Source organism: Ctenopharyngodon idella, chromosome 6 (genome assembly GCF_019924925.1).
Source record: "Ctenopharyngodon idella isolate HZGC_01 chromosome 6, HZGC01, whole genome shotgun sequence".
Lineage (NCBI taxonomy): Eukaryota > Metazoa > Chordata > Actinopteri > Cypriniformes > Xenocyprididae > Ctenopharyngodon > Ctenopharyngodon idella.
The window spans coordinates 539,207-600,154 of record NC_067225.1 but is presented as its reverse complement, the minus strand read 5'-3'; the positions used below and the strand labels follow the sequence as shown (position 1 = coordinate 600,154).

General features: G+C 39.3%; 1 protein-coding gene across 2 annotated transcripts; it reads right to left on the bottom strand.

The window, feature by feature from the left end:
* Positions 1–12,662: 12,662 nt before the first annotated feature.
* On the bottom strand, positions 12,663–50,987 carry polg2 (polymerase (DNA directed), gamma 2, accessory subunit). 2 transcript variants are annotated; one of them, XM_051895869.1, is made up of 8 exons: positions 50,236–50,972; positions 49,984–50,101; positions 49,717–49,822; positions 15,571–15,756; positions 15,308–15,448; positions 15,114–15,194; positions 13,417–13,517; positions 12,663–13,315 (listed from the first exon to the last, which is right to left on the bottom strand). In XM_051895869.1, exons 1-8 carry the CDS (start codon positions 50,669–50,671, stop codon positions 13,150–13,152), a joined length of 1,335 nt encoding a protein of 444 aa, XP_051751829.1. In that variant the 5' UTR covers positions 50,672–50,972; the 3' UTR covers positions 12,663–13,149. The 2 variants fall into 2 exon arrangements, with proteins under 2 accessions (XP_051751829.1, XP_051751830.1); XM_051895870.1 differs by lacking the exon at positions 12,663–13,315 and adding an exon at positions 48,656–48,776 and having other exon boundaries at positions 13,507–13,517; positions 15,308–15,443; positions 49,717–49,761; positions 50,236–50,987.
* Between the last annotated feature and the right edge of the window lie 9,961 nt (positions 50,988–60,948).

The following is a 60,948-nucleotide window of genomic DNA, read 5'->3' as shown; positions in this document are numbered from 1 at the left end:
TGATTGAGTGGGTAAAGAAGGTGGAGTGGCCATTTATGTCAAATCTAAGTTTGTTAGCTCTGTAACTTTGTCAGTGTGAGGGCCAGGATTAATGCCACACATTATTCTTATATTTTCAGCTTTGCATTGATCAATAAATGAACTTTACTATATTGGTTTGTTTTAATATCTTTATTTGTCATTGTACTGAGTCAATGCACAGGCTTAGTTATTTGTCTTAAGGTTAAAACATTAAAACCAGTTAAAAACCATCTAAACTGTAATGTTAAAAACATAGTTAAAATTGTTAAAGTTCAATTTTTGATTAAAATTACTTGAAATAGTTGGTACCTGGTGTGCTGTAGGAATGGACCAGCCTAGTGACAAAGAGGTTCAAACAGGAAGTTGAACTGTTTTTATGGGAATTCTAAAGGAAGTGAGAATGTACCAACTTTAATGTATTAGAGGGGAAATAGGAAAATGTGATGTCCTGATCAATGTGATTTTGGTTTAATAGAATTCTTTTTGCATTAACTAAAGTTTATCCATGGCTCTAAATTTAGTTAAATGTATTATGTTTATTCCAGGGTTTGTTATTGTTTGGAGAATCTGTATGGTTTAGTTTCTCCTTTTTTTGTTTTAGAGGTGCTGGCCACCTCTTATAAATTCAGTGTATGTCTTGTCTAGTAAGTCTTGTTATGTAATGTATCCTGGAAAGGTGGTGCTGTTTTTTGGTCCTCTGTCAGTTTGAGAGGCTCAAGCACGATTATGCCCTTGGAATGTTTTCTATTCCCTGTGATTGAACCTGAATGGAATATAACTTGACCTTTTTAACTGTTATCATTTTTGTACCTCTGATGAATCTTGATCACCTTTTTTCTTGCTTCAGCAAGATTCAATAAAGACTGTCACAATTGAAGACCACTTTGCCCCTGCTTGTGGCTATGGACTTTTTTTTTTTTTTTTTTTTTGTGATTTGCTAATGCTCATGGCAAATCCATCATAGTCAATTACTAGAACTAAACAGTTTGAGGTCTTTGCCATCAAATTGTGTGTTTCAAAAGTCTCTAGTATTACAATGGTTGGCTGTTATAGACCCCCGTCTGCCACAAAGGATACTCTCAAAGCCTTTTCAGATATTTTACATAAGTTAAATGATTCCGAGTTCAACCGTATGGGTGATTTAAATTGGGACTGGCTCTCAGGGACCTCTGATTGTTTTAAAGAATTTTGTGACTCCTTAAACCTTGTGCAACTTATTAATGCACCAACAAGGCCAAATCCTAAAGTGCAACATAAATCAACCTTACTTGATTTAATTATAATGAATACCGCTCACAAATTTACTTCAACTGGCATATCCTGCAATGACGTCAGTTATCACTGTGTAATTGCTTGTGTCAGGAATACAAAAATCCCTAAAGTAAAACACAATTTTATTTTTAAAAGGTATTTAAAGAAATTTTGAGGAGCAGGCTTTTTTGTATGATTTATCTACAGTGATCTTAGAAGAGTAAACAAGTAATAACCTTGTTCCCATTAAGAAGTTCAGGATCAGCAGTAGGGACAATCCCTGGTTTTCAGATAGTCTTTCAGAGTTAATTTTGTATTAATTGTTGTATTTTAAAATGTTGTTTTACTGTATGGCTGCTACCTTGGCCAGGTCTCTCTTGTAAAAGAGATTTTAATCTCAATGAGACTTCCTGGTAAAATAAAGGTAAATAAATAAAATAAATAGTCCATTCACCATGCAGAGGCAGATCAACGAGGTCATCTACAGGCTCAGTCTTCCACCACACTACCGCATTTCACCATCATTTCATATGTCACTCCTGAAACCTCACTCTGAACCTTTGTTGTCTCCCCTCACAGAATCTGGTGGCGATGAGGTACCTCCTCCTCCCAAGCTCGAAGACGATGTAGCGAATCTGTACAGGTATTTAATTAATTTATGGGTGAAATATATGAATATAATAAATCAAAACTTTATGATTAATTATAATACATATACCGACCCGAGAGGGAATTATACATATATTGTGAATTAATTACAATGAATTATAATCAATCACATATATGATTAGTTCTGGTTTGATAATAATTTAGAGAAACTATTAGTTTGTCCAGCAAACCGTTAGCTCCTCATAGCCGATTATAAAAGGAAGGTTTTTCTCTGGCCACGAGAAAGACTTCCTATTCTAGCATCAATGCGTAAAGCAAGGATACTGGATCGAAACGTTAAAGTGACCTGGGTTTGTTGCATGAGCAAAAAAAACAATCGAGCATGAATATAATGTATTTAATATATGAAACTACGGATACAGAGACTATACTACTAAACATACACAAACAATACACATATATAGAAAGCGAAAGTAAAGTCAAGAAAACAGAGGTGATCAAAGGAATGGCAACTTACTAACAGTTAAAACCTTTGAGAGCCAGCAAGGAAACTCAGCTTACACATCGAGCTTAAAACGCTTTGGAAAGAATGGTTCTATACTTGCATAGGTTCAGGTGCTGTGGTCGTTTCGTGTTTCTGCAGGAGTTTCGGTGCGTGCGGCTGAAGCGATTGGTCCTTTTCCGAGAAGGTGTTCTTCGGCGGGATTTTCAAACAAGGGTTTAACTTAAGAGTAAGATAACCGGAAAAGAAAGGAAAAGAGTCCGTCTCCTAGGCGATGAAGAGTGAAGACTTAGGGCGACGGATGAAGAGGGTTTGACAAAGAAACTTGTTGCCAAAAGATGGTCGTCCCGAAGAGAGGGGGCGCGTGATGGAAGCGCGGTCGCCGAGACGTCCGGGAGAGACGGGTGTTGAATGGCGAGAGACAATCGAGAGACAAATGAGAGATGCGTGTCATTGTGTTTTAAGGACAACAGGCCAGAACGCCTCCTGGGATACATCAGCCAATGATGAGGGTGCGATTTTGGCGGACAAACTCTTTCTTTGTCTCCATTTATGACTTAATTTGCATGGTTTATGAAGTGTCCGATCTGAGTACATTTTCTTCAAAGTACCATTAAAAATAGAAAAATGCATTTTACAGTCATGTGACATACATTTTCAATTAGAGCATAACCAAAGCTTTACAATGAGACCAAACTTGTCAGATGGCAAAGACATAAAAGGTGAGATACAGTTTATACTTGAGTTTTATCGTTTAGAAGAAAACTAATACAACTACAGTCATAGCTAAGCTTATATACTAGGGATAAATACATGCACCTTTAAATACAGCGACGGGTACATATTGGCACAGTCATATTTGGAGGATAAATGTACATTCACAATCTCCATGCGTGTTTGTGAGTGTCTGTATGTGTGTGTGTATTGGGGTTGTGGCCAGTGTCTGTGACCATATGTCCTTTAGTCCCACCAGGGTGACTCTTTGAAGTCTCTGGAGCTGGTGAGAATATGTTCTGTTTTTCTTTACTGGGGTAACAAAGGTGCCAATGGGGCAATTGGTCCCGGACTTGCCGGAGCCGATTCGTGATTTACATGCACAGTTCAGGAGGCTAAAAGCATTCTGAAGATTCTAAACTTGACGGGCAGATCCGATTTTGAACAGACAGTCCGGGCTGTCCTCAACTCGAACTGGAAGACTGGAAGGATTACAGCCCTGAGGAACGCTCCTGGGTTGCCCGTAATGACAATCTTGATCCAGCTCGTCTCACCCAATTTCACACCGAACACCCAGATCGCCCAGCTCTCAGGGGTCGAGGTAGGCCCCGTCGTCGCACCATCCGGCCGTCAGGAGCTGCCCGTGGAGGACGGGGTACTCCTCCTTATCAGTACACACTATATATACCCTCACAACCTGCACTCCTTTGTCTGGTCTTGTCTCTACGAACACGAACAGACTCCATCAAGATACCTGCCATTGTGGATTCCCATCTTCTGTCTTCCGTCATCTGTATAGCAAGGTAAATTGTATTGATCATGACTTTGGCATAAAATTATTAAAGAATGAAACAGTAAAACAACATGAAAATCACCACAGTGGTACTTGGGGAGATGTAGAACGAGAATCTGGTGGAGATTGCAAAAAAAAAAAAAAAAATTTAATGAATTATTTAAATATTTCTACAGACACCAAGCGCCCACACCTTTAACCTAACACGCAACCTTATGTACGGATGTTAAGTCTGAAGTCACGCGGCAGCGCTTCCGGGTCCAAACGCTCTATCTCATACCACAAGAAAACAACAAATGGTGCTAATATACACAGACGATGTAGTGTAATACTACCAAAAAATATAATCATAACCTTTATCTCCATACCAAAATCCCAGATGGCCAGACAGTGATTCATCTTTTATAAATTGTTAATATATTAATGTCTGTGACGCTGTGAGCACAGAGACTGTTGTGTAGACTGTAAGTATTTTAAATGTTTAACGTATAAATGTTAAATGTTTAATATGAATAAATAGCACTCATAAATGGCTGTCGAGATGCCATTCTCGAGTGAAACGAGTCGAGGCTTGGACCCAGAAGCAGCGTTCCTTACATCACGACTTAGCAAGCGGGTAGTCGCGCAATATATTTTAAGCATAGATTGCTTGACCGCGTTTCTCCGAAGCGCAGATGGCATGACCGCAGTGGGATAAACAGAGAGAGATTATTAGTGTAGACACTTTTCTAATGATGTAGCGAGTAAATCAGCTCTGTTATGGGAAGTGTTCCCAGTTCCGGCTGACCTAATTTATGCAGCCTAACAATTTACATGATTTGAATTATAAAAGTAGATAATGTGTTGTGTGTATGCCAGGTTAAAGTGATGTATTTTTATTCTAGATTTAAACTGACAGAGTGTGTCTGCTTCCCGAACAATGCTAGGAAGACTGTTCCAAAGTTTAGGTGCTAAAAAGGAAAAGGATCTACTGCCTGTAGTTGATTTTGATATTCTAGGTATTATCAGCTGGCCAAAATTTTGAGATCGCAATAGACGTGAAGGACTATAATGTGTTAAGAGCTTGCTCAAGTATTGGGGAGCTAAGCCATTTAGTGGTTTGTAAGTAATTAGCAAGATTTTAAAATTTATACAATGTTTAATAGGGAGCCAATGCAGTGTTGACAGCTAATATGGTTATACTTCCTGGTTCTAGTAAGAACTCTAGCTGCTGCATTTTGGACCAGCTGGAGTTTGTTTATTAAGCATGCAGGGCAACCACCGAGTAGAGCATTACAATAATCTAGCTTTGAGGTCATGAATGCATGTAACTGTATGTCGTAATTTAGATATATTTTTTAAGATGGAAGAATGCGGTTTTACAGATGCTAGAAACGTGGCTTTCAAATGAAAGATTGGTATCAAAGAGCACACCCAGGTTCCTAACTGACAACGAAGACTTGACAGAACATCCATCAAGTGTTAGACAGTATTCTAGGTTATTACGTGTGGAGGTTTTTGGTGCAATAATTAGAATCTCTGTTTTTTTTTCAGAATTAAGTAGTAGGAAATTGCTAGTCATCCAATATTTTATATCAGCTTTGCATTCCGTTAATTTTGTGAATTGGTAAGATTCGTCAAGGCGCGAAGAAATATAGAGCTGAAGTATCATCAGCATAACAGTGAGAACTAATGCCATGCTTCCTAATGATATCTCCCTAGGGTAGCTGTCACGATCACCGTCTGTTCCTGTCAGTTCCTGGACTCCATTTCCCATAATCCTCCCTTCCAATCACATGCACACTCCACACCAATCACCAATTGCCACACACACCTGCAGATCATTACCTGGACTATTTAAGTCACACACACACTCTCTCTCACCGCGAAGTCTTGATTTGCCCCGGTGATCATTACTAAGCGTTTTCTTGTGGACTGTTTCCTGGTTTCTGTCGGATTGTTTATTCTTTGTGATTCTTTGCTGCCTGCCCTGAACCTTGCCTGTGTACTGGACTGTGTTTGTTTGCCGCCTGCCCTGATCTCTGCCTGTGACCCGATATTGTTTGTCTGCCGCCTGCCTCGACCCTTGCCTGTCCCTGTTTATGTTTTTGCCTTTGCCCCTGTCTACCTGTGTATCTACTATTCTTAATAAAGCTGCAAATGGATCCCCGCTCTGCCGACCCATCATTACAGTAGCATGTACAGAGTGAAAAGCAAGGGTCCTAGTACTGAGCCTTGCGGTACTCCATACTGAACTTGTGATTGATATGACATCTCTTTGTTTACTACTACAAACTGATAACGGTCTGCTAAGTATGATTTGAACCATGCCAATGCAATTCCACTAACGCCAACATAATTTTCGAGTCTATTCAAAAGAATGTTGTGGTCGATAGTGTCAAATGCAGCACTAAGATTGAGTAACACTAATAGAGAAATACAGCCACGATCCGATGATAAGAGCAAATCATTTGTAACTCTAATGAGAGCCGTCTCAGTACTATGGTATGGTCTAATCCTGACTGGAAATCCTCACAGATACTATTTCTTTCTAAAAAGGAGCATAGTTGCAAGGATACTGCCTTTTCTAGCATCTTTGACAAAAAAAGGTAGATCCAAGATCGGCCTGTAAGTGACTAATTCTGTAGGATCAAGATGCGTTTTTTAACAAGAGGTTTAATAATAGCCAGCTTAAAATTTTTCGGTACGTACCCTAATGACAAAATGAATTAAGAAGAGGATCTATGACCTCTGAAAGCATCTCTTTCAGTAGCTTAGTCGGTATAGGGTCTAACATACATGTTGTTGATTTAGGTGATTTAATGAGTTTAGACAATTCTTCCTCTCCTATAGCAATGAATGAATTTAGTTTTTTCTCAGGGACATTACAATGCACTATCTGATGTGATACTGTAGAAGACAGTTGCATAGTTATAATTTTCTCTCTAATATTATCAATCTTGTAATTACAGAAGTGTAAGGACTGAGACAAATCAGACACAATTATTTGTTATATTTAACAAATAATTGTTTAAAACTCACTTTGGGGTCTGTCCCCCATCCCCCGAGAAGACCAGCCTGTGCAAGGGGCCTCAGTTACAAGTTTTATTGCGCCGAAGTATGTGGGTTGCCACGTGGACGAGCAGAGACAAAGAGACACATAGTCCTCAAAACAGACTTTCCTGCATTAATTTATAGATAAACCGATCTATAAATGAACTTGCATCCCATGACATTATTATAACTGTCTTACAAACTGTTGTGTGTATGATATCTGTTTTATACATATTTTATGATAAGAACCAATGGTTAATGTAAACCAACCTATACCAAGTTTGGTGTCTACGAGTTTGTATTTTGAAGATTTAAATGATTGTGTATATGATATATTGATACCTGTGCAACATATCAGTATTACAAGAATCTTTAATAGTTTCTTCAAAACAACTCAGCCAGTTTAATCATGCTCAAAGACAAGAGCCATAAACTCCCCCACAAAGGAAGTTCCCGCTACAGAAATTCCACTTTGCTCATTGGTCAGGTCCACCCGAAGAGGTGTGGCTCCTCCCAGACCTTAAGACGAGACACACAACTCCACCTCTCTCTCTTGCTTCTTTGGATGGACTGACGCCCTGCAGGTCAAGGCCTGTGGGCCTGTCCTGCACCCAGCCATGTGCTTAACTAGGAGAGAAAGACTCTTTCTTACTACAAGAGTCAAATTAACAGCTTAAGTTGTTTCATATTTCTTCAACCAATGCAGAAGATATTGATTACAACTTCGGACCGAACCATCAAGAATTTCTCCTCAGCCTGCAGATCCGAGGCTCCTCAACCTAAAGGTATTTTGCAAGTATCGTACATTTGAACACTAAACAGCGATTTAGTATTAATTTGTGAACCCTCTGTTAGCAAAGGTGCTTTATTACTGAGAAAACTGATGGTCCTTTTCCAGCTTGTTATTTTTGACCCTTTCCATTGCTTCATTCCCCTGTTATGATACGGTTCAAATTCATTTCACTCTATCATTTATCATTTTACCCATGTACGTGTGACTTGTGTGTGTGTGTATGCGTTTGTTAGTTTAGTTATGTGTTCGTGATTTAGTTAAATCAAACTTGTGTGCACACTCTTGCGAGTTGATTCTGACCTGCTTATAAACCCAGTGTCCCTGATAACGACTCTACCACAGCTACGTGCTAAGTAAGCGTTATTCTTGAAAAGTTGATAGACGATCAATACTGAGTGTTCGCTGGCCAAACAGGTTAATTGATTGTAATATTAATTTTATCACATTAAGTTAATTTTATTAACTGATCCGAATATTTATAATTAATTAACTAGTTATGAATAATTATTCATATTTATTTTGAGTTAATTTGCTTACAGAAGTTCATAAAGTCATTACTGCTGTGCTGTTTGGAAACATCTGGTGTTGAAGCTTTATTTCTCGTTAATTTAGCCACTTTATCAAATAAATACCTTTATGTTTGTTTTCTTCTAAGAGGGTTGAAAAATAATCAGATCTAGCAGTTTTTAAGGCCTTTCTGTACACAATCATGCTCGCTCTCCATGAAATGTGAGAAACCTCTAGTTTTGTTTTTTTCCAACTGCGCTCCATTTTTCTGGCTGCTCTTTTAAGGGCCCGAGTGTGCTTGTTGCACCACGGTGTTGGACTATTTACTTTAATCTTTTTTAAGCGCAAAAGAGCAACTGTATCTAATGTGCTGGAAAAGAGAGTGTCAATAGTTTCTGTTGCAACATTGAGTTCTTCTCAATGATGCTGAGTGGTATGCTGAGGAGATGAAACTAATCAGGAAGATTATTTATAAAGCAATCTTTAGTGGTAGAAGTGATGATTTTACCATATTTGTAACTGGGAGTCGGCTTTGCAGCCTTGGCTAAATGAAGTATACATAAGACTAGATAATGATCTGAGATGTCATCGCTCTGCTGCAGAATTTCAATGGCATCAATATCGATTCCATGTGACAACATTAGAACTAAAATATGATTACGACAATGAGTGGGTTCTGACACCTTGCCAAACTCCAATAGAGTTTAGAATATCACTAAATGCCAATCCCAGTGCATCTTTTTCATTATCTACATGGATATTAAAATCACCAATAATAAGGACTTCATCCAAAGCCAGTACTAACTCTGACAGAAAATCAGAAAATTCTTTGATAAAGTCTGTATGGTGCCCTGGTGGCCAGCACAAATGTCAAGTGGGATTTATCACGTACACTAGATAACGTTACATAAAGCACCATCACTTCAAAAGAATAGACCTCTGAGTAATACTGAAGATATTGCTATAAATTACAGCAACACCTCCTCCTTTGACTTTCGGACGTGGCTCTTGTTTATAACAGTAATCTTGGGGTTTAAAGTAATGTAATCATCTGGTTTTAGCCAGGTTTCTGTCAAACACAGCACATCTAGGTTATGATCTGTAATCATATCATTTACAAAGAGTGATTTTGTAGAAAGGGATCTAATATTAAACAAAACAAACTTTATCATTTGTATTATCCGTATTATATCTGTTATTTATTTGTTGAACATCAATTAAATGTTTCGATTAAAGAGTTTTTTGTATTTACTAATTCTGGGAACAGACACAGTCTCCATGGTGAAAGAGTCTCTATGTGTTGGGATTTATCTGACTTCTGTGATGTGAGACATCTAGCAGATGGTCGGTTTAGCCAGTCTGTCTGCTTCCTGACCTGGGCCCCAGTTAGTCAAGGTTCATCTCTAAGACTATGTGCCATATTACTAGAGAGAAGAGCAGCACCACCCCAGGAGGGAAGAATACTGTTGGAGGGACGTCTTTTCAGCGGTCATTAAATGACCAAATGTTTGCTAGGTATATACTCAATATTTCATACAGTTATATGTATCATATCTTCTACATTTAAAATTTATAATGAAAGACTGCTATACAAAGAGTCAAAAACAGTCAGAGTTGCGTAGATGTTGATAGTGGAAGTGTCTCCTTTAGTTGTGGGGTTATTTATAATAATAAAAAAAAAAAAAAAAAGCTATGAATAAATATGCGTTTAGTTTAGTTAGCCTGCTATTTAACACAGGCCTAATAGAACAGAAAAAGAAAAGTCCTCTCGAGTAACGCAATATGATTCACGAGTTGGGACAGAATGGGTTTCTTTTTTTCTTTTAAAGTATATTATTTAAAAATGATTTAGCCCTCATTTACTCATTCAACTCACAAAAATAAGACAAATAAAATGAGAAAATGTGAATTATATAAATTTCTTTTTATTCATTGCTCCCACAAAATCATAAATGGCTCAGGTCTAGGGGGGCAGTGCCCCAATTACATGAAATTTTATGGGCAGTTTGCTTCATCATCAGAAAAACGTCTCAGGTTATGTATGTAACCATGGTTCCCTGAGAACAGGGAACGAGACACTGCGTTTTACCGCATATGGGGAACGTCACTCGTGAACCGGTGTCTGAAAGCAAAGTATCAAATCTCTCCAATCCTATTGGCCAGCGACAGTCCTATTGGCCATTACATTTGAATAAAAAACACAGGAGGTGGAAGAAGAAGAGGAGAGGGCAAATGTAAATTGCCCTTGCAAAGAGGGGATAGATTACTGACGCTGCTGGCGTCTGCGATCGATCACCTCTCTCAGATCCTGCTTCTTCTTCCGTGAGTCCTCCCTTCTCTGGGACCTGCTCCGTGGAGGAGGAGGTGCTTGAGAGGCCACGCTGGATTTTTGGCCGTGTCTTCGATCCTCAAATCGAGACGGGGTGGGACCTCCTGTCTGTCTGGGCACAGATTCAGATCTGAGCGTTATGCAGGTTTTAAACGCTGCCGAGCGCGCCTTCGCCTCCCTGAACTTTCCCAACACTGCCTCGACGGAGGTGCCGAAAAGTTCGGAAGGCGAAACCGGCAGATCAAGGAGAAAGCCCTTCTCCTTCTCCCCCATGTCCGCCAGGTTCAGCCACAGATGCCTCTCCATGGCCATCAACGCGGCGGTTTGCTTGGTGGCCCGGAGAGTGAGATCTGTGGTGTGGCGCAGCTCTTCTACCGCTTCAGGGGACAGACCCTGCCCCTGATCCAGATCTTTCAGCAGGTCGGCCTGGTAGGCCTGCAACACCACCATGGTGTGTAAGGCCGCCCCAGCCTGACTCGCTGCCGCGTATGCCCTGCCATTTAAGCGAGAGGTGGTCTTAAGCGGCTTAGAAGGCAGGACCGGAGCTTTCAGTGTCGGTGCCTGCCCCGTGACGAGATAGTTCGCAAACATCTCATCAATAGGAGGCATCGACACATACCCATGCTGGCTCAATCCCTCAACATCAGCGAAATTCGCCCACTGATGTCGATGAATACGAGCCAAATGTGGGTTCTTCCATGCCTTTTCAATCTCAACATGGAGATCAGGAAGGAATGGAAGGCTCACGGGGGCTGCTGGGCTATGGCCAGAAAGGAACCGCTCGTCGAGCCATCCGCGTGCGGACCCTTTCTTAACACGCTTCCAAGGCAGCTGCAGACTGCCAGAAGCGCATTCCATAACCTCCAGCAGCTCTGCATACGCAGGGCAGGGAGGTTTTGAAGATTCAGCAGGCTCACCTGCTTCCTCATCAACAGCCATCTCCTGCTCTCTAGGGCTAGAAGCCAGAAGAGCACTCGCTGCTGGATCCGATGACGTCAATGAAAGGACGTCATCGTCATCGTCATCCAACAGCTTGTCCTTGCCAGCCGCTGGGGGCTGAGAGATTTACACCTCTCTCAAACTCCTCAGCGAGCTCCACCTGCGAGCCCCATGATTTCAGCTGCCGCACTGCCTCAGCACGAGCAGGGCCAGAACCACCAGGCACAGATGCTGACACCTCTTCCCTTAAGAAGAGTGCCAAACGAGAATGGAGCGTCCTCATAGGGAGACGCTCACAGTTAGCACAGATTGTGTGTGTCACCGGGTGTCAAAAACCTGGGACACGGGTCAGCACACTTTCTGAAACGTTTGTCAGACATGATATAAAGTTTCCTTACCAGATTCAATGAAATCGCGATCAGACAAAACAGTCCCGAAAGACGAAAAGATACTGACTGCTTCACTGGCGGCTCCTTTATACTTCCGGGCCGCGTCTTGATGACGTCATAGGCTATCGCCGGCCAATAGGATTGGAGAGATTTGATACTTTGCTTTCAGACACCGGTTCACGAGTGACGTTCCCCATATGCAGTAAAACGCAGTGTTGAGTTCCCTTTCGAAAGGGAACTGAGGAGGGTAATTTGGTTTTTATTTCCTATGTAAATCTCTAAAAGATTTAGCCCTTATTTACTCATTCTACTCACAAAAATAAGACAAATAAAATGAGAAAATGTGAATGATATACATTTTTTTTATTCATCGCTCCCACAAAATCATAAATGGCTCTGGTCTTGGGGGGCAGTGCCCCAATTACGTGAAATTTTATATGGCAGTATGCTCCATCATCAGAAAAACTGAGGAGGGTAATTTGGTTCTTATTTCCTATGTAAATCTCTATCTACTGTTAAAGTAAACCTGTAGGCTATACTAAATTCAGATGAGCTTTATCCAAAATACTTTTGCATGTGACTTCATCTTATGTGTGATTATTATTATTATTATTAAAGATTTAAATTTTATTTTAAAACCATTACACAATTAATAGTTAAAATGCATCATGTATATATATATATATATAAAAAAAAAAAAAGTCCTCCTAGCGTCCGAGTGGGCCCATATATCACATGTAGCCTACTTGTGCAAAGCAATGAGACTCAGGATGCGCATGGGATCCATACCATAAAATCTATTTTTCTTTTTTTACTCACACTGAACATTCAAAGAACATATATAAACACTTTCAAGGACATCATTCAAAATTCAAACATATTTCACACCTTGAATATATAGGTGACATTGCATTTTCCAAACTTTGCAAAATGTGTATGAACCCTAAATCTTTGATTATCTGGGCCAGATTTTTAACCACTAAACTCCTACCACATAACATTAATATAAACTCTGGGGCAAAGTCAAAGTGGTAGATATACAGTAGATATTAGTTAACATGTTCAAAAATAAATGCAATTTCAGGATGGAACTTTTGATAGTTTCATATGAAATCTGTTTGTTTTTTTTGTTTTTCAAATGGCATACACTAATACCATTTTACATAAGCAGAGTAACCATTTTGTAACAGTGACAATACTCCCAACAGTTATATCACCACATTACAGTACTTTACAAGATGTATTCCATTGAGATACAGGTGATAAAAGTCAGATATTGTCTGAGGCAGATATGTATTTGAGCAAGAAGCATTTGACTTCTGAGATGTGCATGGTCTCTCTGATGGTGGTATCTCGGTTACGGACCAGCAGAAGGCCACTTTTTAGTGTACTCTCACTGACCATCACTGTGAAGAGGACACCCATTTCATCATACCTGCAGCATAAAGAAAACTTTGTCAACATTAATTTCATCATGAAAACTTTACTCAAAAAATTACTCTGTATTGTATAGAAAATGTGGATAGAGTCAGTTACTTTGTGTGCAAATTCTCCAGAGATAATGACATTGTGTCCAAGTATCCAGGCCATGTGGAAATTCCAACTTCAAGAAACTCTTGGAGCAAACCCTCACAAACCTTTAGAGAGACAGTTGTCTTAGGGTCAGTCCATATTAAGTGGTCCACAAATTTGTAAAGTTGGTTGCGTGACCATTTTTAATTTACCTCTTCTTCTTTTTTTAATTACGTATATATATTGGTATTGCAAAATCACCAGGTTAGAGATTACAGATTTTGCACACTCGTTTCTTTTAGTCTAAATTAAAGTCTAAGTTTGAGATTAGAATTTAAACCCAAATGTAAATGGTCAATACTGCTAAAAGTTCCAGTTTTTGGGTCAATCCAAAATGGAGAGGGTTTGAGTCTCAGTCCTATATTTTTATATCTGATAAATTAAAAAAAAAAAAAAAAAAAAAAAAAAAAAACGAGCTTAATAAAACATTTTGTATAAATCTTAATGGAATGAAGGAATGGACCATTTAGTTTGTGATTCGTATAAAAAAAAAATTTTTTATTTATGTTTCAGTTCACAAAGATTATAGGCGCTACAATGCACATTATATTTACCTAGGTACAAGTTTTGATATTAACATCCGCCAAATGCAGGTGAAAATCAACCATGCCTGGTAGCACAATCAATTCACTAGCCAGTTTTGCAGGTTATGTTTCATTATGTTTTTGCAAAGTGAGTGTAAAGAGAGTCAAATATATAAAATTGGAATACATTGTTTTTATGAGTTTACACACACCAGCATCTGTCGGGGGGTGCCCAACTACTACTACAACTGTGTGGCTGGAATAAAGTCTATGCTTCAGAATTATTACAATATAGATCACCCTTTCACTAGATCATCATTTGCACTTATTTTTCAAAAACCTTCAAACTCATTGATGCCACTTCATTAAACTTTTGCCTGTATACTAGTGATAAGATTCACTGTTTTGGACTGCCGCCTTGAACTTGCAAATGCAAGTACAGAATGACACGTCCAGTGTGTGACTGTCCTAGTCACTGTGTGGTGCTTCTTGTCTGGTGTGTAAATGGAGCCCTAACAGACGAGGCCACTGGAATGAGAACAGGTTGTCTTTTTGTAATGGACATCAATGGGAGAGAGGCTTCAACACACTGAATTCAGTATGCTCACTTTTGTGAGGAAATGGCTGATCACTTTATGAAATGACAGACTATCCATAAACCTTCAACGTGCTTACCGCTACTCTTTACTTTTAGAGTGAGCTACATTTGAAAATGACAATGAAGTAACAGAGAATAAAAACAATGATTGATAATCAGATTCATTAATAAATATATTTCGATACAAGCTGTGACTTTGATAATCTATAATTTATTTCTGATTTTTTTTTGTTTTGGATGGTTGAAGTTTGAATTGCCATCAATGTTAGAATGACTGTGCTGCTTATTTTTTGTGGAAATCAAGATATGTTTTTTCAGGATTCTTGAATAGAATGATAAATGGGGGGAAGAAAACATTTTTTGTAACAATGTAAAAGTCTTTACTCTCACTTTTTAGCGATTATTGCATCCTTGCTGAAAAGTATTAATTTCTTTCAAAAACAAAATAAAGGGAAACAAGACTGATCCTGAGCTTTTGAACTGTAGTTTTTATAGAAACAGTAGTAATTATAAAAACAGATATGTTTATCCTTCTGTACCTGTCTAAGCTCTGTATTAGAGCCTCGTCCCATATCCAAAGCCACTTTCACTGGAGTTAAACTGGGATGAAGCTTTAAAACCTGAACAAAGCAAAGAAACCCTGGTCAGCTTCCCTGACTTTTTTTTTTACATTAACTATTACATATTAAGCATAATTTTCAAAAAAATGTAGGGAAACCGTAAGCTTACTCACTGTCCTCTGATGAAGCTTCTGTTTGCTGTCGTTTTTTTTCAGCAGTTGAAATGAGTTAAATAGATAAGCCAGCATTCCTCGATCCACATTCGCACTGACAGAGATGACATGAGGAACTACAGACTTTCTTCCATCTCTGCACTGAAATTTACATCTACATGAAATTTACTCTTGTGCATAATATATAGTTCTGAACAAAGTTAGTAAAATTAATTTGACAAACTAAACTACGCAAACATTATCTAAGTTTGCTTTGCTCTGACCTGTAGTTTTCTGCAAGTTCCTTGATGAGTCTTTAGCAGTTGTGTATCCCCCAGGCTCCACAGTGTCTCCAGGGTCTCTGAGCCCCAGGGGAACTTATAAAGGACTTTAACACCATGAGATGTCCCCTCTTTCAGTTCCTCATCCATCACATTGCACATGCTGAAGTCAGACGGGCCTAAAGCAAACTGCAGTAGCACATGATTTATACTTTAGTTGCACTGTAATCCTAGTATAGCATTTTTTTTTCCACAAATAAAGAAATTGTTTAAAACGCATGAATAAAAAAAATAAAGTAAGCCTGTAACCAACAGTGCACTCTGCCAGCTGGTGTGTCTGTGCACACAGAAAATAACATTTTCTCACATACAGACCATATACACTAATAGACAGTACACAATGAATACCATTAAGGGTGGTTTTACACATACAGTAGTGGCCACAATTTCCACAAGAAATTTCCTACTGTTGAAATGCTGAAAAACTTATTTTGGTATCCACATGTGTTTATCTTCAGTGTGTAGTTGAATAAAACAACAGAAATCTGATAATTTTTTTAATTGTAGTTAAATCCTAAAATGGCCCAGGCAATATTAATGATGGCTTCTAGAACTAGTAAAAAATAACTGGATTACAATCAAGTGATCTCATTTACTTGGGGGATTTAACTCTACAGTGTCTCGAAAGTGCCTGCAGTATTTAAAAAAAAAAAAAAAATCACATATTCAACTACCTGAAACTGGGGAGATTTCCTAGTTTAGTAGTCAAAATGTCACTGAAATCTCTTTTTGTTATCTATGAAATAAAACAAATGGGGACAATACATTTTTCTTTCTTTTTGTTTTTTAATTATTGTTGGTATCAAATAGCCAATATGATACCAACATTATTATATTATAGTATTATATTAACAACTAGGAGTTGTTTAAATTGTCAGTGGTGAAGTCAGATTTGTATTGAGAATTTCCACGACACCTACTATTTAGGGCTGTCGATTTAACACGTTTAACACATTTAACTGAATTCATTAAAGGGTTAGTTCACCCAATAATGACAGAAATTTCATTTATTACTCATCCTCATGTCGTTCCACACCCGTAAGACCTTCGTTCATCTTCAGAACACAAATTAAGATATTTTTATGAAATCCGAGAGATTTTTTGAAAGCAATGAAAACAACGAAATTACCACATTCAATGTCCAGAAAAGTAGTAAAAAAATTGTTAAAAGTCAACGTGACCTTCTTTGTCTGAAGCCATCCTCAATGGTACACCATCAATATTCACACATGATTGGGGGGAGGGGGGTCAGGAAGAGGTAGCAACACCGACTAATATCAAATATAAATAAAATACTTATAAGATTATATTTAAATCTCTCTCTCTCTCTCCTTTTTTTTTTTTTTTTTTTTTTTTTTTTGCTGTTTCTGGACCTTGGTTGGCTGTGGCATACTAGTCCCTGACATGTGCGGTTTTGATTAGGTGTGGGTGGGTGTGATGTGGGGCCGGGGGCCTTGGGCTTTCGCCCTCCAGCTTGTACTTTCACCTGGGATTTCTTGTCTCTGGCTGGCTCAGCACTTGTCTCGCTGTTTTAATGCTTCACATATTAGATGAGGTGCACACACACATTCATTTGGAGCATAAAATAAGTTTAAAGCAGGAAAGGGAAAAGGAAAAAAAAAAAAAAAAAAAAAAAGAGATGGGGAAAAAAAAAAAAAAAAAAATGCACACACATAGGGTAAGTGTGGCGTGGGCGTGGCGGCCTGGGCTTTGCACTGGGCTGGTTCCATGCTGCACGCCATGCTTTTTTAATGCATTATACACTAGTTGACATAAACATATCATGAGTATAACAATGAAAGCAGCCATATTTATTAAAAAAAAAAAAAAAAAAAAAAAAATGGGGATGGATTTTGGGACCCTCGGCCCTGCAGCACCGCACCTTGATAGCTCGTTGCAACATGACACTGACGGGGGTCTATCCTATGCCATGGCCATGAGGGGAATAGAGGCAGCTTTATAATATCTTATTATTAATAGCTGTATCAATATTACCATTATTAATACTATTATTATTATTATTATCACTGCCATTGCAACTACTACTATTATCATTACTATTAATGGCTGTATCAATATTACCATTATTAATATTATTATCATTATTGCTATTACTGTTATCTTTATTTTTCCTCTTCCTGATCCTTTAACCTCCCCCTCATTCCGGATGAAATGAGTATATTTCTTAATATTTATCATTACTACTACTGCTAATACTATTATTACTATTTGTCATTTCTTATTAATTGGATTTATCATTGTTATTATTATTATTATTATTATTGTTATTATTATTATTTATTATTAATACTGTTGCTATTGTCACCTTCCTCATTTTTTGCGTGTGATACTATTATTATCTTCATCATTATTATTGTCAATTTTTTTTTTCTTTTTTTTTTTTTTTCTCCTCTTTGATATATATTTTTTTCTTAACTCTGGTTATGTCTGTTGTACTTTCCTACATGCTCCTTTATTCATATATTTCCACTCCCACACCCAGTTACACTTACTACACACACACACACACACACACACACACACACACACACCCACACCCAAATCATACTGGCTGTTATGTATGTTTTGTTTTATGTATGTTTTGCTTTGTATTTGTATTTTGCATTTAATTTCTTTTCTGTAAATATTGTAATTGTCTGTTTGCATAATAAAAAAAAAATAAATAAAAAAAAGGTGAACGTGACTACAGTGGTTCAACCTTAATGTTATGAAACGACGAGAATACTTTTTGTGTGCAAAAACAAAACAAAAATAATGACTATATTCAACAAATTTGTCTCTCCCGTCATTCTGCTAAGCGGTTTACAGAGCTTCTGTGTTTGCATCCGAATGCCGGCTCAGTATTGGCTGGCTCCTGCATCAGCATCAAACACATCCTGGTCACGTGAGGAGCATGACGCATGAGTGTGATGCTGACACAGGAGCCAGCCAATACTGAGCCAACATTGGGACGTAAACACAGGCCCCTCTGTTGGTGAAAAAAAAAACAAACAAAAAAAAACAAACCCAAAGTATACTTCAGTTTTACAGGTACACTAGGGTACAGTGTCATTACACAAATTTCATCATCAGCATAGTACTGTACTGGGGCCCTATATGGTTTAAATCACATAGATATGGGGATCCCAATGCGACTCCATGTCCAAATTGTTGAATTTTCAATGGTCAAAAACCAAATGTGGGTAAATTTGCTGATACTTATTGTGTTTAAAGAGCAATGTCTAAAGAACAAATAATACTGAAACTAGAAATGTATCCTGTTTCCCTTAATCAAAATATCTGCATACAGCATACTTCTCTGAGTGCCAAAAAATATTTTTCTGAAGTTTACATGTCTGTAACTCAGGAAGTGTTAAAGATATCTGATTAAAATATAGAAATATAGATGCTAATAAATACACTTTTGAGAGCAAGTTAAAGTGCCTCAACTTGACCAGTGGATTTTTGGCACTCAGAGGTATGTTGTATGCGATTGTTATCTTTTACTTTTTGAGTGACAGGCATGACTGGCCCGAGTCAGGAGTCCGACATCTTGTCAGAATTCGTCTCAGGTTACGTATGTAACCATGGTTCCCTGAGAACAGGGAACGAGACACTGCGTTTTACCACATATGGGGAACGTCACTCGTGAACCTGAAAGCAAAGTATTAAATCTCTCCAATCCTACTGGCCGGCGACAGCCTATGACGTCATCAAGATGCGGCCCGGAAGTATAAAGGAGCCGCCAGTGAAGCAGTCGGTATCTTATCGTCTGAAGGGACTGTTCAGCAGGCAGCCCTGATGCATGGCAAGGAACGCAGTGTTTCGTTCCCTGTTCTCAGGGAACCATAATTACATACGTAACCTGAGGCGTTCCCTTTTGAAAGGGAACTCAACACTGCGTTTTACCGCATATGGGGAATGATATACCCATGCCACCATGATTGAGGGGAGTGCATGCCAAGAAGATGGCTGGACAAACGTCAACTACCAGTTTCAAATGAAATGCCAGAGCAACTCCCCCTCTGGTCAAACAAAGGCCAGTGACAGTGACAGCATTCCCTACGGCCAACAGCCCAAGCTATAAGCCTCAAAGAGGCCTTCCGCAGAAGGCCTACCAAGGCCGTTCCAAGGTTTCTGGGACCGAACCTTCTGAGGAAAGAGGGTCCCTCTAAGGGAATGTAGCCAGGGGGCCGGAAGGAACCCCAGCCAGTCACTAGAAGGGGAACACAGTCACCCCAAATGCCACCAGGGAGGCCGACCCGGTCCGATAGCAACCTAGTCTTGGCCAGCAACCTGTCTGAACAAGAGCCTCAACAACGCATTCTTCAGAGAAGGTATCCAGTAAGAGTGACTGCAAAGGGGCAGTAAGCAACTCAGACAAGAGCGTAGAGACGGGCATCCAGGAGAGCAGGACTCCGCTAAGTGCTCTTAACCCTACAAATGAGGGGAGTAAACTCTGCTCAATCCTAGGATCTACTCAGCGCCTGATTATTTGCACTGAGGAGGCTGTGCACTCTAAAGGAACCCAACAAGGGGAGTACATTACCAGCCTGGGGACTGATCCTAAATAGGGAGGCCTCGGAGAGGCCTTCAACCACTGACCAGCTTAGGGAGCTAAGTACTATGCAGGACAACCCTCAAAAGAGGGGAGTACAGAGCTCAACCTAACAGATAGACTGTACTGTAGGCACAAAATCATGGAGGCCCAAGAAGGGGCCTACAACATGACAACAGTTCTACACAGTGTAGAAAAATATAAATAACACAACAGCCTTGCTAAAGGCCAGACATGTGAAGCTACAAGTTTACTCTGCTTAAGTTTCAACACCCAGATGTGGGAGTGGGAAAGCTTCAAGGGCGGCCTGTTAAGGCCACACACCTTAAACAGCTAGCTTGCTGAAAAAAAGAACCTACAAACATGTAACTCAGAATGAAACAGAGTTAAACCAGCAGAAAGACTGTGGAGTGCCCACATAACAGTCCACCTAACACAATCCGACAAGCAGTGTACTCAGTAAAAGCACCTTTTATTCTTAAAGCAAGAGGAGTAACAACATACACCATCATGTTCTGTAGGAGGCCCAAAGCGAGCCTACGACTTTAGACAGACACGTAGCGTCAGCTACAACTCACGGACACGTGGCGCCAGCTAGTGGCAACTAAAAGTTCTAGGAGCCATAATAGAACCAGACTTACTTAGTGAGGTAACTATTTAGCTCGACTAGAGCTAATAAATCCAACACAAACCAACAGGCCATGTACTCAGTAAAACACCTTTCACTCTTAAAGCAAGAGGAATACACACTCCGCCAGCATGCTCTGAGAGAGACACGGGCATAAACCTGTGGCAGTGCTAAATTAAGTGAGCAAAACTCATGAACATCTACCAACAACACTTGTGAAATCACAAGCTATCGTGCTAGAAGGAGGCTCAGATTCACCCGAGCCTTCAACTCCACAGACACAATATGCTGTTGTGGCAGAGATTAACTCTAAAGGGAGCTAAAAAGAACCAAACTGAAAGTGAGGTTCCCTACCACTCAACCTGAGCTATGCAATCCATCAGGGCATGTACTCAGTAAAACGCCAATAACCCTAAAAGCAAGGGGAGTACAAATAGTCACCATGCTCTAACGGAGGCTAGAAACAGGCCTACTACTCATAAGAACAGGTGCTAACCTGTGGCAGCAAGGAGTTAAGCCCACACATGTGTAGGGCAAAACTAGAACCCAAAGCAAACACAATGCTTTGCTATTCATACATACCATCCTGAAAAGAATGGATGCTTTCACTAAACAGAAATAACACATCTGTACTGAACCCTAGAGAACGGGAGCTAACCAAGCTAACACCGTAACCTCAAGCTTGAATGCTAATTCAAGGGGCTCAGGGGAAAGACAAATTCAGTATGAATGAAGTTCTAGAAAAGTGGGGCCTAAGCAACATAGCATACACTTATCTAAACAAACATAAGGGCTTACCACCTAAGACAACGGCACCAGGGAGGCTAGTGACAGCCTGCTACCTTAGCTGTTATCTAACTAGCACCTACACCAAAAGGGTAATGGGCATTTGGCCTGACAACTCAAATAAGAGGAGGCCAGAACTAGGAACTATACAACCTGACAAGGGATAGTAGCAATAAAGGGTGAATGCTTTAGTAAATCAACTAAACCCTAGTTCTAGCCTAGGCCGGCTAAGCTGTGGGCCTATAGGGCCGCACGAAGCATAGATCTGCCTGGGGCTTAAACTCAACCTCTGAACTCAACCAGAGAAGAGGAAACTCAAGTAAAGCAAAGCTCAACAAGCAAACAATGTCAGTCGGCCCAGGAGGCCGACACTAGACATAGATCTATCTGAAGTAAAGAGTGCTAAGTCAAACATACTCTAGCTAAACTAGAGGAGAAGCTACTCTACCAAAGGTGGCTGAGAGGCGGCCATTTTGTTGCCAGCACAGTACAAATAAATTGTTCCAGCCAACCTAATGGAACTTCAGTGCCTAAAAACCCCTATCTTTTTCCACCTACATGCTCAGGAAAAACTATACAGGAAAAACAAGGTTGACATATTTTAAAACATAAATATAGACCCAGCTTACCTTCCTGCGGCTCGAAGACCAAAGACTCCTATTTTCCACAAGGAAGGATGGAATCTAGGGTTCTTTTTTTTGTAGTTTCGCCACAGAACTTCTAATTTTCACATTTCATGTTATGCTTGTATCAAATTCAAGTGGATCGAGCAACTGCCGCTGGTTATCACTTCAACAGAGCGATGAAAGCGTCAAGCGAGTTTGTCACCATGGTGCGTGGGATGGTCCAGCTGCTCTCGCGCTGCTTGAGACTCCAGTAAATAACAGCATTTAATATGTGGGATTGTTTGGTGATCGGCTCAACATGAAAATTTCATGTGCTCCTGATGGCCAGTCAATCTTTCCCTCGGCCAATAACGGGCCCCTTCCATGCTCGGGCCCTGGGGCTTCAGCCTCACCTAGCCCTTATGTTAATCTGGCCCTGTATACACTTTGAGCAGTGTAACTTTTTATATGTTTGATTGACTGTATTTTATTTTGATAATGAACAGGCTGCAATGTCAAGTTAGCGATGCGAGAACTGATAGGCTATGTTGTGTATGTGCCCAAGGCGTGATTTCTCCGTACAAGCACTGCAGGTGCATGACATATGAATACTCCTATTCGGTTATCTTTTATGCTATATTTGCGCATCTATAATACTTAAGCCTTGAAAAACACATTTTGGTATTTTTAATGGGTCACACCGAAATAAACATCCCTAGTTTTAATTCAGTTTCCAGTCCTCCTTTCTCACTCTTCCAGCAGCACTATGTCTATGTATATGCTTGTTTTACCATCATCAGCATCTCATGGTTTATTTTAATTAATGGATGTCCAAAGTAATTAGAAGGAGAAGCCTAAAACAGGCCCGAAGCCCAGCCCGCATGTGAGCTATGATGTGAAAACCGGCCCGATGGCCATAAGTCGGGGCCCATCGGGCTCGGGCAGAAATGCAGGGCTCTAATTCGTTCTTCAGATATTCATCTTTAAAAGAAAAAAAACATCATCAACATGACCCACATTTGGTTTTTGAACACTGAAAGTGTTTAAAATTTACTCATGGAACCACACTGAAACCCTCATATCTCTGGAAGTGAACCATATTGGGCCGTAAAAATAAAGATATCAAAAGAGAAGTTTTTTTAAGGACCTGGGTCCGGTTGCATAAAGCACCTTAAGTTTTTCCCTTAAGTATGACACTTAAGGCGTGATTTCTTTGTTGTTTACACTGTCAGTTTTTGGGATTGACAACCACATTTACTTACAGGTGTGAGTCTTGAAATGTCTTGTTCACACAGCAACTTACAGTAGCGTCTGGAACACTGCCTGTATGAACGTGCAATGAGACTCAAGCCTGTAGTCTCTTAGTAACCATAACGACAGTGACCAACGTAATATTAAAGATGGTGACGTCCATAAAACTGAAAAGTATTATCGCTTTTGACATGACAAGAGACTAATTGAATGGCAAGTTCATCCATTCAAACTTTATTAACCAACAGCAGCATGTAAACACGCTAGCCGGAGGCACACGTGTCTTTGCACATGCATGTCACGTTCTTTGCGACGTCTTGCGCATGACACAGCATTTGAATTTCGAAAAGAAACACAAAACTGACAGGAGCCGCTCCGGTGGAGAACAGTGACTGGATCTAACACCTTCAGATGACACACAGCTCACATCTCTGTCGCAGTAAGTTACAGAAAGTGAAACCACACACAAAACACCTTAGAAGAGAAACTCTCTCGCACTGTATGAAGTGACAGACAACTAGTTGTCCAGTACGGTTCCGTTCACACAGCGCAAATATTCCGAGAATGCGGTTGTGAGTCCTGAAAATTTACAGGTGTGAGTTCGGTTAAAGAATGCGGTTGTCACTCCCGTAAATAACCGTACTGTGTGTGAACGTAACCGTATCAAGGACTCAAATACAGGACTGACAACCATATTCTGCTGCTGTGTGAACATGGCCTAAGGGAATGACTTAAGGGTGTTGCATATAATTCCTTAAACTGTTCTCTTAGGTAAGGGAAACCGTTAAGTGTTTCATGACAGCAACCCAAGTTTTGCTGTTATAAAATTCTATTGTTGTCATGGACACGTTATTTGTTAATACAGATCGTGGTAAAACAACATAAGATGAATAAGGAAAACAAAAAAGAAAACTAAATATGAAAGAGAAAGGCCAGACGAGAAACTCAAATTGATAGTTTACTCAAAATTGAGATTTCTGCTGTCATTCACTCACCCTTTTGTCGTTCCAAACCTATTAGACGCTTTCAGTTCATGGAAATTTCACTGCTATTTTGTTTTCAAAGAAGAAAATGCAAACAACAAGTCCTTGTTGTTGGTGATTTTAATATCCATGTAGATAATAAAAAAGACGCATTAGGATTGGCATTTGCAGATATTCTAAACTCTATTGGTGTTAGACAACATGTGTCAAGACCCACTCATTGTCGTAATCATACTTTAGATCTAATATTGTCACATGGAATCGATATTGATGCTGTTGAAATTCTGCAGCAGAGTGACAACATCTTAGATCATTATCTAGTCTCGTGTATACTACATTTAGTCAAGGCGGCTAAACTGCCTCCATGCCATAAATATGGTAGAACCATCACTTCTACCACTAAAGATCACTTTATAAATAATCTTCCTGATCAGTTTCATCGCCTTAGCATACCAGAAAGCTTAGAAGACCTCGATGTTGTAACAGAAACTATTGCCTCTGTCTTTTCCAGCACATTAGACTCAGTTGCTCCTTTGCGCTTAAAAAAAGATTAAGGAAATTAATCCAATGCCATGGTACAATGAGCACACTCGGGCCCTAAAGTTAGCAGCCAGAAAAATGGAGCGCAGCTGGAAGAAAACAAAACTAGAAGTATTTCGCATTTCGTGGAATGAAAGAATGATTGAGTACAGAAAGGCCTTAAAATCTGCTAGATCTGCTTATTTTTCAAAACTTTTAGAAGAAAATAAACACAACCCTAGGTATTTATTTGATACAGTGGCTAAATTAACAAGAAATAAAGCTTCAACTTCTGATGTTTCCAAAGAGCACAGCAGTAATGACTTTATGAACTTCTTTACTTGCAAGATTGATAATATTAGAGAAAAAATTATAACCATGCAACCGTCTATTATAGTATCGCGTCAGATAGTGCATTGTAGTGTCCCTGAGGAAAAATTCAATTAATTTACTCCTTTAGGAGAGGAAGAATTGTCTAAACTTGTTAAATCATCAAAATCAACAACATGTATGTTAGACCCTATACCGATTAAGCTATTGAAAGAAATGCTTCCAGAGGTTATAGATCCTCTTCTTAATATCGTCAATTCATCTTTATCACTAGGACACGTACCAAAAACTTTTAAGCTGGCTATTATTAAACCTCTTATTAAAAAAACACAACTTGATCCTAGAGAATTAGTCAATTACAGGCCGATCTCAAATCTCACTTTTCTGTCAAAAATACTAGAAAAGGTAGTATCATCACAACTATGTTCCTTTTTAGAAAGAAATAGTATCTGTGAGGATTTAGACCATACCATAGTACTGAGACTGCTCTCATTAGAGTTACTAATGATTTGCTCTTATCATCAGATCGTGGTTGTATCTCTCTATTAGTGTTACTGGATCTTAGTGCTGCATTTGACACTATTGATCACAATATTCTTTTAAATAGACTCGAAAATTATGTTGGCATTAGTGGAATTGCATTGTCATGGTTCAAATCATACTCATCTGACCGTTATCAGTTTGTAGTAGTAAACGAAGAGATGTCATATCAATCACAAGTTCAATATGGAGTACCGCAAGGCTCAGTACTAGGACCGTTGCTGTTCACTCTGTACATGCTACCATTGGGAGATATCATTAGGAAGCATGGCGTTAGTTTTCACTGTTACGCTGATGATACTCAGTTCTATATTTCTTCACGCCCTGACGAAACTTACCAATTCACAAAATTAACGGAATGCATAGCTGATATAAAAAATTGGATGACCAGTAATTTCCTACTACTAAATTCAGAAAAAAACAGATTCTAATTTTTGGACCAAAAACTTCTTCACGTAATAACCTAGAATACTGTCTAACACTTGATGGCTGCTCTGTTAAGTCTTCGTCGTCACTTAGGAACCTGGGTGTGCTCTTTGATACCAATCTTTCATTTGAAGGCCATGTTACTAGCATCTGTAAAACCGCATTCTTCCATCTTAAAAATATATCTAAACTACGACATATGCTCTCAATGAAAAATGCAGAACAGTTAGTTCATGCGTTCATGACCTCAAGGCTAGATTACTGTAACGCTCTACTGGGTGGTTGTTCTGCTCGCCTGATAAATAAACTACAGCTCGTACAAAATGCAGCAGCTAGAGTTCTTACTAGAACTAGGAAGTATGACCATATTAGCCCAGTTCTGTCAACACTGCATTGGCTTCCTGTTAAACATCATATGGATTTTAAAATCTTGCTAATTACTTACAAAGCACTAAATGGTTTAGCTCCCCAGTACCTGAGCGAGCTCCTAATTCATTATAGTCCTTCACGTCTATTGCGATCTCAGAATTCAGGCCAGCTGATAATAACTAGAATATCAAAATCAACCGCAGGCGGTAGATCCTTCTCCTATTTGGCACCTAAACTCTGGAACAATCTTCCTAGCATTGTTCGGGAAGCAGACACACTCTGTCAGTTTAAATCTAGACTAAAAACACATTTCTTTAACCTGGCATACACAACACATTACCAATTTATATTTTCAAATCTGTTAAAGGATTATTAGGCTGCATAAATTAGGTCAGCCGGAACCGGGAACACTTCCTATAACGCCTGATGTACTCGTTACATCAGAAGAAGAATGGCATCTACGCTAATATTAGTCTTTCTGGTTATCCCGAGGTTCACCGTAGTCAACCGGATCCGGGCCGTATCCAGGTGAGACCAAGGACCTGCACCTTGACACGACCACAATGCAGCCCTGAAGTATCAGCAGAGATTGAGTCAACTAGATCATCCACTGTGAGGGCCTCATCGACACGACAGCCACGACACAGTTTCTCAACAACCATCCATACCGCCGTGATGAATACGATCCTCAATTGGATGGAACTGGAATAAATACTTTGAATGCTGCGATCCTGTCGGACTTATGATAGCTACCTGAATCGTAACAAAGCACTGTTGGCCAGAGGAGAACTGGCCCCCCGACTAAGCCTGGTTTCTCCCAAGGTTTTTTTCTCCATTTAAACACCTATTTGCCACTTGTCTGCCACCTGATGTCACCTGCTGGAGTTTGGGTTCCTTGCCGCTGTCGCCTTTGGCTTGCTTAGTTGGGGACACTTGACATTTGACTTGACATTTGATATTCAACAGTGCTTTGATCTGCCTGCATTGACACTATTCTTTTAAAAGAGCTGCTGTGCTGCCAAATAATGTACCAGTTACCAGATTGCTTAGTTTTAATAGGTTTTAAAAGTAACCAAAATGGTAAACATTAAAATTAAAGCAGAACAAACATAAATGTTTGATCCGAGCTTGTTCAGTTTGTTTATGATCTGATGTGACTTTTATATTTTTAAGCTGTAAACAACAACAATAATAATAATACTGCAATAGATAATTTATCAGATTTGTAAAATATTTTTCTTGTTGAGACCCATTCAAAAGTATGGAACGTGTAACATTTAAAAACTTGCAGAAATTGAGAAGAGATAATTAAAATTAAATTTAAAAATGCAATTTATTTATAAAGTTGACCCCCCCCCCCCATTACTTTCATATTGTGGTACTTGGATTACGTTACTGAATACTTTTTTTATGAAGTAATTTGTAACTGTAATGGAATATATTTTTAAAGTAACCCTCCAAGCCTGGCTGTTTTGGAAGCTTGAACGTGAGCGCAAACGCAACAACCAATGAGGTTTGTTGTTGCGTGTGATGCACGCACGTTTGCGCTTCCATTGACCATATAAGTCTAAATTACAATTTGTTTATAATATAAAGCGGTTGATCATGTCTCGTTAGAGGACTTGGATTAAACCTTTAGGTGAATTTTTCCGAACCTTATGTTATACTTAGGGAAATGACAGTTTTAAGGGGCTTTATGAAACACTTATCGTTTTTTTAAGGGATTACTTAGGGTTTATGACATTTCACCTAAAGAAACCCTTAAGTAACACTTAAGGGTGTTGCAGAAAATAACCGTTAAGTTTAAGGGAAACATAAGGGCGATCTTAAGGGGAAAATTACACTTAAGGTGATTTATGCAACTGGGCACAGAATCTTAATTAAGATATCTTTAATACTTCTTGAGTTATAGGCATGCAAACTTTAAGCAAAAAACAGAACTGCTTTTTCCCATTTTTTGCATAATGCAGCAAATTGCTGAAGTCAAAAGATTTTACTAATAGACCCACCAATCTCATTTTTACAAGTCATTTTTAACCCCCTGTAATCTGGCTCCAAATCTCAGGTGAAAATCAAGTCAAGTCATCTTCATTTACAGTGGGTACGGAAAGTATTCAGACCCCCTTAAATTTTTCACTCTTTGTTATATTGCAGCCATTTGCTAAAATCATTTAAGTTCATTTTTTTCCTCATTAATGTACACACAGCACCCCATATTGACAGAAAAACACAGAATTGTTGACATTTTTGCAGATTTATTAAAAAAGAAAGGACCATGTGTTATTTCAGTTTAAGTATTCAGACCCTTTGCTCAGTATTTAGTAGAAGCACCCTTTTGATCTAATACAGCCATGAGTCTTTTTGGGAAAGATGCAACAAGTTTTTCACACCTGGATTTGGGGATCCTCTGCCATTCCTTCTTTGCAGATCCTCTCCAGTTCTGTCAGGTTGGATGGTAAACGTTGGTGGACAGCCATTTTTAGGTCTCTCCAGAGATCCTCAATTGGGTTTAAGTCAGGGTCTGGCTGGGCCATTCAAGAACAGTCACGGAGTTGTTGTGAAGCCACTCCTTTGTTATTTTAGCTGTGTGCTTAGGGTCATTGTCTTGTTCTGTTCCTGCAGCTGAAAAACACCACCATGCTTCACTGTTGGGACTGTATTGGACAGGTGATGAGCAGTGCCTGGTTTTCTCCACACATACAGCTTAGAATTAAGGCCAAAAAGTTCTATCTTGGTCTCATCAGACCAGAGAATCTCATTTCTCACCATCTTTAGCAAACTCCATGCGGGCTTTCATGTGTCTTGCACTGAGGAGAAGCTTCCGTCGGGCCACTCTGCCATAAAGCCCCGACTGGTGGAGGGCTGCAGTGATGGTTGACTTTCTACAACTTTCTCCCATCTCCCGACTGCATCTCTGGAGCTCAGCCACAGTGATCTTTGGGTTCTTCTTTACCTCTCTCACCAAGGCTCTTCTCCCCCGATAGCTCAGTTTGGCCGGACGGCCAGCTCTAGGAAGGGTTCTGGTCGTCCCAAACGTCTTCCATTTAAGGATTATGGAGGCCACTGTGCTCTTAGGAACCTTAAGTGCAGCAGAAATTTTTTTGTAACCTTGGCCAGATCTGTGCCTTGCCACAATTCTGTCTCTGAGCTCTTCAGGCAGTTCCTTTGACCTCATGATTCTCATTTGCTCTGACATGCACTGTGAGCTGTAAGGTCTTATATAGACAGGTGTGTGGTTTTCCTAATCAAGTCCAATCAGTATAATCAAACACAACTGGACTCAAATGAAGGTGTAGAACCATCTCAAGGATGATCAGAAGAAATGGACAGCACCTGAGTTAAATATATGAGTGTCACAGCAAAGGGTCTGAATACTTAGGACCATGTGATATTTCAGTTTTTCTTTTTTAATAAATCTGCAAAAATGTCAACAATTCTGTGTTTTTCTGTCAATATGGGGTGTTGTGTGTATATTAATGAGGAAAAAAAAAAAACTTAAATGATTTTAGCAAATGGCTGCAATATAACAAAGTGAAAAATTTAAGGGGGTCTGAATACTTTCCGTACCCACTGTATATAGCCATTTTTACAATACAGATTGTTTCAAAGCTACTTCAGAGTGATAATAGGAAAATTAATGAACAGATTATTATATTACTAATATATTATTTTACTAATAGTGGATAAAAGCAAGATGACAACAAGTTATAACCGCAATTAAACTGAACTATACCTGTTCTACCTCCATGCAGCATATATTCTCTGGCTCTGTAGGCATCATTTTCAGACTTCAGTTCGAAATGAACACCGCTACTTTGAGTTTCTGACATTATTAGTGCGTATTGTTCTGTCACCGGAGCTCAGAGCATCAGCTTTTGAAGCTCTGCCCTCTTAGGCCGGGAGCAACAGCTCATTTGCATTTAAAGGACACACACTAAAACGACACGTTTTTGCTCATCCTCAAAAAGTGGCAATTTTAACACGTAATAAATTATCTGTGAGGTATTTTGAGCTAAAACACACACATCAGGGACATCAGAAACTTATTTTACATCTCTTAAAAAAGGGGCATAGTAGGTCCCCTTTAATTAACCAACAGCAGCTTTTATACCTGAGTAGAGAGAGAAGCAAATGAGTCATGCACAGACCACACAGATATATGCAGCTCCGATGGAAGACAAAGACCTAGGTGACATGAGGTGACAAATAACTAGTTGTCCAGTCTGGTTCACACAGCAGGGGTTTGCAGAGAATGCGGTTCTAAATCCTGTAATTAAATCCATTCAACCATATTAATTAGAGATGCATTGGTCGAATGGCCATAAATCAGAACCAGATTGTATCGGTTGCTGATCGTGCGATTAGAGCAAAAAACAGCTGGTTCTGATTAATTAAACTGTGTGTGAATTTAACCACATTAAGTACAGATGCACTGGTCGAATGGCCATAAATCAGAATCTGATCGGATCGGTTGCTGATCAATTGGAGCAAAAAACAGCCGGTTCTGATTAGTTGGTCGTCCGGTTTTTCGTTTTAATTTGGACAATCTCTACTCAGGACTTGAGCACAAACTGCATTGCATTCATTTCCCAAAATGTAATTTGTGTGGAAATATTGCAAAGTCTGTAAATAGGACGGAACACGCTGAAGGAGGACGCAAAGAGGAGAACAGAAACGTGCAAGCAGAGAAAATACTGGACCAGGCACAGCAAGCTCACTGTTTGCGATGCCTGAAATATTTAAAGAAAAATATAAATATTGAATTGGGGGTGGGGGTTTATATGAATGTATCTCTAATGGGAACTGTCTTCATAAAAGTTTCAATGACATTATCTTTTCCTCTGACCTCCATATAATGCCAGTTTAAAAGCGCAGCACTGCTTTGTGTACAGCGGTAACCGAGGAAATTCAGTAGCATAATTTTACAAATCTAAAGTCAGGTCATTCTGTTTTAGCTTTTAATCTTTAAATTATACAATCTCATTTAAATCAAAAACAACTGCTTATGCTACATGTGTGTAGCATCTTTGTTTGGATCATAATTAAATTTAGTGGTTGCCTCTAATTTCAAATTGCTACAGATATTTTTTGTTTTAAAGGCCAGTTTGGCCTGTTATAGAGCGAATAAAAAACAAATAAATTTGCTTGAAGAAAAAAAAAAAAAATTACATAAGCATGTACATCATGAATCCATCTTCCAAACCATGTTTATCATCTTATGAATTATTACGGTACATGTATAATAAGTGTTTATATTGGGACTATTTTAGACCGAGCAAGACGCCAACCGCTGTGGAGTATGCCAGTACCTGTGTGACTCCTCATAGATATAAACAGAGAGAAGTAGCTCTGGCTACAATGTTCTTCTGCAAGATGCATGCTGTTTTGTTTATTAAATGCTAGAGTGCCAAAAGTTACAGAGTGTACCTTTAAGGCCCGGTTTCACAGACAGGGCTTAGATTAAGCCAGGAGCAAGACATTTAAGTAGCTTTTATACACCGTGCTTTAAGGGAAAAAACAAAACAAAAAAAAAACCATTACTGGTGTGCATCTTGAGACAAAATGATATTGAGATATCATAATGATATTAAGATATATGCTCAAACATGCATTTTAGTCTGGAACTAGGCTTAAGCCTTGTCTGTGAAACCGGGCATACACATTTTTACATTATAATCTGGTCTAAAACATGGCCTAGATATTGACTTAAAATATTCTGATTCTTTATTACTGTTTGGTAACACTATAATTATTACTGTTCGGTAACACTATAATTAGTCAACATTAGCTGATTCATTAGTTAACATGAATTAACAATGAAAAACACTTCTAAAGCATTTATTAATCTTAATTAATGACTACATTTACATGTGCACCAATAATGCGATTATTTCTCATAATCAGAGTAAGGTCTTAAAGGGGTGGTTTAATGCAATTTCACTTTTTTAACTTTAGTTAGTGTGTAATGTTGCTGCTTGAGCATAAACAGTGTCTGCAAAGTTACAGCGCTGAAAGTTTAATGCAAACTGAGATATTGTCTTTTAAAGTTACGGCAGTTTAATGCCTACAAAAACGACCGGTTTGGACTACAACGAGCTTCTTCCCGGGTTGGTGACATCATAAACCCTACAAAACACGCCCCCGGGAACACGCAACAAAGTGGGCGAGGCCATGTCGCGCAACATAATGGAAGCGGAAGAGTTGTGTACACCAGACGCGAGCGATGCGACGCGTCAAAAGATAATAGAACCCATTATAATCTGTGATATCTTCTACACTGGATGTGGCGCTGAAGACAGCTTCCAGAATCTACACAAGTTCAATGCTGGATTTGCACAAAGGCTTTTACTGAAATATGGAGCAGTTCCCACTTTAAAAGCAGAAGCTGCTGTTTACTGGCTTCAAACTGTAAGTACGTTTTATTGTTTGTACATGTCTTTTAAACGTATAGTTCTGTTGCTATTTTTGGTTGCATCAAGGACGTAAACAAAAGACCAACGCGTTTTTGCTTCGCTAGCCAGACTAGCTAAAGACTAAAGACTCTGCAGCGAGTTTAATGCAATTATGCTTACTACGATTATGAGCTTAATCGCATTACTTTAATCAAAGTACTGAGCTTACATGAGGTAAAGTTTAATTGCAATATTGCCAAAAAACATTTACTAATACATTATTAAAATCAAAAGTTGTATCTGTTAAATTTATTATAATATAGCTAACAAACTAACAATGAACAGTTCTATTTTTATTATCTAATACTAACAAAGAATAATAACTACTGTAACAAATGCTATTTTTCATTGTTAGTTAACATTAGTTAATGCATTAACATTAACTAATAAGACCTTACTGTTAAGCCTTAATGTTCTTTATAATTCTTTTGCACTTTAATCTGTCTGAAACATTTGTTTACTTCATACATTTTGGGCATCGTTTTATTGTATTTAAATGTTCAGAGATTTTTGTTATAAGAAAAAGTTATTAAACCTGTTAAGAGGACAACACTTTTTTGTAACAATTCAATACTGTGATAATACCATATACTGTGATAAAAGCTTAAACAATTATTGTGACGTCTAATATATATAGTTTTGCTTGTAAATGTCTCTTTGTATCCCTTTATTAAAGTAAAACATGTTATTTGATAAATCTGAATTGCGCCCCTAAAGTTTTTTTTAATGCGCTCCTAAATTTTTCAACTCAGAAGCACACGTTCCTTGAGAAAAAAGTAAGCATCAAGCCCTACAGTACTGGTACCGACTGATAGCCGGCTGATTTAAAATGCTTTAAACTGCTCCTGTAAGTGTTTGTGTAAGTGCTCTGTGAAGAGCATCAAAGGTTTTTATTTACAACATGATTTTGCAGCATTGAGTTTTGTAGCCAATCACAGACATTTCTGTTGAGCATGTGAATGCAATGGCCAAACAGATAAATTAGTCAGAATCCACTCAACACCGCTGAGTTTGTTTAGCATGAGTTCTGCACACTCGTGAAACCTTTCATTATTACCAAAATAATTATAAACACACTATCAATAAGAGATTTATTGCACAGCATATTGATTATAAAGGGAGTTTCTGCAAGAGTGAATGCAAAATAAGAGACCTGCCACGTTTTCTACAGTGTTACTTTGTTGTTCATTTTATTACCAGGTACTTTGTACTGTGTGTGGATGACTGTGATTGTCTGCCACCACTGAAGACCATTTTTGACCCAGGAAAAGCCCCTGAATTGTAATTTTTTTTTTTTTCTGATGCAAAACTTTTATTTTGAAAGATGTGCGTGAAAGCTGTTGACTCATGTCAGACGCAGTTTAAGAAAAGTGTGCCTGAGAAAAGTGCACCGTTTAGATTCTGTATCTGCAGTCAGATGAAAAGTTGGCAGAATATTTGTCAGTATCATTATTTTAAGTTATTTTCGAAAAACAAACTTTCCTGTCCTGTCAGACGTTGTACTGTGCTCGCATCATGCACTCTTCAGTTGCGTGCGCTGTATATCACTTCACTATATTATATATATATATATATATATATATATATAAAAAAAAAGAGAAAATTAAATTAATAGCATGCACCCTTGTGAAATGACCAAAACGTACCAACGAATTACACTGGTATGTTGTATGTTACTTGGGAAGGATTTGCATCCAAGTATGATGTTCATTCTGTTCATCAGGATCACAGTCCATATGTTAAATTAACAGTTCATGTTAGTTTTGTATATTTACCATGGTAACAGTGGTTTCCAAATTACCACTATTTTCATTAAATATTCAACAATATTATTGATTTGACTGCACTGACACTATTGGATGAGAACTGAACTGAGCTGGACAATGACAACACTGTTTTCTGCAGAACTGCTTTATAGATGAAATGAACTAATTTAATAACGCCTCAGGTTACGTATGTAACCATGGTTCCCTGAGAACAGGGAACGAGACACTGTGTTTGAAACGCATATGGGGAACGTCATCACGTGAACCGGTGTCTGAAAACAATTATCAAATCTCACTAATCCTATTGGCCAGCGACAGCATATGACGTCATAATAGATGCGACCCAGAAGTATAAAAGGAGCACCTAGAGAAGCAGTCAGAACCTTATCGTCTGAAGGGACTGTTCAGCAGGCAGCACCGATGCATGGCAGGTAACGCAGTGTCCCGTTCCCTGTTCTCAGGGAACCATGGTTGCATATGTAACCTGAGACGTTCCCATTCGAAAGGGAACTCTACACTGAGTTTGAAACGCATATGGGGAGTTTGAAACGCATAACGATATACCCACGCTGCCATGCTTGAGGGGAGTGCATGCCAAAGATGGCTAGACAAACATCAGAACTAGCAATTTCAACTGAAATGCCAGAACCACTCCCCCTACGGGTCATACATAGGCTGTCAGTGACAGCATTCCCTATGGCCAACAGCCCAAGCTATAAGCCTCGAAGAGGCCTTCCACAGAAGGCCTACCAAGGCCGCTCAAAGGCTTCTGGGACCAAACTTCTTTTCAGAGAAAAGAGGGTACCTCTAAAAGAATGTAGCCATGGGGCCCGAAGGAACCCTAGCCAGTCACTCATCAGGGGAACAACGTCAACCCTGAATGCCACCAGGGAGGCTGACCTAGTCTAAAAACAACCTAGTCTTGGCCAACGACCTGTCTGATCACAGAGTCTCAATTCACATTCTTCAGAGAAGATATCCAGTAAGAGTGACTGCAAAGAGGCAGTAACCAACTTAGACCAGAACGTAAAGACAGGCATCCTATAGAGCAGGACTCAGCTTAGCGCTTTTTAGCCTTACCAATGAGTTGAGTAACACTCTGCTCAATCCTAGGATCTACTCAGCGCCTGATTATTTGCACTGAGGAGGCTGTGCACTCTAAAGAGATCCAAACAAGGGGAGTACAACCAGCCTAGGAGCTGATCTTGAATAGGGAGGCCTCAGAGAGGCCTTCAACCACTGACCAGACTTAGGGATCTAAGTACTATGCAGAACAACCCTCAAACGAGGGGAGTACTGGGCTCAACCTAACAGATAAACCATACTGTAGGCACAAAATCATGGAGGCCCAGGAAGGGGCCTGCAACATGACGTAATTCTACATCGTGTAGAAATATATCACAGCAGCCTAACAAAAGGCCAGACATGTGAAACTGCATGCTTAATCTGCTTAAAGACACTCAGATGTGGGGGGAATAGCTTAAAGGGTGGCCTGTGAAGGCCACACACCTAAAGCAGCTCATTTGCTGATAAAGCAGGTTCCCACAAACATGGGAACTCGTTCAAATTGAAACCGAGTTAAACTAGCAGATAAGACTGTAGAGCGCCCACATAACAGTCTACCTTAACACATTCCGACAAGCAGTGTACGCCGTAAAAACACTTTTTACTCTTTAACCCTCTGGGGTCTGAGGATTTTTTGGGCCCTGGAGAAGTTTTGACATGCCCTGACATTTGTGCTTCTTCAGTTGCTTATAAACATATTAATGGCAAAAGTGTCAATACACTGTATACAGCACATATTAGGCTATCATAATATGTGAGCAACATGTATGTACATTTGTATTTTTGAAGGAATAACCTTTATGCGTGGTTATTGAAAAATCAAAAAACTTAAGTCACTGAAATACGATCACAAAATAAATATTAAATATGTGTTCACAAGACTTCTGGGTATTGGAGGTTGTAGACTAGAATTTTTGCTTCAAAATGATGTAAAAAATTATCCTGCCTACTTCTTCATATAAAAGAATATATTGATTTAAATTTTGTAAGACACTTGTCAAGAAAGACAGTATGCGGGAGGCGTGAATCTTCATGAATAATGCTGTGATTCACACCTGAGAAGACAAAGACCCGCATAATGACCTGCATAATGACCCGTATAATGAGCCCTTTCAGTCAGGTAGGCTATGTGAGAGGACACTAAAAAAAAAAAAAAAAATCAAAGTACAAAGTAGTTTTTTTTTTTTTTGGTAGTTTATTCAGAATATAGTTAACAATATAAATGAGACACATTTTGAATAAATGAGGGCACATTTTGATATAGAGTTTTACCTGGAAATAAATCCTGTTCAAAGATATAAGTGAACATCACTTACCTGGCATTCCAAGGTGTTTGGTGTTTCTGCACTGGAGAGAAAAAAAAAAAAAAAAAAAAAACCTTTTCAACCCTTCCAGTCAGTGATCTCACCATTATATTCATTCAGAATGTCCAGTGTGGGCCAATATCTGGTCACTATGATTCTCAAATCTGTGAGATAAAAGAAAAAACCCTGTGTGAGCATGCTGACAACAGATATTTATAATGTTTTTGAAAGAAGTCTCATGATCATCAAGCCTGCATTTATTTGGTCAAAAATACAGAAAAAACAGCAATACTGTGAAATATTATTACAATTTAAAATAATGTTTTTCTATTTTAATATACTTTAAAAAATAATGTATTTCTGTGATGCAAAGCATCTAAACATTCATATTACCTCTATGGTATTTTATATATTATGTATAGAACCTAAATGTTAATGTGCAGTTTAATACATTCCGAACACATTTTATTTCAGTATTTATTATGTATTTCAGTCGATTTCACTCATCTCAGTATAGCAATATAGTTTGGGAATAGCTATGGCAATTTACTAATGTAAATTGTGCAGTAAACAAAACTGTGTGTCGATCTGCCGCATTAATTCACACTGACACAAAAATGCGCGGGATTCATATTAAAGCAGTTTTTTTGCGGTTTAATATTCACAGACACTATATCGCGATTAGAATAAAGAATTTAAGAATAAAAAACAACTTACCTTTCACAATCAGTACCTTTCACGATAGTTGATCCTCGAAATGAAAGTGAAACCAGCTCTTCCTCTGAGGTAAATCCTTTTAGAATTATTCCTCACCGCATCTCAAAACGATGAAAAGTACATGAAACTGACTAATCTTGATATGTTTTTCTGAGCTGACGCGGACGTTCACTCTGTTGAATGAATCGCCTCAGAATTTGCGTCTGAATAGCGTGACCGCTTCGTGGGAGTGGCCGCATTAGTGGATAATGAGCTGAGCCGCAAACTACTGACATGTCTATTTTCATACAGATTACATAAACAGAGAATATTTGTTTTCAATTTGACTTACATGATTTAAAACCTGACATTTCAACTTTTAGACATATGTCTCATTTTTGTGTCATTAGTATTCACTACGTTACAGTTCATTTTCTGAGGGAGTATCAGATTGGACTTCATTCAGAGAGAGACTGCGGCTCGCGCATCATGTTAGTTTTCTTTATTTTGCAAAAAGCACAACATTTTGTTTTTACTCTGAGTGTACACAAATAAAAGATGACATTTCACAGATTAGAATGGTATATAACTCTTAATTGATATGTCCAAAATTGACAGAGTATTTTTAGTCTCTTTCACAATGATAAGAAAAAAACCGAGGTGGTATCGCCGGCGATACTGCCGACTCCAGGGTGTTAAGCAAGAGGAGTACAAACTTACGCCATCATGCTCTGAAGGAGGCCCAAAAGAGGGCCTAAGACTCCAGAAAGACACGTGGCATTAGCTCGTGGCAGTGTCTAAGCTCTAAGGGAGCCAATGTGATAACCAAACTCTCCAGTGAGGTTAACTATCTAACTCAACCTGAGCTTAATTCTAATTTAAAGGCAGGAACACACCAAGCCGACATCGACGAACTAGTGGCGACGAAAGCAGACCGTGGGGCTGGCTCACGTCGGCAGCGCCTGGGTCCAAAGTTGCCGACACACCAAACCGACGCTCGACAGCCGACGGCCAAGTAGCACGTCTGTTCTGCACCTGCGTAAGACGAAATGCCTTTCCGTACCAGCAGGTGGCAGTAGCTGAACAGCCAATCAGAATGGTCAGATGGCCCAACGGACCAACGAGCTCCGACGCCGATTCAACATGTCGAATCGGCTGAAAAAAAGCCGACAAGGACCAACTTTAGCCGACGGTGCGGAACACACTGAGAAAACTTAGTTGGCCGATGAACAAAAACTGCCCGACGGCCGACCGTCGGCTTGGTGTGTTCCTGCCTTAACACATTCCAACAGGCAATGTACTCAGTAAAACACTTATACTCTTTAAGCAAGAGGAGTACAAACTACGCCAACATGCTCTGAAAGAGGCCCAAACATGGCCTGCTACTCCAGAAAGACACGGGTGTCAGCCAGTGGCAGTGTCTAAGCTCTAAGGGAGCATAATCTGAGAACCAAACTATCAAGTGAGGTTACCTAGCTTAACTCAACCTGAGCTTAAAATCTACACATTCCAACAGGCAATGTACTCAGTAAAAAACACTTTTTACCCTTACAGTAAGGGGAGTACAAAGAATATATGCTGCCATGCTCTGAAGGAGGCCAGCACCGGCCTACTACTCCAAATGACCATGGGTATAAACCTGTGGCAGTGCTAGTGTTAAGTGAGCGAACTCTAATTAAACATCTACCAACAAAACTTGTGATACAACAAGCTATTGTACTCTGAAGGAGGCCCAAAGACAAAGCCTTCTACTCCAAACAACACAATCAAATCTTGTGGCAGTGTTAAAACTCTAAAAGGGAGCTACATAGGAACCAAACTGAATAAAGAGGTTCCTTAAACAAACTCAACCTGAGCTATGCATTCCAACAGGCCATATACTCAGTAAAAAAACAGTTTTTACCCTTATAGCAAGGGGAGTACAAACTTAGTCACCATGCTCTGAAGGAGGCCAGAACAAAGCCTACTACTACAGAAACAGGTGCAAACCTGTGGCAGCAATAGAGTTATTGGGCTTACATTGTGTAGGGCAAAAACTAGAACTAAAGCATTAACAACCCTGAGAAACGAGAACTCTTTACTTTTCATTCATACTACCCTGAAATTTCAAGGGTGGACACTTTTCACCAAAGACAGTAGATATCTGTACTGAACCCTAGGGAACAGGAGCTTAATGAAAGCTAACACTGTTTCACTCAAACTTAAATGTTAATTCAAGGGGTTCAGGGGAAAAGACTAAACAAAGTATAGCATTAAAGTTCTAAAAAAGTGGGGCCTCAGCAACACTAGCATTCTCTTACTCACATAGTGATAAGGGGCCTACCATCGAGACAATGGCACCAGAGAGACTAGCAATAGCCTGCTACCTTAGCTGCTATCTATCTTGCACCTACACCAAAGGGGTAACGGGCCTTGATCTGACAACTCTGATAAGAGGAGGCCAGAACTAGGAAACTACACTCTCCTGACAGGGGAAGTAATACATAGGGTGAAATGCTTCAGTATATCACCTAAACCCTAGTTCTAGCCTAGGCCAGCTAAAGCTGTGGGCCTATCTGGCCACACAAAAGCATAGATCTGCCTGGGGCTAAAACTCAGCCTCTTAAACTCTCAATAGAGAGGAAGCAACTCTGAAAAACTCTAAAAACAAGAGCTCAGAGGAGCGATGCTCAACCCAATCCAAACAATGTCAGGCGGCCCCGAAGGCCGACGCTAAACATAGATCTATCTGAAGTAAAGAGTGCCAATCTCGAATACAAACTCTAGCTATGACCAGAGGAGAAAAGCTACTCTACCATACGGTAGCTGAAAAGGTGGTCATATAACCAACACAAAGATAACCAACCTAATGGGAACTTCAGGGCCCTAAATCCCCTTGCTTTTTACACACCCAGGAAAGACTATACAGGAAAACTAAGGTCGGCACATTTTATTATATAAATATAGACCAAGCTTACTCCCTGCGGCTCAAAGAACAAAGACTTACCATCATAGAAGGATGGAAGGAGGCAACACTGGACTTCTGGCCCGGTCTCCGATCCTCGAATCGGGACGGACCAGGACCTTCTGTCCGTCTGGGCCCAGGATCAGATCTGAGCGGTATGCAGGTTTTAAAACACTGCCTAGCACGTCTTCGCCTCTCTGAACTTTCCCACCACCGCCTCGACGGAGGTACCAAAAAGTTCAGAGGGTGAAACTGGCGCATCGAGGAGAAAGCCCTTTTCTTTCTCCCCGATGTCGGCCATGTTCAACCACAGATGTCTCTCCGTGGCCACCATTGCTGCCATCGATCTTCCAACCGAGGCAGCAGTCTGCTTAGTGGCCCGGAGAGCCAGATCTATGGTGTGGCGCAGCTCTTCTACCGCCTCAGGGGACAGACCCTGCCCCTGATCCAGATCCTTCAGCAGATCAGCCTGGTAAGCCTGTAACACCGCCATGGTGTGTAAGGCTACACCAGCCTGACCCGCTGCTGCTTATGCCCTGCCAGGGGTTAAATTGGGATTTGTTATGTGGGGGGGCTCTGTGGTTTCAGGGGTGCATGTGTATGCGAAGACTACAAAATCGTATCAATTGACAAACTAAAATATAACAAGTTAAGAGAGCCGTCTGTAATGAACACTAAAATGCTGATCAAAATCATTCTATAGTTGCTGGTAGTGTGCAAAGCTACATCTGATGACAATAAAAAATCTTTCTGTAGGCCTGTGCCTTCTCCTTTGTGTCAGTATCAAATATAAGAGTGATGCTACCATTAAAAGAAAGAGTATAAATACAAAATACAGAGTTGGACATTAAGCCTTGTTTTGTCCTTGTCTCTTTCCACAACTAAATTGGTCATTTACTCATCAGAGTAAAGAAGTAGCTTGCCTGGGAAAAAAATAGGATTTTTTTGTGTTGTAAATATAATTTATTCTGAAACAAGCAACATTCTCATCTGTGTTTTATCAGCAGTGGCATATTTAAATCTGCATATTTATGTTATTTACTCTGGGGGTATTTTATTAACCTTTATAAAGGGCATTTCCCCCCCAATCTAATTAAATTTGTTTAATCTTTTATTTCAAATTCTTACATTTGATAAATTAAAATAGTAAGACTAGGGCTGTTACCAAATTAAATAATTTACACCGAAAAAGTACAACTGCATTCAATAATGTTATGAGATTCTTTAAATATTTTTGAATATACAAATCAGAAATGTTGGTGGGAAATTTATACTTTTAAACATGAAATTAAACCACCAGTAGATGGCGGCAAGTGACCGTCTTAATGAGTGAGCCACTGATTCATTTATTCAAACGATTCATTCAAAAGGCGGAATCAAGAATGAAGCAGTTGTTTATGAATGGGCCATTGAATCTTCACTCAACTGATTCATTCAAAACGCTGAATCATTCAAAACGGCTGAGCGTAGCTGCAAGATGTGCTGATTCTGCTTTGTTTGGGACTATTTTCGCTGCTACAACAGAACAAAAAACAGGCAATATTGCACCTAAAACGTAAGTGATTAATATTAACTACTTGTTTATTGAACTGTTGTATTAAATTAGTGTCAATTTCAATCAAGGTGATATTCAGTAATTCAGCTCTTTCGGTCGTGTGATGCTTAACATGTCATATGTCGTAAAGAGCTAGCTATAAAAACCCCACATATTGAATTTTTATTGCAACATGATAACTGAGTTTCTTTGTGTGAGCAGAGCTCATTTGTTTTGAATTCTCCTCAAGAGGTTACGTGCACCTCAACAGCACAATATCACCGCCAGTACATATATTACTATCCACTATAAATCGCCACTTAAGCTAAATGAATCATTCTCGCATTTTGGTTGTTACTGACATTTTAATCAAGCTACTTGTCTGGTCAGGCAAGTAACATTCTCTTTCACATCAAAAAAAATCCACTTGTCCTGCGGTCCCGGACAAGCGCATGTCAAGCCCTGGTAAGCCTATGTGCCGGGGCTCAGCCCCCGGATGGCCCCAGCCCAATTTAACCCCTGTGCCCTGCCATTCAAACGAGAAGTCATTTTAAGGGGCTTAGAAGGCAGGACCGGAGCTTGCAGTGTCGGAGCCCGCCCTGTGATGAGATAGTTTGCAAACGTCTTGTCAATAGCGGGCATCAACACATACCCATGCTGGCTCAGTCCCTCAACATGAATACGAGCCGAGTATCGGTTCTTCCATGCCTTCTCGATCTCAACATGTAGATCAGGAAGGAATGGAAGGCTCACGGGGGCTGTCGGGTTATGGCCAGAAAGGAACCGCTAGTCGAGCCGTCCGCGTGCAGCCCCTTTCTTAACACGCTTCCAAGGCAGCTGCAGCCTGCCAGAAGCACGCTCCATAACCTCAAGCAGCTCCGCATACGCAGGGCAGGGAGGCTTTGAAGTTTCAGCAGGCTCGCCTGCTTCCTCTTCAACAGCCATCTCCTGCTCTCTTGGATTTAACGCCAGAAGAGCAGTCACTACTGGATCTGATGATGTCAACGAGAGGACATCATCATCATCATCCAGCAGCTCACCCTCGTCAGTCACTGGGGGTTGCGAGAGATTTAAACCTCTCTCAAACTCCTCAGCAATCTCCACCTGAGAGCCCCATGATTTCAGCCGCCGCCCTGCCTCAGCACAGCCTACCTCCGTGCATGCTCCTTGCCCAGACAGAAAACGCACAGATTGTGTGTGTCATCGGGTGTCAGAAACCTGGGTCACGGATCCACACACTTCCTGAAACGTTTGTTAGACATAGTAATTATTCTTACTAGATTCGAAGAATCGCAATCAGACAAAACAGTCCCTGAAGACGAAAAGATTCTGACTGCTTCTCTAGGCACTCCTTTTATACTTTTGGGTTGCGTCTATTATGACATCATATACTGTCTCCGGCCAATAGGATTGGTGAGATTTGATAATTGTTTTCAGACACTGGTTCACGTGATGACGTTCCCCATGTGTGTTTCAAACACAGTGTAGAGTTCCCTTTCGAAAGGGAACTGGTCTTTACAACGGAACTGAATCAACACTGAACTGACTTCAACTGAACAATGACACCGTTTTGTTTTAGAGCTGCTGTAAAGCCAAAATGAACTCTGTCTGCATCACTGAATCATTTTCCTGTTATCACTGTAAAGCTGCTTTGAAACAATTTGTATTGTATAAAGCACTATACAAATAAAGGTGACTTTTGTTATTTTCTATATTTTTGATGACTTTGGTGTTTTATACCAACTTAACTTTATTACTAGTACTAGTTTGGGACTGATATTTAATAGCCTTACCTTATACTGTTATTCACCAGTGTTAGTGATATTCTTACATTTAATGTGAATGATAAAGGGTTAGTTCACCCAAAAATGAAATTTCTGTCATGAATTACTCACCCTCATGTCATTCCACATCTGTAAGACCTTTGTTCATCTTCGGAACACAAATTAAAATATTTTTTGATGAAATACGATTGTCTTTTTTTTAATCCCCCATAGAAAAAAACATAATTACCACATACAAGGTCCAGAAAAGTAGTAAAAACATCGTTAAAATAGTTAACGTGACTACAATGGTTCAACCTTGTAACCTTGTAGACTTGTAGACCAAAACCCTCCTCACATAATAACCTAGAAAACTGTCTAACACTTGATGGATGTTTTGTCAAGTCTTCGTCGTCAGTTAGGAACCTGGATGTGCTCTTGGATACCAATCTTTCATTAGAAAGCCACGTTTCTAGCATCTGTAAAACCGCATTCTTCCATCCTAAAAATATATCTAAATTACGACATATGCTCTCAATGACAAATGCGGAACAGTTAGTTCATGCATTCATGACCTCAAGGCTAGATTACTTTAATGCTTTACTGGGTGATTGCCCTGCATGCCTAATAAACTCCAGCTGGTCCAAAACGGAGCAACTAGAGTTCTTACTAGAACCAGAAAGTATGACCGTATTAGCCCGGTTCTATCAGCACTGCATTGGCTCCCTATTAAACATCATATAAGTTTTAAAATCTTGCTAATTACTTACAAGGCACTAAATGTTTTAGCTCCCCAGTACTTGAGCAAGCTCTTAACACATTATAGTCCTTCACGTTTATTGCAATCTCAAAATTCTGGCCAGTTGATAATACCTAGAATATCAAAATCATCCGCAGGCAGTAGATCCTTCTCCTTTTTAGCACCTAAACTTTGGAACAGTCTTCCTAGCATTGTTCGGGAAGCAGATACACTCTGTCAGTTTAAATCTAGACTAAAAACACATTTATGCAGCCACCTGACCTGACTAAAAGGTCTCGTGAATATTTCAAAAGCAACTCAAGTCTTTTATCCTTAACTACTGATATCATAAGGAAAGAATTTGTGTTTTATTTGAATGGTTTTATTATATCTGCGTCACATTTCCCTACGTGTTGTGGTAGATCGGACCCTTGTCATAGAATTTTATTACGTATGTCTGTGTATTGTGCGTAAACTCTGAAACGTTGTAAGAGTCCCATGAAACATGACGGAAGCCACCGTGCCATATGTTCTTTCATTTGGGTTTATTAACATGTCAAATCGTCTAGATGCAAAGAATGTGGGAAAACAATTTAAGACACCGGAACGACAACATCAAATTTTATGAGACATCGCATCCACAAAGGTTAGTCACATTAAAATACATAGCTAGCTAGATAGGCTATGCTGTGGCATAACTGCATATGGCTCCTTTGGATTACCAGCCTGTTAAAACAACAACAAAATCTGTTTTATCATTCTTTTCATAGTATATGCAGCTCTTTAACCTGGCATACACATAACACATTATCTACTTCTATAATTCAAATCATGTAAATTGTTAGGCTGCATAAATTAGGTCAGCCGTACCCGGGAACACTTTCCATAACACCTGATGTACTCGCTACATCATAAGAAGAATGGCGTCTACGCTAATATTAGTCTCTCTTTGTTTATTCCGTGGTTTACTGTAGTCTGCCAGATCCAGGCCGTATCCTGATGAGATGAAGGACCTGCACCTAGACACGATGACAACGCAGCCCTGAAGTGTCAACTAAACTATCCCCTGTGAAGGCCTCCTTCCCTTTTATTTCCCTATATATAGATAAAACGTTATCAAAATGATTCCAGTTCACATGGATCCGCGGAAACGACTAATAATTCTGTATTATGCAGGCCAGACAAGTAATTTGGCAATGTCACTTTGTAAAAAAGACTAAGCATCTGTGCACATACACATTCAAACGTGCATACCTATAGACTAAACACGTAAATGAATGGCAAAGAACGCATTAAAAGTCTTCTGTTTTCAGTTAAAAAGGTGTCATTTAAGCAACCCCTGAGTTAATAATTAACGATTTTTATAACGGTAGTGATTCAATCAAAAACTTACTTTAGCTTGATAACTTTTTCCTAGAGCTACTGTAAAGCCAAAATAATCTGTCCATTAATTTTCCTATTATCATTGTAAAGCTGCTTTGAAACAATCTGTATTGTAAAAAGCGCTATATAAAGAAAGAAAAAAAAACGTAATGCTATGAAGCAACGAGAATACTTTGTGCGCAAAAACAAAAAAAAACAAAAAATGACTTTATTCAACAATTTCGTCTCTCCTATGCAGTTTATGTTATATAGACTGTGCAGGCTTCCGTGTACTACGTCAGAACACCGGCTCATTATTGGCCCGCTCCTGCATCAGCGTCACACGCAAACATTGTGCTGCTCACGTGAACAGCGTCAGCCAGAGATGTTCACAAGTCTTTCATCTGAAGTCCGAGTCAAGTCTGAAGTCTTTATCACTAGTCTGTGTCAAGTCTGGAGTCTTTTGTCACAAGTCTGAGTCAAGTCTCAAGTCATTTCATGCCAAAAAACAAAACAAAAAAACCTCATACTCAAAAATCTTATTTTTATTCAAGTTGTATTATATAGAAAAAACATTATCTTTCTATCATCTGTTTTGTTTGTAATAAAGGTCCTAAGATGTAAGGGAATATTTTTGGTGCGCCAAAAAAAACAAAATAACGACTTATATAGTGATGGCCGATTTCAAAACACTGCTTCAGGAAGCTTCGGAGCATTATGAATCAGCGTGTCGAATCAGCAGTTCGGAGCGCCAAAGTCACGTGATTTCAGCAGTTTGGCGGTTTGACACGCGATCCGAATCATGATTCGATACGCTGATTCATAACGCTCCGAAGCTTCCTGAAGTAGGGTTTTGAAATCAGCCATCACTACATAAGTCGTTATTTTGTTTTTTTTGGCGCACCAAAAATATTCTCGTCGCTTTATAATATTAATATTGAACCACTGTACTCACATGAACTGATTTAAATATGATTTTAGTACATTAATGGATCTTGAGAGAGGAAATGTCATTGCTGGCTATGCAGGCCTCACTGAGCCATCGGATTTCAACAAAAATATCTTAATTTGTGTTCCAAAGATGAACAAAAGGTCTTACGGGTGTGGAACGGCATGAGGGTGAGTAATAAATGACAGAATTTTCATTTTTGGGTGAACTAACCCTTTAAGTCAATAGAAAACTATGCATGCTGATTGCAATATGTTAAAATATGCTTAGATTTTAAGTCATAAATGGATTAACATCTCTTTCTATCTCTCTCTCATGGACACAAATTAAGAGAGAGAAAAGATGCATATACTATGAAAAGAATGATAAAACAGATTGTTGTTGTTGTTTTAACAGGCTGGCAATCCAAAGGAGCCATATGCAGCTATGCCACAGCATAGCCTATCTAGCTAGCTATGTATTTTAATGTGACTAACCTTTGTGGATGCAATGTCTCATAAAATTTAATTTAATTGTTTTCCCACATTCTTTGCATCTAGACGATTTGACATGTTAATAAACCCAAATGAAAGAACACATGGCACGGTGGCTTCCGTCATGTTTCATGGGACTCTTACAACGTTTCAGAGTTTACGCACAATACACAGACATACGTAATAAAATTCTATGACAAGGGTCCGATCTACCGCAACACGTAGGGAAATGTGACGCAGATATAATAAAACCATTCAAATAAAACACAAATTCTTTCCTTATGATATCAGTAGTTAAGGATAAAAGACTTTTCACGAGACCTTTTAGTCGGGTCAAGTCTGAAGTCATTTCAGGTTAAGCCTATTAAAAATGCGATTCGAGTGCGACTCGAGTTCGAGTCACTAACTCGAGTGCCCCTCTATGGCGTCGATCAATACTGAAGTAGAACATGGAAGCCTGCAGTATGTAATGTAAACAGCATAGGAGACTGACAGGGGAGAAACGAAATTGTTGAATAAAGTCGTTATTTTTGTTTTTGTGCACAAAAAGTATTCTCGTTGCTTCATAACATTAGGGTTGAACCACTGTAGTCACGTTTACTATTTCAACAATGTCTTTACTACTTTTCTGGACCTTAAATGTGGGATAAAAAAAAAAACCCTCGGATTTCACCAAAAATATCTTAATTTGTGTTCTGAACATGAACAAAGGTCTTACGGGTTTGGAACGACATGAGGGTGAGTAATTAATGACAGAAATTTCTTTTTTGGGTGAACTAACCCTTTATGACTCGTCCATAGACAGCAATATAATCAACACTTTCAAGGTCCAGAAAGGTACTAGGGATATCATAAAAAACCGTCAACAGTGCAGTGCAGTGGTCCGACCTTAATTTTATGAAGCAACAAAAATATTTTTTGTGGGCAAAACAAAACAAAAATAATGACTTTATTCAACAATATCTTCTCTTCTGTGTCATTCTCACCTGTTGTTTATGTCCAGCACCTCCAGGTTCTACGTCAGAACGCCGACTCATTATTGGCCGGCTCCTGCTGTTCACATGTGCAGCTTTGGCCAATACTGAGCCAGTATTCGGACGTAAACACCTGTGTATGGATAATGACAGGGAAGAGAAGAGATTGTTGAATAAAGTGGTTATTTTCGTTTTGTTTTTGCGCACAAAAAGTATTCTAGTCGCTTCATAAAATTAAGCTTGAACCACTGTAGTCACATCCACTGTTTTAACAATGTCTTTAGTACTTTTCTGGACCTTGAAAGTGTTATATTATATTGCTGTCTATGGGCAAGTCATATACCTCTCGGATTTCATCAAAAATATCTTAATTTGTGTTCCAAAGAAAAATGAAGGTTACTGGTGTGGAACGACATGAGGGTGAGTAATTAATGACAGAATTTTCTTTTTTGGGTGAACTAACCCTTTAAGTAAAAAGGGACTGTACCTGTGTGTCAACCATTTTTGAGAAAAAAAATTGAATGGGAAAATGGTGGGTCCCATGGCCAAACCTGTTGAGAACCACTGCTCTAATGCCGAGATCACACTGCATGATTTTAGGCCCGATTTTTACTCGCCGACAGATTTTTTGAAATCGCCTACAAATCCCAGAAATTGCAGGTAAATCGGGACTCGTTCACGTGATTAACAATCACACCATGTGAATTATCGAAGACGTGATCTGAGAGAATCAACAATGCGTCACCGACGCCCATGACATATTTCAGGGTTTCTACAGGTTTCATCAAATCTAATTTAATACTTTTTAATGCCCCACAGAAACCCTGTGGCATGCTAAATATTCGGGGAGGAGTTATAGACCCTCAGCGATTTTTCCTATTGTAAAGTCATGAAATGTGTAACCCCTGTCGCCGATCCATCGTGCAATGTGCACACAGCAGCGACTAAAAGCTACCTCAGATAGTCGCGCAGCGTGAAAGGAATATTGATCTGAAAACTTTGAAAATCGTAGTGTGAACGCGGCATTAGTGTCAGTACCCAATCCACCCATATATGTGCTGCCATGCTTTTACCTTCCTCCACCACTGCAGTCTTTGATGAGCCCAATAGTCCATCCACTGTGAAGAAGTCCGAGGAGAACAGAACCAAACTAAAGATGATTCGGTTACCTCAAATGAACTAACAGAGGTTAACAAAAATGTTACATTTTCAATCATATGTAAAGGCAAAGCAATTTACTAATTTACTTTATTTCATCTTGTTATTAGAATGGTCCAGTAAAACAGTCATTCATTAAAATAACACAGCTGATAAAAATAAGATAACTAGGCCTCACTCACCAACCGGATGAATGTCTCAGCTGATTATCGAAATGATGACACAGACCTGTCTCTGCCAATCCAAAGGGCAATGTCCTATTCACAAGCTCCAAAGCCTGAATATACTGCTGCAAAGCACCTTGAAGGGACAAAAAAATCCAGATGACTAAAGCCATCGCATGGACTATGCCAAGTGTGCGACCGCACAGGGTCTCGAATTTAGGGGTAACGTTATGCGTACTGTATGAATAGTGAAGACTGGTCTGCACTCACCCTGAAATAGACTCGTCCGAAAAGACGCAGCGTCTTTCAAAAGTTTATGAATCTTTTGAGATGCTTCTTCTTTAGTTAAACTGTCTTGGTTAAGGATTTCTTTAAGAGCCCTTACGTCAACAATCCTGACAGGTTCCTCACACGTTCTACTTAGGACTGAAGTATTTATCCCAAACACATATGCTCTTGAACGTATTGCTGAAGTCCACTGCTCAATAATGTTTTTTTTCAGTTCTGTTCCTAAGGGCCCATATGTACATGATCTGCTGTGAAAAGCTTCAGAAGAAATGTAATGACGCTCAGCGCAAAGTTTCATCAAGAGGCTGGTTTCATCAGAACTGTCATCACGATTAATGCACTTCGATATATTCCGATGATACAGAGGGAAGTTTTCTTTTGAAAGCTGGAGACGCCTTCTGATATAATGAAGGAACATTTCCCCAAAGGATTAAAGCGTTAGTAGTTGGGAATAATGAATTAAAAGAGAGTAACAACATATATTCTCCAGATTAAGCGTGAAAGTTTGCTGTCTGCAGCTGTCCAAAATAAAAAATGGCTAATAAGACCACAGCTATGACAGGTTTGAAAGAACTCTTATAATATATCTTGTAAGTCGTGTTCCGTACGTCTGTCGGCGTTGCATGAGATGATAATTGTTTTCGCGCATCAAAGTCTGCAATAACTTTCATGCTGCATTCAGTAAGCGCGTGAAAACCCTTCTTCTTTTATTGTTGGCGGTTGGCAAACCTGGTTCTAGTGCATTGCCGCCATCTACTGAACTGGAGTGTGTAGCGAGCGTCAGTGCTTAGGGGAAAAATACCTAACTAATCATGATGATAGTAAACAGAAGAAAAAAAAAGAAAAAGAAAAAAACTATACTCGTGCATAATTTCTTTTAGATACCTTAACAAAGCTATTTTAAAAAGTTTATCATCCTTGTTGCTTATACTCAGTAGATGTTCTAATTTGTGACACAAAATAATTCACTGGCTTTGTAAATATCACAGTATTATTGAACTTTATTAACTTATTAAATCTCTAAATATTATTTTCTGGATGGTTTGAGTTGAACATACCAAAATAACTGCCTAAAAATCCAACAGTTAATTTAGTCTAAAATTTACAGTTATATTTGTTTTTGTTTTGTTTTTTCACTAAAAGATTTTAGTATTTGTCTAACAAATTAGTTTTTAAAAATATACTTAATATTTTTGTTAAATTTATATCAAAATATTTGAGAATGAGAAATTAAACTGATCTGTTTCAAAAATCACAATTATTACGTAATTCAAATCAATATTATTAATCTCTAACACACACTTAAGAAATTGAGTAATTAAACTCAATTAAAACAATGCACCCCTTCCCTCCCTCCAACGCGAGCAGCAGGGGCTGGCGCTCTTACAGCACCACTTCCGGTGGCTCTGGTAGCCTCCAGAGTTCGTGACAGCTGCCACGGTCTTTCTCGCCATTTCTGCTGTTTGCTCGTAAAAACTACACTGTTCTCAGTGGCGTGCGGTGGTGTTTTAAAATGATGAGGCAAAGTTCCCACAATTGTATTATTATTATTATTTTTATACATTTTTATGTATCAGCTGCCAGAGTTTATGCCAGGTCTTGCAGGCAGCTGCCAGAGTTCGTGCCAGGTGCCACGATCGTTTGTCGCCGTTTCTGCTGTAAACTACACAGGTTTTTTTTATTTATTTTTTTTGCATAAGCATTTTCCCATAAAAGAACATACACACACAAAAGAAGCACCTGATAGGCAGTACTGTATATACGCACATACGCACGCAACACACACAAACATTTATGCTATTTATTTAATGTAACACTTTAGTTATTAACTAGTTGCTTGCATATTACAATATTAACTGTTTATTAGTAGGGGGAGACCGGGGGCAAATGTAACAGGCGGCAATTGTAACATCTCAAATTAGAGAAATGAGACAGAACCATGAAACTCATTTTGCATGTGCTCTGTGGAGATCCCTCTCTGCATGCCAAAGGACAAGCTTCTAAATCAACTGGTAAAGTTTTTCTACAAAGACTCATTTATGAGTCATTATCTTAACCATTAATGTCTATGAAATTGAATCTGTCTTGTTTTGATGACCATTCTGTTGTCTAACATTTGATATCTTTGTCAAACATTAGCTTTGTTGTTTCTAGTTAGCAGGGTAGCTTGTCACGGGGTGGTACAGTCGGGGGCAATTGTGACACTGCATTACAATTGCCCTAGACACCATCAAAATAGTGTCCAGCTTAGTAAGGACATCAAAATAGATTGATAGATTCCAATAATTTAAGAAAAGTGTTTTTGCCTCTAAATCTGGGGATCCATTTTACTGAGTAGGCCCTGTATACTCTCTGTTCACAGCATGCCTAGGTTCAGACCAAGGAAAACAGCAAGGGGAGTTAATTAATTGTTCTGGATAACATTGAATAGTTTTAATTATATCTATATTCTCTGGAGTTTATTGTGGTCATTGGTATTTATATGAAGGTATTACACGTGTTGTTACAATTGCCCCCATATGCTGTTACAATCGCCCCCACATGTGGGGGCAGATGTAACATTTGACTTCTAATGTTTCAATCAATATTGTGACTCTAACATTGCTTGTAAAAACATTTGGTGACTGGTAACAAGTAGAACACAGATACAAGTTACTGACATAAAAATTGTATCCAAATATTTCAGTTATTTGAGTAATGATGACATGACCAAAATTTGTTACAATTGCCCCCGGTCTCCCCTACTCATAAGCACATAGCACATACTAATACTAATGCCTTATTATGCGTGATTCTACATCTTACCCTATACCTGAACTTGACACTGACTTACTATGCAGTAATGAGTTTATTGAGGCAAAAGTCAAAACGAAAGTGTGACCATTATATATATATATATATATATATATATATAATATATACACACTATATTGCCAAAAGTATTGGGACACCCCTCCAAATCATTGAATTCAGGTGTTCCAATCACTTCCATGGCCACAGGTGTATAAAATCAAACACCTAGGCATGCAGACTGCTTCTACAAACATTTGTGAAAGAATGGGTTGCTCTCAGGAGCTCAGTGAATTCAAGCGTGGTACCGTGATAGGTTGCCACCTGTGCAATAAGTCCATTTGTGAAATTTCCTCACTACTAAATATTCCACGGTCAACTGTTAGTGGTATCATAACAAAGTGGAAGCAATTGGGAACAACAGCAACTCAGCAACGAAGTGGTAGGCCACATAAAATCACAGAACGGGGTTAGTGCATGCTGAGGTGCAAAGTGCACAGAAGTCGCCAACTTTCTGCAGAGTCAGAGGCTACAGACCTCCAAACTTTGCGTGGCCTTCAGATTAGCTCAAGAACAGTGCGTAGAGAGCTTCATGGAATGGGTTTCATTGGCCGAGCAGCTTTATATATATATATATACATGTGCGACATTTGACTCTCTGGGGGCAAGAATTTTTTTTTTTTTTTTTTGCAGGTACAAAACGTCTTTTTGTACCTGCATCAGCAAATTATTCACAGAAATTTTAAAGTACACATGAAATCAAAATTGGCCTTATTTATTTTGTTAGCTCAAATTGCTAGTTTTGTGGTGAACAATTCATCCGTGAAAGTCAATCCACACAAAAAATTGTTTGGCTTCATAATATTTAATCAAAATCTGAAAATGCTCCTCCCCTCTGCAACGGTGCCCCTTCTCTAATGACATCAGTTTGAGGCTTGGGTTGAAAACGCTTAAACCACTCCCCTCCGACCGTTAGTCTGCTATGAGCGAGAGATGGAGAGGAGGAGCGCTAAAATAAAACCCTGCCCTCTATTCAATATTCCGTTTCACTTGGAAATACGTCACAACACTGGAGAAAAGTCGTTTGCAACTTCCGGTTCACAGGGATTTTAAAGCAAACAAGTTTAAGTTTGCTTTTTGTTTATTTACTCATTTATTTAATAATTCACTTAATATCATCACGGGAAATGACACGGACGATATGTGAATCAGTGTCCATCATTTTGCAACTGGTGATTAAAAAAAATGGAACATCACAATATTGAAAATATTTCTATTTTGAACCATGAAGACGAGCTAGTGGATATCACACAAACAATGTGCAAACATTGCGTGAGAGTTATGCAGGTGAAGAAGTCTCACACGCCAGTCAATTTTTCACTACAGAAACTTAAAGTAAAAACTGGCCGAGCTTTTGGCATCTGACGCTGCATTAACAGCGTATATTCTCATAGGGACTATGAGAGATGAATCTAATTTATTTTCTTAATATTTCTCTTGTGGCCCATAATAAAAAAAAAAAAGAAGAAGTATTTTTTTGTGAATCGAGAAGTATTTCGTGTTAAACAAGTTGTTTTTAAAATGAGGAGTAAGCTATCTAACTAATCTTTATTATCCTCGCAGTGAGTCTGTTATGCGGTGATGCGCTATGATATTGCGGGGCAAATTAATTGCAATATTAATTAAATAATAAAAGTAGCATAATAATAATAAGTATAATTTAATAGCCCTGCGTGCCCGTCCACTATACGCCACTGTGAAGGGATAAACGGCGTTCAGGCACAGCATCAAAGCGATTACCTGTTTTATCCAAATCCACATGCATGGAACGTTCAGTACTGCAATGTCCGAGTCTCTCCTGTCTCATGACGTTTCTCATGTGTTTTCATTCGGTGCAAGCACGAAACATTTACTACACTGTGGACTAGCTTTGACTCTCTGAACTGTGGCCGCATGCAGCCGAATTTTTGTGACCACGGACATTCGGCGCATGCACATGCGTATTTCCGCGCTCATGGGCAAAGGAGTATCTTTGAAAGGCTTGCGCGTTGAACTGTGCGCGAGACGTAGCGGAACACGGGAAATGAAGTATACCCGAGCCTTAACCGCTCCAAATTGTAGTGGACTGGAGCTGGTTTAAATGATCGATCTGATCGATTGCTCCTGTCTGCCTCGCTGCTCAGAGTGGTTTGCGTCTGTAACTCCGTAAAGCTTTGTTTTGAATCTCTTACTTTCATTCATTGTTGCTTATATTATCATTACCTTATATATAATATTGCCTACCACATTAATCTGACGTCGCTAGCTTTTAATCTTTGAATCTAAATCACTATTACAACGCGTTTGCATCTCGCTAGCTTGTTAACTTGTCATCTTGTCATCAGTCTCTCGCGCGCTCATTTTCTTTTCAACACGTTCATCAAACAGCTGTGGTAAGTCGGATCAGTCTACAAACACGGTGAGTCATGTCATCCTCTCCTAGTGTTATATCGTGTTCTGTTTGCCACATGTTCAGTATAGCTTTCTCTGTCAGCGATGAGGGATTTACATGTCATAAATGTAGGGAAATAGTCAGGCTGATAGAGAAAATCTCAGAATTAGAGACACGCATTCAAACTTTAATTGAGGATAGTAAGAATGTAAGGGCTTCAGATACTGTTTTGGATGCGACTAGCTTAGTGAACTCTGTACATTGTTCGGTTCTGGCTGTAGAGCCCGCGCAGCAGGGCACTTGGGTAACGATGAGGCGGCCTAGCTGCCGAAAACACCACTCTTCCATTCCAATAAGAACATCAAACAGGTTCTCCCCACTCAGTGATACACCTACTGAGGATCCTGTTGAAAGTGCCCTAGTTATTGGCGATTCTATTGCACGGAACGTGAAAATAGAGACACCAGCCACCATAGTCACATGTTTGCCGGGAGCCAGAGCACCTGACATCAAAGCAAATCTACAAGTGATGGCTAATGCTAATCGTAAATACTCTAAAATCATTATTCACGTTGGCACTAATGATGTTCGACTTCGCCAGTCGGAGATCACTAAAATTAACATTAAAGAGGTGTGTGAACTCGCAAGTACAATGTCAGGAAAAGTAATCTGCTCTGGTCCCCTTCCTGTTCGTCGGAGTGATGAGATAGTTAGCAGATTATCATCACTCAATGGCTGGCTGTCTAAGTGGTGTCCGCAGAATAATAGAGGTTTCATAGACAATTGGAAAAGTTTTTGGGGGAGACCTGACCTGTTGAAAAGAGATGGTATTTATCCCTCCTGGGATGGTGCTGCTCTTCTCTCTAGTAATATGGCACATAGTCTTAGAGCTGAAACATGACAAACTGGGGTCCAGGTCAGGAAGCAGACATACTGGCTAAACCGACCATCTGCTAGCTGCCTCACGTTACAGAAGTCAGATAATTCCCAACACATAGAAACTCTTACACCTAGATATTATCACATAGACACTGTGTCTGTACCCTGAATTAGTACAAACAAAAAACTTCCAAACCCATTTAATGGTAAAAATTTAATTGATGTTCAACAAATAAAAAATAGAGATAATACTGATAAACAAATGATGAAGCTTGGGTTGTTAAATATTAGATCCCTTTCTTCAAAAGCACTTATTGTAAATGATATTATCACAGACAACAATTTGCTGTGTTTGACAGAAACTTGGCTAAAATCAGACGATTACATTACTTTAAATGAGTCTAGCCCTCAAGGTTATTATTATCGACACAATCCTCATCAGAAAGGCAAAGGGGGAGGTGTTGCTGTAATTTATAGTAATATTTACAGTATTAGTCAAAAGTCTTTCAAATATAATTCCTTCGAAGTGATGGTACTTTATATAACATTATGTAAGTTGACATTTGTGCTGGCTACTGTATACAGGCCACCAGGACACCATACAGACTTTATCAAAGAATTTGCTGACTTTCTATCAGAGTTAGTACTAGCTGCAGAAAAAATCCTTGTTGTTGGTGATTTTAATATTCATGTAGATAATAAAAAAGACGCATTAGGATTGGCATTTGCAGATATTCTAAACTCTGTTGGTGTTAGACAACACGTGTCAGGACCCACTCATTGTCGTAATCATACTTTAGATCTAATATTGTCACATGGAATCGATATTGATGCCATTGAAATTCTGCAGCAGAGCGACGACATCTCTCATTATCTAGTCTCGTGTATACTACGTTTAGTCAAGGCTGCTAAACTGCCTCCCTGCCATAAATATGGTAGAACCATCACTTCTACCACTAAAGATCGCTTTATAAATAATCCTTCCTGATCAGTTTCATCGCCTTAGCATACCAGATAGCTTAGAAGACCTCGATGTTGCAACAGAAACTATTGCCTCTGTCTTTTCCAGCACATTAGACTCAGTTGCTCCTTTGCGTTTAAAAAAGATTAAGGAAATTAATCTAATGCCGTGGTACAATGAGCACACTCTAAAGGTAGCAGCCAGAAAAATGGAGCGCAGTTGGAAGAAAACAAAACTAGAAGTTTTTCGCATTTCATGGAGAGAGAGAATGATTGAGTACAGAAAGGCCTTAAAAACTGCTAGATTTGCCTATTTTTCAAAACTTTTAGAAGAAAATAAGCACAACCCTAGGTATTTATTTGATACAGTGGCTAAATTAACAAGAAATAAAGCTTCAACTTCTGATGTTTCCAAAGAGCACAGCAGTAATGACTTTATGAACTTCTTTACTTGCAAGATTGACAATATTAGTCTACTGCGTCTACTACAGTATCGCGTCAGTGCATTGTAGTGTCCCTGAGGAAAAATTCAATTTATTTACTGCTTTAGGAGAGGAAGAATTGTCTAAACTTGTTAAATCATCAAAATCAACAACATGTATGTTAGACCCTATACCGACTAAGCTATTGAAAGAGATGCTTTCAGAGGTCATAGATCCTCTTCTTAATATCGTTAATTCATCTTTATCACTAGGATACGTACCGAAAACTTTTAAGCTGGCTATTATTAAACCTCTTATTAAAAAAACACAACTTAATCCTAGAGAATTAGTCAATTACAGGCCGATCTCAAATCTCACTTTTCTGTCAAAAATACTAGAAAAGGCAGTATCATCACAACTATGTTCCTTTTTAGAAAGAAATAGTATCTGTGAGGATTTCCAGTCAGGATTTAGACCGTACCATAGTACTGAGACTGCTCTCATTAGAGTTACTAATGATTTGCTCTTATCATCAGATCGTGGTTGTATCTCTCTATTAGTGTTACTGGATCTTAGTGCTGCATTTGACACTATTGATCACAATATTCTTTTAAATAGACTTAAAATTATGTTGGCATTAGTGGAATTGCACTGTCATGGTTCAAATCATACTTATCTGACCGTTATCAGTTTGTAGTAGTAAACGAAGAGATGTCATATCGATCACAAGTTCAATATGGAGTACCACAAGGCTCAGTACTAGGACCGTTGCTGTTCACTCTGTACATGCTACCCTTGGGAGATATCATTAGGAAGCATGGCGTTAGTTTTCACTGTTACGCTGATGATACTCAGCTCTATATTTCTTCGCGCCCTGACGAAACTTACCAATTCACAAAATTAACGGAATGTATAGCTGATATAAAAAATTGGATGACCAGTAATTTCCTACTACTAAATTCAGAAAAAACAGAGATTCTAATTTTTGGACCAAAAACTTCTTCACATAATAACCTAGAATACTGTCTAACACTTGATGGCTGCTCTGTTAAGTCTTCGTCATCAGTTAGGAACCTGGGTGTGCTCTTTGATACCAATCTTTCATTTGAAGGCCATGTTTCTAGCATCTGTAAAACCGCATTCTTCCATCTTAAAAATATACCTAAACTATGACATATGCTCTCAATGACAAATGCAGAACAGTTAGTTCATGCGTTCATGACCTCAAGGCTAAATTACTGTAATGCTCTACTGGGTGGTTGTTCCGCTCGCCTGTTAAACAAACTACAGCTCGTACAAAATGCAGCAGCTAGAGTTCTTACTAGAACTAGGAAGTATGACCATATTAGCCCAGTTCTGTCAACACTGCATTGGCTTCCTGTTAAACATTGTATAGATTTTAAAATCTTACGAATTACTTACAAAGCACTAAATGGTTTAGCTCCCCAGTACCTGAGCGAGCTCTTGATGCATTATAGTCTTTCACGTCTATTGCGATCTCAGAATTCAGGCCAGCTGATAATACCTAGAATATCAAAATCAACTGCAGGCGGTAGATCCTTCTCCTATTTGACACCTAAACTCTGGAACAATCTTCCTAGCATTGTTCGGGAAGCAGACACACTCTGTCAGTTTAAATCTAGACTAAAAACGCATCTCTTTAACCTGGCATACACGTAATCAATTTATTTTTTCAAATCCATTAAAGGATTATTAGGCTGCATAAATTAGGTCAGCCACCTGATGCTACCTGATGTCACCTGTTGGAGTTTGGGTTCCTTGCCGCTGTCGCCTTTGGCTTGCTTAGTTGGGGACACTTGACATTTGACATTTGATATTCAACATTTTGCATCTGAAAATGACAGCATTTTCTTTAAGAGCTGCTGTGCAGCCAAAATTATATACCAGTTATCACTGTAAAGCTGCTTTGACACAATCTGCATTGTATAAAGCGCTATATAAATAAAGGTGACTTGACTTGGCGGCTCACATCGGGAAAAATATGGGGGGGCATCTGCCCCCCCCCCTTGCCCCCTTTGCCCCCCTTCCTCGGGATTCCACTGGATGGGACTGAAGAAAAGACGGGAATCTAGGATCAACTTTGGTTGTTCGACATTCTCGTCGATTGTGTGAATCCGTGCATCAGCCTTTCCATTCTTGGAACCAAGACGACAAGCAATCTTGAAGTCGAATCTGGTGAAGAATAATGCCCAGCGTGCCTGGCGAGGGTTTAGACGTTTAGCATCACAGAGATATTGGAGGTTCTTGTAGTCTGTCCAGACTGTGAACTGATGTCGAGCCCCCTCAAGCCAGTGCCTCCATTCTTCCAGAGCTAATTTGATGGCCAAAAGCTTATGGTTCCCGATGTCGTAGTTTCTCTCCGCTGGTTTGAACTTGTGGGAGAAATAAGAGCATTGATGGAGTTTTGGAGGCGTCCCATGCTGCTGTGAGAGCACTGCTCCTACACCGGTAGTGGAGGCGTCCACCTTCAAGATGAATGGAAGGTCTGGATCAGGGTGAGTGAGGAGCGTTGCAGAACAGAAAGCTTCTTTTAAGGTGTTGAAGGCGGCTTTGGCTTCTGAGGGCCAGGACAGAGACTTGGGCTTACCACGGAGCAGGGAGGTGAGTGGACTGGAATGGAATGGAATCCTAGGCATCTCTGGAGTTCTTTGATGGTTTTGGGAATGGGCCAGTTGTGAATAGCTTCTACATTCCTTTCGTCCATGGCAATACCTCTTTCGTTGATGATTTACCCAAGGAACTGGATTTCAGACTGGTGGAATTGACACGGGGGTATCGGAATTTTACGGTGATCTTGTTGAGGGCTCGATAGTCTATACAGGGCCGCAAGCCTCTGTCCTTCTTTGCCATGAAAAAGAAGCTCGAAGCAGCAGGGGAGGTAGATGGTCGGATGTAACCCTGTTGTAGAGCTCCCGAATGTACTTCTCCATGGTTTCCTGTTCAGGGATGGTTAATGGGTAAATTTTACCTCTGGGTACTGGTTCACCAGGAAGGAGATTAATTGCACAGTCCCATGGCCTGTGAGGTGATAATTGAGAAGCTCTCTTGGGACAGAAGACATCCTGGAACTGAGAGTAACATTCGGGAATATCCACAGATAACTGATGAGCGGGACTTTCAGTGGATGTAGAATTGATGACCACACAATGGGGTTTCTTCCAGGAGCGGAGCTGTAATGTGGGGAAACAGGAA

Excerpts from the sequence above, each read along its gene's own strand:
- polg2 (XM_051895869.1), bottom strand. The coding sequence starts at position 50,671 with ATGTTCCTTCATTATATCAGAAGGCGTCTCCAGCTTTCAAAAGAAAAC. Across the intron at positions 15,449-15,570 it reads GAACTTGCAGAAAACTACAG|TGCAGAGATGGAAGAAAGTC; the intron begins GTCAGAGCAAAG and ends TGTAAATTTCAG. Across the intron at positions 13,316-13,416 it reads CTGGAGAATTTGCACACAAA|GTATGATGAAATGGGTGTCC; the intron begins GTAACTGACTCT and ends TTTATGCTGCAG.